Source organism: Diadema setosum, chromosome 7 (genome assembly GCF_964275005.1).
Source record: "Diadema setosum chromosome 7, eeDiaSeto1, whole genome shotgun sequence".
Classification (NCBI taxonomy): Eukaryota; Metazoa; Echinodermata; class Echinoidea; order Diadematoida; family Diadematidae; genus Diadema; species Diadema setosum.
In genome coordinates, this window is record NC_092691.1 from 1,379,076 (window position 1) to 1,435,102 (window position 56,027).

Below are 56,027 nucleotides of genomic sequence, written 5' to 3' on the forward strand. Positions count from 1 at the left end.
TCATTGTCTCAACAACCTCTTACATTTATTGAAGTATCATCTTTCCCGTCCTGCTAGTGACCTATGACCACTCTCCATACATTTTTCGAAACACACCATAAAGTGCTATGGAAGACAAACAGACGAACTGACTTTGATAATACGTGATTTATTCCAGTCTATTCTCACCGAATGGAAAACAAGAAACAGAGACACCTGATGATAATAGATATCTAATACAACAGTGTTTTTTGAGGGGGGAGAAGAGAATCAGCTATACCACTAATTGAAAATCATTTTAAACTTGTTCAACTTGAAAGGGCGGGAGTATTATTCGAAGGATACACCCAGTCGTTCTTTATTTACCTCAAATTATAAACACTCATTCTAATAATGGTAACCCATCAATTAGTAAGACAGAAAAGTATAACTGCCTGCCAAGTTTCAAGGCTGAATCACGACAAGCCACTGTCAGCTGACGTTAAATGAAATCAAAGCGGCAGAGGGTGCTGTTTACTTATTATATTTCCAGAGTCAAGAACACTAGCTTTAAGATGTGCCAACCATCGTGTGTCAAGTCTGACAATTACACTGAGTTTGTTGAACATATCGATTAACATCACTCAATATGGTCTCTTCAGTCGTATGCTTAAATTAATATTTCTAATTTTGTGATAATATATTCATGACACAATAACAAAAAGAAATGCAAATGGAGTTCTATAGAGTCGAATATAAGAGCGACCACATTCATATAGCAGCGGCAGTCAAAGTTTGTGTTTAATAGAGGTGGGGTGATACTTCAGTTGATATTACCGCGAGGTGGTACATGCAAAACAGTTTGGACAGGACTGGTAGATGGTGGATTTTCGGTGAGATGACTGGAATCAAGGGCGTGGTCAAATGTATGACGTCAGCAGCAATCGAAGAGCATGTGTATATTCTGTAGGACAACATGGAGAAAAACATGAAGACGAGTTTCACGAGTCATCCAGAATTGTCGATTGATTTAACAATCCGTACTGTTAAGACAGCCATTACATACTCATCACGCAATTTCCCGGATGGGTAAAGACATATGAACAGATTTCTCGCAAACGGGTTGAGCGCTATAGAGTAAAATAAAACTTTGATATTTCACTTGCTACATAACAAGGGATATTCTTGAGGTTTTGATTTGAAATATCTCATATTTTCTTTTGCTGTTTTTAGCAGCTTTAATCACAAATATCTGAAATCAACACGAATGGAGTTAACTAATTTTGCGATGAAACTCTTCATATCCTGCGTTCATTGAAGTTTGAAAATACGAAACTGATATTTCTAAGCGAAATTTAAGGGTTCCCCTACCTGTCTATTACACTCATGGTGTGTCATGGATTAGACCTATGGCATTAGATCTGTCTCTTTTTTGTTGCGCTTCTTATCTAACGCTATTGGTGCATGTAACATGCTCAACACCAAGATAAATGAGAAACCCAACGAGAAGAGACAAGTACAATCGGTCTACTCATTGATGTGCTTTTGTCTTTTGATTTTATTAATGACTGCGAAGGACCTTTTGAAATGACCTCTTTCACCACATCTCATAATGTCTTCAATCTATTTTATTCTAACCTCATTCATGATATCCAGAACTGAATTTGCATTCGCAACGTTATTGTCCTAAAGACGGCTGTGATTTTTTTTTCATGGGTTAATTATAAGTATAAGGTGGTAGATAATCTCTCGTCAGCACTAAGCTTCTATGATGATTCCAAACGAAATGAAGGGATGTGATGGTGTTGAGTACTCACTAACGGATGAAGCAACCGTCGTAGTAGTCTTTCACTGCGCATGTCTGTTTGGCATTGTTGACGTAGCAGAAGACTCGAGATAGGGCGCTCCCGTCAACATTACGGCACTTGTTCTCCTGGTCGCCGAAGGTTTGGGCATAGCTGTTGCTGAGATCGGCCCAGTACTGACACGTTTCTCCTGTTTCAGTGATTGACAAGTCTCCTGCATAGTCAGTACCCGACCCAAGTAGGTAGCACTCTGGATACACGCCATATCGCAACTCTGCAAGAGAGAGAAAACAATAATCACTTGCAATAATATCTCTTTTCATTCTTTATCATCATTATGAATTGAGAAAACAACTGGTAACAGTGTAAATAAATAATGTAAGCTTCTCTTTCCAGAGAACAAAGTCCTAGTTTTCAGAAGAAAGTTCATACAGATGGTCTTATCGCAGAGAATTTGGACATTTTTAAGTCGACTGCATTGAATTCCAGAACGATGAATGGCGATTCAGCCCATCGTACCGAAAGGCGAGACAATCATTTACCAAAAATCGTTAAAAAATTCAGCTAGTGGTTCTGAGTTGGATGAAGAACAAGTGGCGTGATTAAACGCGGACTTTAAATAAAGTTGTGTCGAATGACGTTAGTATCACATGTTTTGTCAGCAAATATGCTGTAAGGTATATACATGTCCTATCTACGGATGTATCTGGATATAATATCATCTAAAAACTCACGTGACACAGCAGTCCCCTTCCCATCACAGGAATCATTCTTGTACCGGCCAGTGTCACAGTAATCCCAACTTTTCCTGTAATATGAGAGAGAGGAAAGTATGACGTACAGTGCACTCCCGTTATAACGAACACGGTTATAACGAACACGGTTATAACGAAATTCCGGTTACCACGAAGTTAAAATTCAGGCCGCAACATTATCCACTCTATGTAATTTTATTGTTTATTCTGTTCTCAACATTAATGATGTAGGCCCCATACAACTTTTGCAATTCTATCAACACAACGATTCAGAAAAGAAGGTCGAACTAAATGAAATGCTTAACTGTCTTTTGCAAGGGCAAAGTATACCCTTATCCTACTTCCTTCTTACTTTCGCATTAATTTACCACGTCATCTTTGCTTGCAACATGGTGTTTGCATTATTAGCATCCGAAAGACATGAACACTCGTGTTAGGTTGGACACGTCATTTATTTAGACCTCGGACAAGATGCAGTCTTCGGCGATGTCCCTTCAACAGAGTTTTACTGGATACTAGTGATATCCACGGCGTATAATATCAAGATGCAGCCGAGAAGTTCAAACATCATTCAAGTTTTGGTAGGCAACGGGTTAAGTCACGTGTAAGTGGGTTAACCAAGTATTTACACCGGTGGTTCTCACCCTGCTGTGGTATCAGCAATCCAACACCAAGGACCCGTCGCTGTTCCGTCGGGAGCGCTGCCCATGTTCCTGCAGTAGTTGTGGCTGCCGAAGCGGAGATGGTCAAAACGGGGTTTGGCCTTTTTAGCTTTTCCACTTCTCTTCTGGGGGTAGTTAACGTCCCATCGCTGGCATTTGTACCCCTCGATAGTCACATCGACGTATCCTGTGTAGTCCAGACCAGTGTCGTCGGTGTAGCACTCTGCGCGATCGTAGTCAGTAATAGCTGCGAACTCGGCGACCAGGGTGTCAAAATCTGGGAAGGCCAACAGCAAGAGTGTCATTTCACTCAACAACGGATCATCTGTGTCTTATCATAGTCAATAATAGTTGGCAATATTTTAGCATCGTCAGTGACAAAGTGGGGTTTTGGTGTTGTTGTTTTTTGTAACACTTTGCATTGACATTCTCCTCTTTGGGAATGATAGGTAACTTGTTAGCACAGGGATTCATTTAAAAAAAAAAAAAAAAAGCTGTTCGACAGTATTTTGGAAATACATGCACAAAATGTATTGAAAACTTGAAATTGATCTCAGAAATAAATCAGTAAAAGAATAGTTTTGATTAGCTGTATTATGACTTTGCGTTGTTGTCGTTACTGCTGTCACAGTGTTATTTATCTACACCTGTTACATCCCTTATCAATCTGTCAGCATTTCAGTGGTTAAAATGTATGTAAGGTTGACGATATTACCAGGTATGGCAGGCTTGTTTGTGCAAACGTCACTTTTCTGTGGTATTAATAGGCAATACTCCCATTCAACTTCCTCAACGGTGGTGTAGCACCAAGGGGCCGTCCTGCCGCTCCCGGGGTAGTTACGGCAGTAATTCTCGTGGTCGTGGAAGAGGAAATGATCGAAGTCGCTGCATCGATAGGGAGAAAATGTAAATATTTGCAGTTGACTTGACAGAACACTTACTCCAGCAAATTAACGTGAAAGATTAAAGGTAGGCTTTTATGTAGATGTATACCACAGATTTTCCTCTGATATTGTGAAGTGTTACAATCTTTGTTGTTTCATTGGAAAAATGCGGAAATGCATCTCAAGAACAAATACTCAAAATGTATGCTAGTCTTCATTTGAAATAAGTTTCTTCTTCTTCTTCTTCTTCTTCTTCTTCTTCTTCTTCGGGGGGGGGGGGGGGGGAGTGAATAATATTAACGTCTTCCGAGCAATCCCTGCTAAGCTCACCTGACGCGCTGAGGGTGGGTGTTGGCCCAGTTCTGGCAGAAATATCCACTTTTGGTCAAGGCAATTGTACCCCGATAATCCGATCCATCGTCCTCCACGTAGCACTCGGATCCGCTTCCCTCAACTGTTTGGGTCACGAGATGAAGCCGTAACGTAGATTGATCAGTGAAAGATATAAACCACGCGGTATAAATAAACACTATACCAACTGCCGGACACGTTATACACGTTTTGCAATTCATTTCTCTTCAATAATATCATCATGGAGATCATCATAAAATTTTTGCCTTTTTACAATGCTGAGCTTAAAAGAAACAAAAACAGACGAAAAGTTGTCTCTTAATAATCATTTCCAAGGATTTTTGAACATGATAGGCCTATGTGGTGTTACAGAAACTCTGTTTCAAAGATTCAAAGATTCAAATTTATTTTCACTTCCATCAAATAAACAAAGAAATTATATACAATAATTATACACAAGTTAATTTTGATGTACACAAGTTAATTTTGAAATCACAATTGAGTTTGAACGTGCTCAATAACAAGTATTTCCACCCATCATACTTATTAGTGTAATATTTTGTCCCTTTCTCGTAATGTTCTCGTAACTCTCAGAAATGAAAATGCTTCTTATTACTCAAAAACAAACAACGAAAAATTAGAGATATATATCCGGAAGACATCAGAGTATTCAGCAATAATTTGCCTATTTATCGAAATTTTCGTATAATTCAAGGAGCTGAACTTACCCATGTCACATCTTTCTCCGCTGTAACCCACGTCGCACTCACATTGGAAGTAGTCTACAAAGTCCACACATTGTCCATTCACACATGGATTTGAAGCACAATCGTCAATGTCTGGAAACAGAGAGCAAAATTAATAGCCTCGTGTCAATATAGAGACCTCGCATGTTCATCGTTAAGTTCTGTATTACCACTTTTATTCCGTACATTTCGCTTCCACGAACGGTCTTTTTCAATACAGTGACTGATTTTTGTACGAGTGAAAAGTGCTCTAGACCCATTAACAAAAGTCCCTGGTTTCCAATCAAGTCCGATGCGTATATCCGGATTATCATTTTCCCTATTAGTTGGAAACCTGACGCCCCAGTCTCAACCAAAACTATACCATCCCTTTTACGGGCTAGTATAAGTGACGAGTATTTGTCGATGGAATCTGTCAGTCTGTGCCTGTAGTATGTTTGCTTTTGAGAACAAACTGCTATTATATTCCATGAGGTTAAAATTGCAAGTTCATATTTTAGGCTAAAAGTATAAAGGAATGCAAAAAGTAAAGCGTAATCAACTACAAAGCCGCTAGCAAGTAAAGAACATTTAGGAAATGCACATCTTGGCTGCCATAATAATGTAAACTGATTTAGACTCGGAAATGGTCGGTGCACCGGTGAATAAACTTACCAATTTCACACCTATCACCGTCGAATCCTGCATCGCACTGACATTGGAAACCGTTGATCAAGTCTGTGCAATATCCATTCACACAGGGACTGGATTCACACTCATTTATATCTATAGATAGACAGAGAAAAAATACATAATTTGATGTTGTTGGTGTGATTTTTTCTGGTTTTTTCCCTTTTTTCCCTTGTTTGCGATTTTTAATGTTGGATTTTTTTTGCTCGTTTCGTTTGTTTTGTTTTGTTTTGTTTTGTTTTGTTTTGTTTTTTTTTGCTGCTTTAATTTTCATCGATGGTGTGTTCACATTTCTTGAAACAGAAAAAAAAAAGAATCATGATTTTTTAAAGACATATTACAGATTATGCTCATCATGATGTCTCCATGATGTTGTTATTTCAATGTCATTCAATCTTGCCCGATGTTCGATAAGAATTTGAATCTGATATTATGCCCCATAATACAGTTAAAGCCCGTTCAAGCCGTTTACACCGAGCACGGTAATGGCAACGGTCCTGTTTTTTGCTATGATGCGCCAAAGGGAACTGTGTCTGGTTATGTTACAATATCACTTCCCTGCTAATAATTTTGGTACAAAATTAATCTTAACTGGTAATTTTGTTGCTTTTGATTTGACATAAGAATAACATTTTGGGTGATTTTATACCGAATTACTGGGGGGTTAACAGAACCAGACATGCAATTTCTTTTGGCGCACCATAGTAAATAACCGGATCGTGCCGTTATCATGTTTGATGTAAACACGCCCTTATACGTTTACAATTACCATACTATTAAGCTGTATGAGATAAAGATATGCAAAACCTCATTACCGTAATCACAGTGACGTCCGTGGAAACCGGAATCACAAAGGCAGGTGTAATTATTGATGTGATTCTGGCAGACGCCATTCACACATGGGTTCGACAGGCACTCGTCAATATCTTGGCAAAAGATCATAGCGATGGTAAAGACAAGGAAATTTAAAAAAAAAAATAAGTTGCCAGGAAAAAAAAAAGCAGAAGCGTGTGTAGGTCAAAGTTTTTGTACCTTAAAATTTCACGTATGATGATAACTCCGGAGTAATTATCAAATATTGAAGATTGCATCCATCTCTTGCATGTAGATCCTGATCCTCGATATTTGTTACTTCTAAAGTTGGAGAACATTTCAATTTTGTGGAGGTTTGAACACTTGCTTGAAAAAGACATCTTAGGATGTGATATACATCCTTTATGAACGTTAAACTTCTATGTCATATCCAAGTCATCCCAGGATTTTCACCTTGAAAACTGTTTCACAAGCAACGCCACCTATTGTTCTTAGATGGAGTTTATTGTATTACCTTATGATTGATCTCACTAATTATCGCTTTCAGAACTTAACTTATAACGGAGGATTGAGGATTAGGAAAATCTCAAGCATATTCCTACCGTTATCACAGTTGACTCCGTCATACCCAGGAGTACACTGGCATGCATAACCGTTGACTTGATCCAGACAGACGCCGTTCACACACGGGTTGGACAGACACTCATCAATATCTTGGATAATGAAAACAGAAAGGAAAGATTCGTTATTAATAGAAGAAGTTGCAAATCTCTCAGCAAGAACAATCATAAGAAGTATATCAAAAAAATGACAACCTAAGAGCAAGAAAGAAACCAGCAGCATATATCGAAGCTTGTACACCACAACAGGTTATGTATACAAGGCCATTAGCTCTTCAATGGATTATGCAATGATGTACCACAGTAATTAGAATTGAATCGTACCGTCCTTTTCTATCTATTTTGAAAGAGGTTATTGGTTTGGGGGATTCCAAGCTTAAGCAGTCGTCATTTTCGTGTCGTAACGTATATTCTGGAACGATGTCACATGAAAGTCCATCTATTCTTATCACTCACTTACTAACTATACTGATTGTTCTCATGAGTTAGCTAGAGGACTATATACCTAAACCTAGAGTCGAAGGCTGAGGTAAATCTGAATTGTATCCTCACCATTATCACAGTTGAGTCCATCAAACCCAGGAACACACTGGCAAGTGTAACCGTTGATTTGATCCTGGCAGACGCCGTTATTCGCACACGGGTTAGACAGACACTCATCAATATCTTGAGGCAAGAAAACAAAAAGAGTAGCAATGAAAGGAGTATAAATATAGAGGCAGCAGAAATAAGAATGAGACTTCTTAATGCTTACATCTAGTCTCTGAAAGCATCAGAAATGATAAGAGTTTTAAGGCATTTTTACGCAAATCGTCAGTTACCTGTGTCACATCTCTCTCCTCCAAAACCGGCGTCGCATGTACACTGAAAGCCGCCAACCACGTCTACGCAGAGTCCGTTTACACAGGGGTTAGAGGCACACTCGTCGATATCTGGGGGAAAAGAGAAAATATATTTTGTGAAGTGCAATCCCGAATCGGGGTCTGGGCTAGTCGTTAGGTGTTGTTTTTATCATAATAAAGAGTAACTAGATTTAATGTGGTAGAAAATTACTTTGTCGTGATTGTGAAATTCGTTTCAGAAAAATTTTGTTTAATGACATAGAATGTATATTAACGCTGATGATAATGATGAATAAATAAGCCAGGGGAAAATGCTATTTCTAAATAAACAAATTAAAGTTTTTTATTATTATTATTACTTTACGTTGAAAACAAATTCTGTCATTTTAGGGGCTGGGAAGATCTCAATTTTTGATAGAGATACAACTCACTTCAACTCTAACAATAAGTGCTAATTTCACCAATAACGGTTTAAAACAAAAGAAAAAGAAAGGCAAAATCCTAACCAACGTCACAGTTGAATCCACCGTAACCAGAATCACAAGAGCACTGGTATTCCTGGGAGGTGATTCGAATACACGTCCCTTGTACGCACGGGTTGGAGGAACAGGGATCTGTTGCAATGTAAGAATGTAAATCATGAAAGAAAAAGGATAAATCAGTACAAAAAGGAATAACTGTTTATCAGAGAGTAAAAGAAAGCTCTGAGGTGAAGGGTAAAATAAAGTTCCAGTGAATTTATAATGGTGAAGGTAACATGAGAATATTCCTCATCAAGCCCGTCGATCTCTTCGGAACAAATTGCATCCTTCATGTTCACGGTGTCAGAGAGTTGATAGAAACTGAATGATTACAGGAGAATATTCCAGAAGGCATCTACACAAGGCATACGGGGCGTTCAACAACAACAACAACAGCAAAACGACACCTTTATTTTTCATCAACTTATCATTCCTCAGAAGTTTACTTGGAAGTGGCGCATTTCAGAATTTCGTATACAGCACGCACATTGCCACTTTTAATATCAAGATCTAAAGTAGCAAATTTACAAGTGCATGCATAATACTTACCAATGCACTGGTTGTCGTTTATGATGTTGTCGAGAAGAGCTGCACAATAAAACAAGTAAACACACAGTAGCTACTGAGTATTACACTGTGAAAAGGTTACAAGTCAATGCAGTTTTAAAGTATATACCAATCTTTCTCGCACAGGATACCAACATAATGTAAAGAAAATTTTAAGCTTTAAATTTCAACTCATCAAGCACTGTCAAAAGCAGTTTCGATCACTATAATTCACATGTTTTTGCTACGGTGACAGAAAATTTCAATTTTTCAATATTAATCTATTTTCATATTTCTCACAAATAGAACAAAAAGTATAATTATGCAATACGAAAATTACACAAAATATGATTAGATGAAACTTCACCGGAATGTACAATAGTTTGTCTTGGTATAAACACAAGGTCTGTTTACATCAGAGTTGAGCTATGGTCATAATGCGAGAAATATGATGGAGCCTGCTAAAAGCAATCTTGTGCAGTCGCAGGTCCCGTGATAAATCAGATTAGGGGAATTATGAAACTATGAAGACGCGATATAATAATTTTAATAGTAGTCAGTAGTAACGAAGAACAACCTGCACAGTCTGCAATCGTGTCTCATGCACCCTCGTGCCAAAAGCAGAGAACGGTTGATGATTTTTTTTTTTATTTACTTTGGCTTCATGCATCGCGATGAACATTCTGCTTATACATCAAAGCAACAAGCACAATCTACGTTATTAATACGTTAAAAACTTCTTAAGACTCTTTACGGATGTCGAAATTCCTTTTCATGCAAGAATATGTCACTTTGAATGACTAGCATAGATTTTTACTGAATCATTGATAATACAATTATGATACAATGACAGTGTGTATTTTGAAAGCTTTCTTTCTTATCCCGCTCAACAACTATATTTCTCAGAGGTAATAACTCGCCAACATAGAGATCTGAGCAAGTATCTCACCGAGGGCATCCTGGATTAGGGTATCTGGAAAGAATCATTAAAACACAGTGCCAGAATCATGATGATATTTCTGTTTAACTATAACATTGACTCTAGATAGTGTAGTGATGACATCAGAGTACTATTTTATTTTTATAATCATCAGTTGATTGTCTTCTATGATGTATTCGAATCTGTTCTCATAGTAATTAATCTTATGTTCTTGTGGTTATAGAACACATCCATTTATCAAACTTTGCCAGCCATCCGTGATATATTTTCGTCTGAGCTTTATAACGAATCTTGCACACAAAATCATCACAAGAAATATAACATGGTAAGAAAGAGCGTATACCACTTTCATGCGTCATTTTTAAGTATTTTTTCTTCAAATTTTAATGCTATTCAAGCAAGAATAAACTTATATTGTTTTGTAGTTGGTCTCATACTACACCTGCATGATAATGTTAACGTTTCTCGGTGGAATCAATTACATATAAAACATTTGCAGGTTTAAAATTATTAGAGAAATGTAAATTCTGAAGAGTTTATATTGATTCAGGAGGTTGTTTTCAAAGTCATGCAGGGAAATAAAGAATCCTCTGAAAGAGAGAGAGAGAGAGAGAGAGAGAGTACATACCGGAGTTACTGCAATCCAGGACTGTGAATTAGGATAAAATGAGGGAGAAAACATGAATTTCAGTCAATATTTCGTGTTTGGGTTTTGTTTCGTTTTCTGTCTCATACCCGTCATAATTTTTAGGGTTTGGAGTATCCCACTGAGCTTTAATTTCGTCCAATTTCGTCCATAATTCATTGTATGACAGTAGAGTACCTCGGAGTGTAGTTAGTATTTGATAAATTATGTACCATAAGCAGCTAGCAGGTATCACTGTGAAATAATTAATTGATATTAGCACTAATCTTATACTAATGAGTTGTGGTAAACGTGCACTGAAAGAGTGAAGAATGGCAAGAATACATATAAATGGAATGTCATGGCCTGGTTGTTTTCGTTTTTCACGATTTGGAAGATTTAACCTGACGCGAAAAAGAATAATGATCATGCACTATTTCGTTGCGTGATTTTACTTGGCAAATAAACTCGCCATCAGCACTCAATGAGATTATGTTTCATAAATCTACCCACAAAGATGACAATTAGAATATAAAAATAGCTAGATCTAATTTTACCTGGGCTGCAGAGGTCTTTGTTGAGATTGGCAATGCATTGGTCTGGAATGAATGATAAGGTGAGTGATAAACCTCTGGCAAAATCTTTTGAACATACAATTTTACAACTTACTACACAAAATCATAACGCTGTCCTAAATAAAGGTCACGCGTCATTTTCTTTATGCAATATTTGTTACCTTTACAGGAGTCGAAATTTTGAAAAAAAAAAGACAAGTGTGTTTCTTTCTAAAATTAGCCTTTGAGTATGGCATTTACTTAAACATGGGAAGGAAAATGAGTTTTCCTTTTTCATGTTTATTTGCTTCAACGTCGGGATTGGCCTATGTCACTATCTCATAAAGTACTGATTTACACAATGCTTAGGTTTACATCAGAAAAGTCCACATGATATATATATACACATAAATATATGTATATTTATATATATATTTCTTTTTTTAATCTAGCAAATGTGTTCTTATAGAAAAAAAAGGTATCACACACGTAAGATATCATGACAAAAACTTATATGAATACGATGAATACCATTTTGTTCAATTTGTATCTTGCGCCATCTTGCAGAGTAGATTTTAGTTTGACCCCATTTATATCACGATTACTGCCAAAATCACTGATTGAAGCAGGGGTAAATTATGGTGAATGCTAATATGCAGAAAAACTATTGTTCTCTTTTTAAAAACTGAATCCATCTCCTACAAGAAAGAGGTTTGTTATATAATCAGTTTGAGATAACCATGTTAAAAGTTTTTGAGTTTCCGGATCTTACATCCAGTCACTGAGTCACGCACCTTCTTGATATCTCAGTGATTCAATGAAATGTAAAAGAAAAAAAAACAACGTGGCAAACTAGGTATGTTAAATAAACTTGCTGAGTTGACTGGAAGAAACAAGTCCAGGGACAATGCTTGTGATGATCTGGGCGAAGTTACAGAAGTCGATCTGAATGTTGTTGGTTTGGTAGATGTCACACACTCCCTCTGATAAATCAAATGAAAAATTATGGAATAAAAACAGCTCGTCGGATAATACGCGACTTTTTTCATCATCAGTTCTACCAGTGAATTACAATATGACACACAAGAGCGGTAAAACCGTATGAGACATATACCAAGCAGTTTGTATGCTTGCTGTTTTGGAAAATAGTGCTTAATTGCAAATGCATCAGACCAAAACAAACATACAAACAAATTGTAAAACTATGACAACAACAACAAAAATACTTGTATACGCATTGTGTTGTTTTTGGTTTTGGTTAGTTTGGTTTTTTTACATAATTATTATAGATAATGTTCCCAATGTAACTTTTCTCATTCTATAAGGTCAATCTGATTTTACTTGCTACTTCGGTGTTTTATTGTTCTTTTCATTTTAGGTATGGCTACCCACAGTTCAATAACAAAACAGATTGCTAAATTTTGCATTCCATTTAACTCTCTTAAAACCGTTACTTCGAAATTCTCTTCACAATGTATGTGAAATGCAAAGAGGTTAGTGATGGCAATGCTAGAGTGAAACTTAAATAAGATGAAGGTTCTCTCATTGTTTTCCCGTTGCTTACCAACCATCACGCTGGTTGCAATGAGGAGAACACCGAAGGATAGTAACCACTTCATGGTTGGTGTTGTTTGACAGTGGTTCTTCTACTGCGGAGAAAGATATCAGGAGTGCTGCGCCTGGTACACTGTAAACGTATACACAAAATTAAATCTTCGTTTGTACTACAAGAAGTATAAGCCAAAGAAATACAACCACTTTTGTGAGCTTTAGCAACTAATACCATTGTTCTGCTTTGCTAACAGCAGATGATAGGAACATGACATTTGATAATGAATCCCAATGCCGTATATGGCGTCGAACAAGTACGTGATCACATAATTCATGTGATTATTCACGTGAATTTGATAAAGCAGCACTAGACGTGTAAAACTCTGTAAATTCCAATGCCAAATTTCTACACTACTCTATAAATTTTGTCTATGGTAATAGCATCAATGCTTCGATCACTTACAGGAATAATCAGAAAATTTAAAGGGGTCGTATAGTCTTGGTTGAGACCTAACTTTAGGTTTCTAACATTTTTTGGTGAGATAATGACAAACCTCTTATGAAATATGAAAGAGCATGTAATTCTATGAGGAGTTCAACATATTTGATGAAAATTGGTATTGAAATGTCTGAGATATCCAAAAAAGAGCGATTCTAATAAAGTGTGTGACCCACAATTTATTACGATCGCTTTGTTTTACTTTGTTTTTGGATGTTTCAGTCATTCCAAACCCTATTTTCATCAAATAAACTTTGAATTCCTCTTAAAATGGTATGCTCTGTGCTGTATCATAAATGTTTTCTTGGTATCTTGCAAAAAATTAAAAGCCCAATTCTCATCTCTACCAATACTGTACTATCCCTTTAACGATGAATATGATGGAAAGTATTCCTCTCTTTGTCGCTTGTAGACCAATGCAAATTCTTTCTTTCACGGTGTCCATTCCTCCAAGTCCTTCCCAAAACAGTAGAGAACCAACAATTCAAAGTAGCAAGAACCAAAGAAAGACCCAAATACTTACCGACCTCTGGAGTACAAGGCAGGATGATTTCTGCGCTGAAATCTTCGACTATATATACAAATTGAATGAAAGGAGTGTGAGAATGCGCGCAGATGACGGTTTGTTGGCTCTCGATACAGAATCTGATTGCTTCCTTCATTCTTTTTAATTAAAACGTTAAGGACGATTCCTCAAGATGAAAGGTTTCCGATGAAATCAATCCTAAGAGGTACCATCTGTCAAAGAAAAGAAAGATTACCTATTTAGCTTATAAATCATTCAAATCTGTCACTTTTGTTAGCATTATTGGTTTTCAAGTCTTTTGCAATGATTTCGAAACTAAACTCAACATTGCGCATCGCGCACAACTAGACATAGTACGTCATAAAGACACACACAGACACGTGCACGTCTTCGTGTCCTTTCTTTGCTTGTCACAATCAACTGTTAGGGTTCTCATGCTCTTGTTGATTTTCACAGCCACCTGTTGGGTGAGAATGACAAGCGTCGATTGAAGAATGACCGATTTACTTTTGTTTTTGTTTGCTAAATGTCCAAACGTCTTGTCAATTTTCCCTCAATTCTAATAAAGTAATAACATTTTGTATTCGAGGAGGATTTGATGTTGCAATTCTTGATCGTACCCCGTGAGCGATGAAAACGTGTTGTATAGGCCGTTATGTTGAAGTAAAATAAAGGAGTTTAATAAATGAATTGTAACAGGTTTGAAGGTTTGTTGTGTTAAACGACGTCATCGCAATTGCTCACTTCTATTCAATGGTTGACCATCGCCTATAATCCTGAAACACTCAAAGCGCGCTGGGCTGTTAGGAAGTCTTGAGCTTTACACTGATATATGATGAACAATTAACAATCCAGACTAAGAAATAACGAATCTTGCCGTTTTAACTCCGTTAGATTGCGCAAAACACAGTACTGGATTCACTAGATAGCTCTACACATGAATATGGACATCCAATTAATTTCTTTACATGAAGAGAGTGAGCCAAAATACGCTGATCATGAGCTCACGACGTACAATTAGGACCTACACTAAATTCACAGTAAGCAGACTTGATTTTTTTTTTTAAATAGCGGTGATATTACTGGTATAATTACTCTGTCCCTTCCTGTCTCAAGTTCGTTTATACAATATAATAGTAATTCTAGTTTCACATGATGTTATTTTGTGGTGCTTATGCAGTCAAAGAAATGTTCTCCCGTGAAGGTGTTTTTATATAGCTTTTATCTGATATTGCAATACACAATCCCGTTATTCACAGCAGAAAATGAATCCTAAAAAGCAAAGTGTAATCGTGTGTAAAGAAAAATACGGTATCCTTTTGGGGAAAATAGAATGATGATTTTATGATAACATAATGCGTAATATAAAGATTATAAAAATTGTTTCGTATACGTCATTGTAATGGGCCAAAGAAGAATACTCATTATTCAGCAGCCGTTTATAAGATATCGACAGTAGAGCGCAACAGACAAACCAACAAAAGGAAACAGTTATCCGGGATTATTGTGATTTATATCAAACAAAACCAACAACAAATAAACAAAGTGATACCTAAAAAAAAAAAAATCACGACAAAACATGGACAATTAATTAGATTCTATTGAAATAATTTTAGTTTTGATATAACCGTAACAGATATAGTAGCGTGAGTTTACACATTGATTAAAGCTTTATTTGTATAATGATGCAAATTGCGTGCCTAATGATGGGATCCGATGTGAAATCATACTCAAGTTTGTTGGTCATATTGCATGAACAAAAGGATGTAAGGGAGTCGCTGCCCTTTCACTCCGCCGATCGTTTCCTTGGACCAAGGAGGTTCAAGAGATAATAGAGTCACAGCAGCAGTCCATTCATCTTGACCCCCGAGTGCCAATACCCCGATGATATTTGAATGTACAGCTTACCTTTGGGAGCAGTAATCTTAAAACTGTCCAAGATATCACATTAATTGATACATATATGTGTACATCAGTTGTATTCCAAAACATCCTACCATGTAAAAAATGTTGCAATTAAGCCTAAAATGTGAGGAGATGTCACTATTTTTCTCAATAGACCATAACTGTAGACGGTTAAATCTACAAGCAATGTTATTATAATCATTGTTCACATTTTATAGATGTAACACTACTTAACATTAATTATACTGATTCAAAATTTTACACTGGCTGTTTCTATCCCTAACTCACATTTTAGAACTATTTCACAGCATTAAAACTGGGTGTTTGTTTCATTTGCATGCAAATGGTAAATTGTGCCTTCAGTTTACCATCCCCTGGCATTACTTTATATTGCAATTTCATGTGTCGGAATTAATCGGAAGAGTGGTAAATCGGCTTTCTAGGTGGGTACAATATCAAACACTTATAGCTCAGATATACACTTTTGCACATAATTTCTGGATTGGACTGACTTTTGTTTATGCTTTATCATTTTTGCTGAATGTTCATTTCCTTTACTAGCACACAAGGAATAGTAATTAGTATATACCCGACATTATGCCAGCTTTCAAAACCAATCTTCGCATTACATTACTCAGAGGATTGTAGTATCCAGTGGCAGATCCAGGGGGTTGCACCGGGTGCCCCCTGGTTTTGTTTTGTTTTGTTTTGTTTTGTTTTGTTTTGTTTTGTTTTTGTTTTTTATAAAAGAAATAAAAAAAAAATAAAGGGGCGCTTGTGCCCCCTCAATTTTATGTTCTTTTTCTTTTTTCTGAAGCAAAACCATCAAACTGTCAGCCGATTGTAGTGGTACCAGAATTGTGCTGAGCCCTTTTTCTTTGTTTTTGTTTTCTTGTCAGCCGGTGGAAAAGACAAACTGACAGCTGTTTGAATACTTATAGGCATTAAGGAATACATCCTCTTAAAAACTCCTTGAATTAACTGGACTGACATCAACGGAGTCGTACATCGAGGAACGACATCTCTCGACTACCAGTGGGAACTGGGGATGCCTATGTTGTAAACTGTGTGTACACCTTGCGTGCAATTATGCACGGTAGCTTGTTGGTCACCATAGTGACTGACGTCACACAACAGCCGCACGGTGCCTGCGCCAGTGAGTGGATGTGCCTGCTGTCTGTGGCCGCCGTGTACACAAGCCATTGCTAGTTCGCATGCATGCGTTCTCACGTACAGGAATTACGGCGCGACAACAGTGTATTTATGTAGTGCGGCTATTTCCCGTAACTACACCACCCAGCTAGCTGGACAATAAACATGCATAAAGTCACGTCATCTTTTGCAGCAAACTGACCGACCATTTGCACCAAAAGTTTGGACACAACCTTCTCATACCATCTGATAAGTTTGTGGATTCAAGTATTTGGCACCAGAGTTTTTGGGGTTGAAACTACAACAGACAGTCACCATGTTGGCAGCCCAAAAACCCCGGCGAACCCGGGAGTTCACCGGGCCGACTCCTCATGCTGTTGCCATCGTAAGTATTGTTCTCGTAGCCTAAATTTCTTCATATTCTGATATTCTAGCTAGGTTAGATTGTTTTGAACAGTACGAATGTACTACCCAAATTATTTAGATTCGAAGAAACTGGAAGGTTAATCTTAACTAAGGGGAAGATGAAGGTTTGACACATATAGACATTGCTTTATACCGAAAGGTCGGTCCTGCACTGTACACACATCTAGACATTTATGACTGATTTCAAGATATTTGTGAATGGCCATGGCATGGGCCAGATTATGGCATGGGTTATTTGATATGCGAACACAAAACTGTAACAGAAGATATTTCTAATTCTAGATGACACATTGACACCAGTTTATCAGGCCAGGAGAGTCTATATTTTATATTATAAGTTATAACCTTGTAACGTTAGTTGAGGGTTTCAGAGACCATCTGCTCTTGTACGAATTCAATGTCAAAACAAGTGAAGTACCAATAATCGTGCATATTTTAGGGCCTTATTTTGAACACAAAAGCAAAAGCCCATTGCCTTCTCATTAAACTCTTCACTTGATAACTTTGGTTGTTTGTTTGCTCGTTTGTTTGTTTTGTCACGTCATGCTGTATTTGTCATATTATTGTCACATTTTTGTGTATGCATGTATTATATAAGGTGGAAAAAAAAATAAAGATACACTAAACCTATATCTATCTAGTCCTCACTCCAATGACAAGAGTGATAACTACACCACAGTCTAACTTAAAAGTAAAAATGACACAGCACAATCATACGCGTACATTCATGATAAAGACCTGAATTTATGTACAGGTGTGTAATTAACGTTCGTGCTCTAAAATTAACTGAGTCTACCTACCCACTGTGCATGACACTGAAATATTTATTTAGTCCTTACTTAAAGTGAAGATTGCATGTTTGTATCTGCCATCACTGATAATCACAGAGAGCCAAGATGCCCAGCAAGCTCCCCCCAGACCATCTCATCTTGGAGAGGAGAAAGCGTGATGACCAGCGGGAGGAGGCCGAGGCAGTGACCAAGTACAACGCCCTGTGTGACCTGAAGAACGACTGGGAGAAGGTCACAGACAGACGTATTCAATCGAACACGGTCAAGAGACGTGTCAAGAGCTTGATGCAGCAGAATGAATTCACACTAGAAGACAGGAGACAGAGGTGTGTGATGATCTGAGAAACTTCTTCTTCTTCTTCTTCTGTAGAAGTGCATCCTTCATAGTTGAAGATCAGCGCACTGCAGAGTGGTGTGCATGCCGTCGTGGCACTTTGAGAGACTGGGCCCTCAAGGGCCAGTCATTATTTACATAGAGTGAACAATATGTTGTGCAGTAATGTACATGTGAAGTGCTGCTAAAAATCATTGGCATAACTGGATGCTAGATGAGGGCTTCCCTTAAAGGGGATGGCTAGTAACTGATCAGTGGGAATCAGTGAGAATGCTGGAGGATGATTGTTCCAATCCTTGTGGGATTCATTTAAGAGTACATAATTGTTGTGTGAAAATCATTTGCTTCAGAATGGTCTCATATTCAAGTACTGTAATGTGCAGTTTAATGTTTCCAGGTTAGCGTGCCTGGTCAGTGACGGGGCATTAATCTGCACATTACTTGAATATGAGACCGTTCTGAAGCAAATAATTTTCACACAACAGTAGATATATAATGTACTCTTAAATGAATCCCACAAGGATTGGAACAATCATCCCTCAGCATTCCCACAGATTCCCACTGATCGGTTACTAGCCATCCCCTTTAATGCCTTGTTAAAGACATTGAGTGATGGGAAGATTGCAGGATCCTTCTTAAGGTTGCTCCATTCTCTGCAGGTGCAGGGAAAGAAGGATGAAGAGAAAACTTGTGAGCTGGAGTGTGGGATCCAGAATCGGCTAGCATGGCCTCTCGTATTTGATGTCAATCAGGTTCCAAAGTCAAAACAGTAGTCATACAATACTTTTTACACCAGTAAAGAAAAAATATAACATTGATTTTAAAGTATTTCATTTATGTGAAAACAAGCTGAATTATTTTGCAGCTTGGTTGATTTTCAGGGTGAATTAGTTACCCAAGAGAAGTTTGGCATGATGGCTACTTTTGTGTATTATGCAGACTTGCTGCTGCAGCTGTGTGCTGGAAATTTAAGGGAGAATTGATATCTGATAACGGAACAATATCAATAGTAAAAAAATAAATAAATTAAAAAAAATCAAAGATAATGGAGTAATTTCATGCAACATGAGAAAGTAAGGAAGTTGGTCACCCTGTGAACTCTTCATTGGTATTCAAGAATGTATTTTACTACTAGTGTACCAGTACTGGGTGAGTTTTCTAGATAACCCCAGTAGATATCGTGGAATTTTTCCCCCATTCTCTTTTGTGAAAGAAGAATAAATAAAACAATGCAACAGAGCATAATGGTATTCATGAATGATATTGTAGAGTTTACCAAGAAGCACAATTATTAACTTCAAACTAAGAGTGCATGCAGTAGAAGTATTAAATACCATATTACATCTTTGGGGCCATATAACAGTGTGTTATCTACTCAATACAGTGAATTTAACTACCTTGTTCATCTAATTTATTTAATTTAATTTATACAGAAAATATAACATTCACAAGAATTTTATATCTCACTCCTCATCTTGAGGATGTTGTGAGATTTGATGTTCATTTTAAAGCATACTAACCTGGCTGAACCTTCACAATAACTTTCAAGCTTGTTTAATGCACCTACTGTCATATTTCCCACCACACCTACTACCACCCAGGTTACGAGAGCTCCTAGCAGCTGAAGAGGTAGCCTACCTAGCTGAGATGGAGGCCAGCCAAGAGACTCTGCTTGAGAGACAAGCCAAGATGAGGGAGAGGGCAAAATTCCTGAAGGAGAAGAGGGAGAAGGAGAGGCTACAGATTGTGGCTGAGAAGTTGGACCAGAAATGGAGGTAGGTGACATCAAGGAAAATAATCTGATTTCATATGTTTCTACAAACTCGGGAATATTAATTTGTGTGTTTTCACAATAGATACACCAATTTCCAAACTTGATCATGAAGTGATAACTAAGGGAACATCTACAGTATGTGATCTTACATGATCAAAAGTACATAACTACAGTGCGTTCCCATTGTAATGAACATGGTCATTCCCTAAATCATCATCTATATCTTTATTATAAACTTAACTGTTCAGCTATAACAAAATTTCAGTATAATGAAAGAAAACTGCCAGTCCAAAGGACTTCGTTGCAACAAAGTTGTTAAGTGTTTGTTGCTACAAAGTTGTAACAGAAGTCACCTGTACTATCAACAATTTATGCACTTTGTGTCAATGCAGGGAGGAGTGTGAAGAGCTACGTGCTACCCTGACTCGTCGCCACATGGACGAAGTGTGCATGGAGCGCAGTGACCAGCTGGCAACCAAGGCTCGCATCGAAGCGCACGAACGAGAAGTAGAGATGATGTATGCTGACCTGTGGGAAAAGGACAGGCTGGCTAAGGAGGCTAAAGAAGAGAAGATTGCCCAGGCGCAGCATGTACGTAATCATGAGATGCTGGATGTACTACAGAAGCAGATGGCTGCCATTGACGCCAAGAGGCAAGAAGAAAAGCGGCTGAAGATAGAGGGCGGCAGACTCAGGGTAAGGAATATCTTATCTTTTGACCAGAAGTATTGCAATAGATTATATGAGCACTGAGTATTTCACTTGTCGAGCTTGAATGCAGCGAGTTCAGTTAATGGGAGCTTTCACACCATATCCACTGTATACAGTAGTTCACTTACCAGATTTTTGCCTAAAGAGCTAACCTTACTCAAAGCTGACCATGCCTCCAAAAGTTAATAAATCAGAAATAGACATTTTTACAGACTTAACTTTTGACAAATTTGTGTTTATATCTTAGGTAAATATTTACCACCCTCTAAACTTTTATCACAAAAAGTGCACATTTTATCTACATATTGAAGTTGCATTGAAATAGATTGAACTGCCAAGTAATCATAGAGCAGTATTTTCCAATGCTGATTAGAAATCTTCTGTCTTCAAATATTTTAAGCCACAAATTTGTGGCTTGTTTGTCGGGTATGATGGCAACTCACTATAGAGTCCATGTCCCTTTCGGCTCACAGAAAGAGGAGACAAAGCTACGTAAGCTGGAGGAGCAGCGTGCGTTGGCCGAGAAGCGAGCCCTGCAACGGGAGATGCGAGAGGGTCTGGACCAGAATGTGAAGCTGAAGGCCAAACGCATGGCCAACGAAGTCCAGGAGGAACTGGCCTTGGACATGAAGATCTTGGAGAAACTCCTGGAAGACTCTAGGAATGAAGCTATGGAGATCGCCCAGAGAAAGGTGGGAAGATGTACCATGATTTCATCTTTAAAGTCCTCTTTTCTATTGCTTCTGAGTTTTCGAGTTTTTGGATTAACATCAAACAAATGATCATAACACAGAGCTTTCTTACGGCCTGCTGCGATGTTATTATCGAACGTAATTGATTCAAGCAGAAGGAAAGCAAAACAGGAAAATCTTTAAAAATATGTTCTTTAACTCTTTATGTGCCACGTTCACACGCCCGGCTCAGTCGACAGCATGTCAACTTCGCATATTCTGGGCAAACGCACAAAACCACCCTAACCTATTGGTAAATCACCAAATGCCACAGTGCAATGTGAATGTTTCTCACAATTCCATTCCTGTCACATGTAGCTTACCTTCTATGTGGTGATTGACTATCAAGTGGTGCTCCCTTCTTGTTTTGCAAGTAAATTCTAAGATTCTGACACTGTTTTGTGTGCAAAAGTCATGCCTCTAAACAAAATTGTAGATACTGGTCATATGACAGAAAAAAACAATCATAGATTGTCATACAGTTTACATCACAGCAAAGCTTGGTATTTTCTCTAAAATGTTGCTCATTACGTGTCCAGGATAACAAAAATCTATAAAAGTTACATTGATTTGAAAAACAGAATGTTTTTCCAAAGCAGTGCTACGTTGCTGTATCAGAATAATGTGGCATGTGTGGGCTATTCACCATGGCACATAAAGAGTTAAAAAAATTTGAATAGCTATTGGATAATTAATGTGTCCAAGACTGTGTCCTCAGTAATTGCAATAGAACATAATCACATACAACCATCATGAGGCTAATCATCACTTCATTCACAAATGTTTTGTGTTTGAGCAACTGTAGAAGCATGTCATGCAAATATGTGGGTTTTCACCAGTCAGAAATATTGCGTGTGGAGATTTTTGTTTCGATTTGTATGCTGATTCCTGTTTCATTGATTATCAGTATGCTAGCTTTAATTAGCATCATAAAACTCATATCAGGTTCTTTTTTGTCTTATTTGCTTGTGTCATATCCTAAACCACACATCAAAATGTGTCTTTCATTCAAAATATGTGTTATTAATTTGGTGTTTTTTTTTCTCTCTATTTCTCTATCTCTTTCTGTCTTCATCTATCCTGCTATCTCTCTCTATGTCCACCGACAAACAAACAAACAGAAAGAGTTGAGGGAGGAGGACCAGCGCTACCGTCAGTACCTCAAGGACCAGATGCTGATGGAGCAGGAGCGGGAGGCAGAGATTGACCGCATGATCTCATCAGAGGTGGAGCGTCAGTGGCAGAAGAGGCTGGCTCAATGGGCCAAGGAGCGCAAGGCTCGCAAGAGGCTGATGGAGGAAGTGTTGGCCATCCGCCAGCAGCAAGTGACAGAAAGACGTAAGTCTGCAAGACAATTTGCTTTCAATTGTATTGCATGCAGTATCATTACTTGCTGTGGAATGTCATGCAGAGTTCACAGTGAAAGCTGGAAACCATGTGACCCTCATTGCAAAATGCAAATGATATGAAAATATTAGTATCATAACATCACTTGGGCGACAAGACCTCGTATCTGAAATTTTGGTGAAAATGACTTTTTTGGATTGAATGGTCAGGTAACCAGTTAAGTGATGTCCTGTCCAAATCCTAGCTGTCTTACCCAAAAAAATGAAGCCACCATGGCATGTCAAAGGAAAGGCTATCCCATATAGTGCTTTGGCTGTCATGCTTTTGGCTCTCCTAAACATTTGATATTTTGTAGATACTAGGTCTTGTCGCCCCAGCAACGAAATTTAATTCAACTTAAAAAAAAAGGGGGAAAAAAAAGGACTTTGAGCAAGACAGGTAGATGAAAAGTCAAGCCAGTTCAAATGGAATGTCTAATTGTCATTCGCAAGAAACTGTTTAAAGTGATGCCGTATATTTGCTTGAAAATAAGTTCAGTAAGTCTAAATTTTTGGAAAATAATATGTTGTGAAAAAAAATATATATTATGAAGGTCCTAATTTTATGCACTGTTCTCCCTATTTCTGTGCTTTTCTGTCTAACTCCTGCCTGTATGTCCTTTTTTTTTTTCTCTCCCTTTCACCTTTCCAGTTGCTGCTAATGCCAAGGCCCAGGAAGAGCTGGCCAAAGAACGGGCCGAGATGCAGGCGGCCATGGAGGAACACCAGCGGCTGGAGGATGAAAAACAGGCCCAGGTCCTACGGGCCAACAGGGAGTACGAGCAGGACCTCTTGGCCCAGATGGACTACACTCACCGCCAGGAGGAGCACGCGCGGGATGAAGAGTACCGAGAGTACCTCCAGGGTCTAGAGACGGAAGCTCAATACCAGGCTAAGCTGAAGGAGGCCCTCGCTAGGCCAATCATCGATAAGGCACACCCCTTGAGGAGAAAACATATGATGGCTGGGAAGCCCCTTTAAAGTTATCATGTCTACAGACTAATAGTTTAATGTCTGTGTGCCTCATTTAGACATGGGGGTTACTGCTCTATAGTTGTTATACTTTAAGGTACCTTCTTTGCCTTTTACAAGAAGTTGTGGCAGAGCTATGTATGGTTTATTCAAAGCAGAGCATTTAGGTGACCAACAGATAAATGATCCCCTTGTTGAGTTTTTTCTTCAGATTGAAACATTGAGTTTGTAGGAGACTTGTATTCTCATCCCCTACTATAAAGAAAGAAACAAAAAGTGGAGAAAAAATGATTTGTAGTTACATGCAACATCAAAATGTTTGTCTTGTCACTTTGCTAGAAAATTTGTAAGGAACTTAGTGAATTGATAAGACCTGAGAATTTTAAAAGTGTGGAAAAAAACAGAATGTTCTTGCAAATTAATCTAATTTTGCTAACAAGTTTAAAGCGGGTATGGTTTTCTTGTGTCTGTATGATCACATTTGAATAAAGAGTGATTTCTGATGTGTCAAGGACAAGAATCGTGGAGTATATTTAAAAGCCTTGTCAAAATGAAACTCATGGCAGAGTTTACATTACTTTGCCACATGGTAACTGATTGTACTGCATTTGATTTTGTAATTGATTTCTATTTACACTGTGAGATGTGCATGACTCTATTGTATATTTGCATATATCATCTGACTTTGTGTAAATTTGTGTTAAATATCAAGAGATATCTAGAGAGATTTTAAGAGACATTCAAGACATTTTTATCTCTCTTTTTTTCAACAAATACAAATATTCCTTATGTTCATACATTTTGACATTCATTCTTACCAATGGTGTTTGATTCAAGGTTGATTTTTTAAACCTTACATCACCATCTGCCCACTGAAACAACATGTTTATCACAGTGTTCTTACTTTTAGGCATTTTGCAAGTGAACTGATGCTGATGAAAATAACACCTCAAAATAAGGCAAACTTAGATTTGCATATATGTATGTTGGCGTGATATAATCACTGATGTCTGGTGACATGAGTGATGTGTCACGTACAGACACACATCTAAAATTTGCATGGACTAGTGTTGAGCTATCTTTGTGCATCCGAGCCAATGGTACATAAAATTGTGCAAATGTGGCTTGAACTAACCAAAAGAGATCACCCAGCCTAGATGTGATCTAGAAGTTAAATAACACTTCATATATGACTGGAACATTTCCTCTATTTATACTCTGTCCAATTTTTTGTTCATGTGGCTTTCTTTCTTTCTTGTTTCTTTAGTTTGATGTTCTTATTTATAGCCAGAAGTATGTTTGAAATGTAACATTGTATGTACCTGTCAGTTTAAGTTACAGAAATATGGTTTGAAAGTGTCCATATGAATTTATTGGGTCATATGCCAAAGTTTGCTGTTGAATTAGCATAGACAACATGCTTATTAGCAGTTTAACACATGCATTGAGAAAAAGTCATTCATACCACTATAAATCAGACTAAATAATGATATTCAGCAGGTTCAATGTATATTTCAACAGGTACTACGTGTGTTATATTTTCATTGCGCAATTTTACATCCATGTACATATAATTTCCACAAAAAAAAAAATCCACATTTCTCTTGCATATGAATTCTTCAGTTTGCTTGAAGTATGTTTCATTGGACCTTGTATGAGAGACACCAGACTTCATGTAAAATCATTTCCGTAGGTTTTGTATTCATCTTTCCTGGCCAAAGATAAAGTAGAATAAGGCTGGTTGTGTCCGTCCATATTTGTTGATATTCGTATATTATAATGAATTAAAAGTATGCAGTATTTGTTTCTGGCCTGAACTGTTGAAATGGCATCAGTTCTAAGCCAGAAGAGATCCAACACAGCACACAGATATAGTTATTGTCAGTCTTATTCTAAACCAACTGCAGGTTGATGAAGATTTCTATGTACAGGTGTAGGGAACATGATACAAATTCCACTTTATGGATTTGCAACACACTCACAAATAGAATGTGTAAACTTGTATTCAAAAGACAGCATGTAAATAGTGTATTGTATATACATGTACATATGATATGTCATTTTCTGTGGATATTTGGTCAGGAAATTCTTAAAGGATGAAAATTAAAACATATATGGAAATGTTATCCAAGAAAATGCATCAATTTATGTGTTGTTTGTTTGTTTGTTTGTTTGTTTGTCTGTTGTGTCTCATGTATATATATATATATATATATAATAATATATATATATATATTTTTTTTTTTTTTTTTTTTTAAGGATGATGCCAGTTTTTGAGATGTGAATATTTTGTCATGATGGAAATATTGAACATTCTTCTTGAATCATATCTATTACATAATGAGCCTTACATAAAATCACCGCATAGTCATAGCTGTCCATGGACATTCACAGCATATCAACTTTTGAAACCAATCTTAGAAATATTGGACAAAATTGTTAAAGATACTTACCTGTACAATATTGAAATCAAACTGAAAGTTCGTGTGTATGTGAGCGTATGTGTATGAGTGTAAATAGTCAAAAGTAGATAATCAAATTGGATAGTAGTTCCCCCCCCCCCCTGTCTGTTATGTTTGTGTTAATAATATAGCCAATAACCTTTGAACAATGAATTTCACTGGCAAAATCCACATAAACTGGTACAAAAGAAATGAGTTACAATTAAAACAAAATGAGGATGACTCTTCACTTAATCACTTGAAAAGATGAATAAAACTATATGATAGACGTGACATTTGTTTGCATGCCTATTCTGACATTATTTCATATGCGAGGATAATTGAGACATTCACTCAAGTACAGTTAACTACGAGTATCAAAGTAAACAAAAATTCTCACTGAATCAATGGATGCGTTTATCAACTCACTTCTGGCGCAGAATTAAGGTTTCCAATTACTTTAATTTCAGGGATTTTTTGGCAGTTGATTAACACAAAGTTGCTTTGATTAATGGGATTAGAAACGTATCTCTGAAACGCCGAAAAAGAAGTGTGATCGCAAACGAGTTTGAGCCAGAAACGCGTTTCTGTAGAGTTCTCATCAGGTCAAACCAAATGGAGCTGCGCAGTGCTCCTAGTCGACTCACGAGAATCTCGTTGAGTTTGTAATAAACGCAACAACTCCAGAAACGCAATCCGACAGGCGTTTGCAAACGCACTCTGACAGTGGGTACTGAAACGTGTTTCAAACATGGGAAAGTTGAAAAACGCAGCCAAAGATCAATGAAGTTTCAAAGTAGTACTTTCAGCAAATCCTCCTTCTTTTTGTTTTCTGCACAGCTTGACATCAGTATTGTTAGTTAGTTGTAACCCCGCCCCTCATGCACCACCACCACTACCATCACCACCACAACACATACATTCACACACACGCACACACGCACACACACACACACACACACACACACACATCAATACATGCACAAAAAGAAAATGAGATCTAGTGATACAACACAGGTTTTTTTCATCAAATAAGAAATGGATAAATAACGATTTTAAGCAAAGTAACAAATAGCGATTTGTGGGTTTCATGATGATTACCAACGTGTTATAGGGCGAGAAAGTACACTGCATTATCAATGTTTAAGACTGATCGCAAAACCCCGCCATTTTAAACTTTTTATAACAAATCAATCACCAGATAGATCAAAATAAAACCTCTCCAGTTATACCTCTCTTGTTTCCTATAACAGAGGATGTTCTTGAAGTTATGATTAAGAATAACCGAAATTTTCCTATTCTTTACTAAGCCTAATCGCAAATATCTCAAATTAACACAAACTATAGTTAAGTCCTTTCGCAATAAACTTATAATTGGAATGGGACTTTCATATGATATTGTATTATTATGTGGAGTGTGTATAGACTTTGTTCCAAAACGGATGCTATAAATTAGCCGCGTTTTGTTTTGAAATAAGCAAAATTCATGGAAAATATAAATTCATTGCACAACAATCATCAAAACGTTTCAATGTTAAGAAAAACGGAGTTCAGAAGAAAACGATGGCATGCAACCATTTTAACAGTAGGCCTCAAACAAAGCAAAGTCATTGTCTGAATACAATTTTAAAACCTCTGTAAGTTTTGCTGTTTTCGTGCACAAAAAAAAAAAGCAGTGTTGTCTGAATGAGGTCAAAGTAAATAGATTAACAAATTTTTCTAGCGAGTACTAAAAATATGAGATAATCATCAGGGCCGGCGGAGCGTTTTCAAAAGTGTGGGGGCCCACTTCCGGGTTTCATGAGCTAACAAGCAAGAAAAAAAAAGGTCCTCAGCTCATCTCTGCCCTTCCATTTTCGGGTTTCTTCAGCTGACAAGCTAAAAAAAAAAAAAAAAAAAAAAAAAAAAAAAAAAAAATCAAAAAAGGGTCCTCAGCTCATCTCTCCCCGTCCATTTCCGGGGTTTTTTAGCTGACAAGGAAAAAAGAAAGAGGTCTTCAGTCGAAATATTGATAGTGCCACTTGCGTACTTCCGGGTTAAAAAAAAGTGTGGGAGCCCAAAGTGATGACACCTTATGTATTCCTTTGTATGGTGCACAAAAAGTGTGGGGGCCCGTGGAGCCCCCACGGCCCCCACGGTTCCGCCGGCCATGATCATTCATTTGTAGTCACAGAAAACACGTCATCTTATGTATGCTGATTTAATTATGTATGATAACAAACCAGTGCCGTATATACGGCACTGTACAAAGACCAGTTCGTAATTCCACTTTGCGCATGAGCAGAAAAAGGTCATTTGTACCAACAGGCATTTTGGTTTGTAAATTCACTGAGATAAGCATCAGTGATGCGATGATTATTCATGTGATTCTTATCGAAATGGTGCTTGCCAGCACATCCACCTGACAGCAAGAATGGTATGTCGCAATATGAAAGGAATTACTGTAGGCTGTTACTGAATTCAATACAAAACAATGAAATGGATGCCTGTAAATTGTCAATTGATGGAGTATTCTGATCACCTGATCACAACGCAAGTTATTTCTTTGTTTGAACATGAATTCCATAAATTGTTACGTCGGGCAAACTTATGCATCATGCCGCTTTGAAAACGAGTTTAGTGCCTAACCAAGTGAGAAAAAAGAAAGGTCATTTGTACCAATGTGTACATGAGCTAATTACGAACTGGCTTTATAAGCCAGTTCGTAATTTCAAAGGCAGGACTTTGTTGTTTACCACTCAACCATAATAATCATCAGATGAAGGTCGTTGTAAAAACAAATTTCCTTTAACTTTTGGTTTCGAAGTGGAATTAATTTGGTTAAAGAATTATTCTTATTGTCCCTGTAACTGATTGGACCACTCTGGAACAGCGCAGAGAAAATGACAGGTTAATTATGATGTACAAAATACACAATAATCTTACTCCTCTTTCAGCACAGGACTATATTATCAAACAGGCTACTCAGTTAACGAGAGCCTCGCAACCACACTCCTATCAGGTACCATATTCGAGAACTGAATCGCATCGCCATTCTTTCTTCCCAAGAACTGTAAGGAACTGGAATTCCCTGTCGTCAGACATTGTTTCTGCGCCATCTGTGGGATCATTTCGAAACCGTCTAACGGTTGATCACAGTGGCTAGTTGTTTTCGTCAAATGTTCTATGTGCTTGTAAATATCTGTAAATAAATTGTATTATAATGTAAATAGCACCAGTCTGCAAGAATCTTCAGGCTATTGAAGGAGGCAGACTTAACCAGAAGAAGAAGAAGAAGAAGAACAAACCAGTGCCGTATATACGGCACTGTAACAAACTACTGTAACAAACAATGTTGTAGCGCCCTCTATAGTCTATTTCAGACTAAGTTTTTAGTCAGGACTAAATTTATTTCAAAGGCAGGACTTCGTTGTTTACCACTCAACCATAATAATTATCAGATGAAGGTCGTTGTAAAAACAAATTTCCTTTAACTTTTGGTTTCGAAGTGGAATTAATTTGGTTAAAGAATTATTCTTATTGTCCCCTCTGTTTTGGTGTGTCGTTAAAATGTCATTCCTCTATTTGATTTATGATTTGTTTTTCTTTTTATTCTCGTGGTGTAATTCGAGTTGTAAAACCTTCGAAAGATTGATGTGGTGGCTGCCGTCGGGCGGACATTGACTACTGGTAGTAGTCTCGGTTATTCTTCAGCATGCTAAATTATCGCCTAAAACCGCCTTGGCTAAACTCAGAAAAACATGGTTTGTCACGCACAGACATACAAGTCTTCGATCGTTTAGGAAATTTGCTAATATCTGACAATAGTCATCATTAACCTTTGATATAGCTGTCACATTGATTACCTGTTCATAGGTTTTGATATGTGAAATTTGAGCACATTTGGCTCGTTTGCATAGAAAGGGTTAAAGGGAAGATAAACCCCAAGAGCAATGTGGATTGAGTGAAAGCAGCAACATTAGTAGAACACATCAGTGAAAGTTTGAGGAAAATCGGACAATCGATACAAAAGTTATGAATTTTTAAAAATTTTGGTGTTGGAACCGCTGGATGAGGACAACAATACCAAGAAAATATAAAGAAAATTCTGCAAAAATCAATTTTTCATGAAAATTACAAATTCCATCAACTTGATAATTATTGACATAAGAGTAGCAATTATTCCCCCTGCTTTCTGAAAGCGGTTGGTCCATTGCTCTTTCATAATTCTAGAAAAGTGAATTTTTGTTGAATTTCCTTTACATTTTCTTTGTATTGTTGTCCACTCATACGTCATATCCTCTAGTAGTCTCCTCATCCAGCGGTTCCAACACCAAAACTTTAAAAATTCATAACTTTTGTATCGATTGTCCGATTTTCCTCAAACTTTCACTGATGTGTTCTACTAATGTTGCTGCTTTCACTCAATCCACATTACTCTTTGGGTTTACCTTCCCTTTAAAGGGGATCTTCATGATAAGGATGATGTCAAATTTGCTACCGATTTCCTCCCTGATATCCTGTCTATTGTAATAACTTCTGCTCGTATAGCACTTTTATTTGGTCATTTTCTTTTTGATCTAACCATTGCCCCCTTGTCTTTGTCATGGAGTCAAAATGTGATGTTTTGTGTAAGGAGTCACTCTGTTCTTCCAATTTACGAGCAAAGTAGGCCCTATTGCGATCTCCATTAAAGATGAGTTTCTTAAATTTGGTTGTGTTTATTTTCTTTGAGCATAATAAACTATCCGAAAAAGTGGTTTCTATCAAAATATGCATCTTCTGTATTATTATTATTATTTTGCAATTTTGATATTTTCTACTAGAATGTGGATAGAAGAATGTAATCTGAATGGTCAGATATGGTTCAATCTTGAATAATGAATAGAGATAGGAAAGGGTGACTTTGGATGTGATTCTTAAACAAAATATATTCAAAATATAGTATTCAATATCATGTATATATATATCATATATATATATATATATATATATATATATATATAAGTAACAAAGCTGCAACAAAGTTCATGCTGTATTCACCAACGGTTTATTTCTTCACACAAATTTTCGAGCGTCTCGCCGCCCTTTCTCAAGTGTTGATACTGAGAGAACAATAACAAAATTAAGCCAAATTAAGCCATATTGTTATGGCTTAATTTTGTTATTGAGGAGTCTCTCAGTATCAACACTTGAGAAAGGGCGGCGAGACGCTCGAAAATTTGTGTGAAGAAATAAACCGTTGGTGAATACAGCATGAACTTTGTTGCAGCTTTGTTACTTATCTTTTTATCTTGACAACACGTGGACTTTGTATAGCGAAGAATCAAGAAATAAACTAGTAATGCATTATTTCGCCAATAAGAATGAGTTTATTGAACAACTCAAATTTTCGGTGGCCTCCACCTTCTTCAGGAGTCTCGACGCGGAATGTCAATACCAAAACATAAATTGAACATGAAGAGCGCGCACCCATATACACAGAATTGGTTGCTATGAGAGTGCGTACCCTTTACAATGATGTTGCCATGTAGACGCAATGTAGTCAAGGTACCCCACGCATAAGGAGGAGGACATTGACATGTTTATTACGTAACAATGGTGTTCAATTACTTTGTATTATCACATGTTAAGATATCGACATATGTACTCATCAACGTACCATAAGTTACAAAATTAGGTTAAAGAGCGCTCCAATAATCAAATTGTTTCATGACTTAAAATACAAAAATCATCGGTAGGAAGAAGTTGGTATAATAATTCCTACCGATGATTTTTGTATTTTAAGTCATGAAACAATTTGATTGTTGGAGCGCTCTTTAACCTAATTTTGTAACTTATGGTACGTTGATGAGTACATATGTCGATATCTTAACATGTGATAATACAAAGTAATTGAACACCATTGTTACGTAATAAACATGTCAATGTCCTCCTCCTTATGCGTGGGGTACCTTGACTACATTGCGTCTACATGGCAACATCATTGTAAAGGGTACGCACTCTCATAGCAACCAATTCTGTGTATATGGGTGCGCGCTCTTCATGTTCAATTTATGTTTTGGTATTGACATTCCGCGTCGAGACTCCTGAAGAAGGTGGAGGCCACCGAAAATTTGAGTTGTTCAATAAACTCATTCTTATTGGCGAAATAATGCATTACTAGTTTATTTCTTGATTCTTCGCTATATTGGAGCCAATACGTGAATTCGCAACATATATATATATAATTTCTGTGTGTGTGTGTATATATATATATATATATATATATATATATATATGTAATGGTATTATTATCCGCGTGTTGGAATAAGAGCATGAAGACGATGAAGACAAACAAGTTGACATAATGCATTAGAATCCAACAAATAAATGAAGTTGGATTCTAATGCATTATGTCAACTTGTTTGTCTTCATCGTCTATATATATATATATATATATATATATATATATATATTATATATATATATATATATATATATATATATATATATATATATTATATATATTATATAAATCAAAATATGAAAGTTCTGCGTCGGTGTGAAGTAAATAGATATCAAGAGTAAAAACAGTTGTTTAAACACCGCAGGAGCCCAAAAATTGGACTGACGTTTTTTTGTTTTGTTTTGTTTGATTTTTTTTTTTTTTTCTCTCTAAGAACCTTCGTCATTGATTTTCTTGTCGAGCATTTATTGCTGCAAAAGGCAATTATCGATTACTCAAAGCGTTGTATGATAGAATTGGATTGAGCTAGTATGAGTTAAAGTCGCTTGGGCAACAATAAACATGTTAAGATCGAGAATGCCTGTGTTCGATTGGGCAAGTAGTAGTGATGATAATTAACATACTCATGATTATGCATACTCCCAGTATTTACGATCTGCACTACTCGACTGCATAGCATGAGTGAATAACGTGTAGAATGCGTGCCAGTGGTGTTGGTTCCTGTGTATTTTCATTCATCTTCCTTCCACCGTTCATCACCCTTACCGTGCGGGCGGAATCTTTCGATAGGATACGGCTGGTTGTGTTTCGAGCTGAAAATAACCACGAAAGAGCAGGAGGATTTACATTTTATGCGTGTTTATCGGCATTCTACATGCACACCAGTGACAGAGCCTGAGTTACATCTTTTACTGTAGTGAACAAACGAAGGGTAGAGAGCTAGAGACAGTATAAAAACCAAAGAGTATAGAAGCTAGAAACTGCGTGAAGGAAAATAAGGATTCGTCATAACGTCTTCGGAAAAATCAACAGAAGACTTCGCTGAGATCCTCCCTTCGCAGTTTTCGCGTAAATATAGCTCTATTTAGTGTCATTTGCGAACAAAAGGGATGTTTATGTGGAATATTTGCTTGTCTATATTTTCGTGCTAGTGTCTGGATTATTTCCTCTGCATTTGATGGCGTGTTTCAAGTGAAATGTAAGTATTAGTTAGTGTTACTCTAAACTTACGGTACGAATGAGACGATGACGGTCCCAATCGCAGATTTTGGTGTATGGTTTCATATGTTGCAACTTCGCCGTGTTATTATGCCATCAAGTCCTTCCCTCCCACTTTATATTTCATGCAAAAGAGTGGGACATTCGCATGCCATACAACTTGTCCACGTAGTGTAGTAGCCCGCTGTGGCCGGCCGGCCGGCCATCCATCCACGCCGTTGATAACTCGTCCAAAACATGGAACTGCGCTGAAGTCACGGCATCCGCCCCGCGTTACAGCACTCAGCGAAAATGGAACTAGATCTAGATACTACTAGACAGTTACAGTTCTACTACACTTTGTAAATACAGACTAGCTCTAAATCTAGGCATCGCAGGATAAATGAACATGATGAATAATTACTTGTACTGGTAGTAGTCTGTTCTACGGGTTTCATCTACATCGTGACAGTCAAGGTCTAGATTTCCTGTTGGCAGAGTGTTGCTGTAAATTATCTAAATTAACCTGGGCCTGGTAAACTAGATTTCTACTGTCTACATGTAGGTATGTTTATGATGTTAGGTTAGATTTTATATTCTCCACATCTGAATTATCTTGCTGCTAGGAAGTAAAGAAATGGTCTTTATTTCACTTCTTGGTTCTACATGTATCTATACTCAAGATTTCTTTTTATATGTTGTTTTTTTTTCTGTTATCATTTTCCATTATCTGAACAGGAATAGGGCCTAAGCTTTCTACAATGGCATTGCGGGTTTAAAAATATTGATTTAAATCCTAGATTTTAATTTACCCAGAAAAAATTTAGTGCACGATGATGCTGAACAATTGTTATTTGTGTTCGTAGGCCTACAATCTAGCATGTATAATACCCGGTACACACCAATGTGTATCTCTTGTACTCGGTGTCTGTTGAGTGTTATGCTGGGGGAATTGAAGGCACATTATATTCCACATTCATAAATATGAATGTCCACGAATTTTATGGACAATGATCAATTCAATTTATTCAATTCAAGTTACAAATTGTAATTATGTTACAGTACTAACAGTCACATTCCTGTTTACAATCGTTTTTTTTTTTTTTTTTTTTGTTCATTTGTTATGTACACAACATGTACAGTTTTTTTTTTCCTCCATATCAATTTTAAAATCAAATGACTCATAACGGAAGGAATACCTTATGTCCCCTGCCCCCACTTATTTTGCCATGTACGTACCACTATAGACTACTGTACCTTGTTAGCTTTTGCACAGATGCATGCTGTCCTAACCACTCAACAAAATGTTATGCTTACATCTCTGCGTAAGCTAGTGCTCAGTGTTAGGGTAGTGTCGAGTGGAATGGCAAAATTCATGAGGGGACTAGGAACTCTATCCAGTTTATAAACTTCCCAGCCTTTTTTTCATCAGCATTTAGTAATCCAACCAAACTTCACCTACAGTGTAGTTGTAAAATTAGCCAGCCCACTCAGGCAGATTTGAAGGAAGTGTCTCAGTCTAACTGGAATCCAAGGTGGCACAATTAATGATAGTAATAATAATAATAATGATAATAATGATAATAATAATAACAATAATAATAATTTTTAAAACAGCGCTTTATCATGCATAACACAACTGTACATGTATAGCATATTATGTTTCTACTGTATGCACTCAAAAATGGAAAGATAATACAAAAAACCCTATGATATACAATTATTCAATTACAATGATGGTAGTACTGAGCTTCATGTTTGCATACTCTGGTAAACAAAAAAAAAATGCATTTCAATGCAGATTTGAATATATATATTAATATCAATGATTTGTCTCAAATTCTGGGGTAGACTATTCCATAGGGTAGGGGCGTTTAGTAAGTAAATGTTCGTTCGCCGTAAAATTTGGTTCTTTTCAGAATAACAATTACAAGTATAAGTCTTTGGTTCCTCTCGTGGTGCGTACACGTAGATTTGAAGGAGCTCTCTCAAATAATGTGGAGCAAAAATACCGGTATAGAAACGTTCAAATGCTAGTTGCAATATCTTAAACTGAGTCTGACTTTTGACTGGAAGCCAGTGTAAGCTTCTTAGAACTGATAAAATGTCTTTATGTTTCTTGATTTTGGACACTACTTATGCAGCAGAGTTTTTGAATGATTGTAATCTCTACATCTGTTTGACCAGCAGTCCCAGTCATAATCCATTACAAAAATCCAAGTAGCACATGACGAAAGCATGAACTAATATTTGGTGTAATTCTGCTGTGTGTTTGTTTTTGAACTCTCCATTTTCCCCAATTTTGTATGGTGTGAATGAAGCAGAATGATGTTAAAGTGCAATTCACAAAATTTTCCATGAGCAACTCATCATCCAAGATAAACACATACATTTCTGCAGATGTGTGCTGCAATTAGGATTAAGAGGATTAGATCATCTCTATTCAATGACATTTAGTTTCCAGACATCCATGCCAGTCGTTGAATTTACATGTAGCACTCCTGTGTGTTTGCGCCAATCTGTGCCCAAAGCACAGTAAGGGTTAAAGGAAACCAAAACCAAAAGAAAAATGTGGATTGAGTGAAAGCAGCAACATTAGTAGAACGCACACAGTGAAAGTTTGAGGAAAATCAAACAATCGATGCAAAAGTTATGAATTTGTAAAGTTTTGGTGTTGGATCAACTGGATAAGGAGACTAATTGAGTTTTATATGACATCATGTGTGGACTACAGTATAAAAAAAAAAACAACAAAGAAAATTCAACATGCTTTAACTTTTCTAGCATAATGAAAGAGCACTTGACTAACCGCTTTCAGAAAGCAGGGGGAATAATTACTAACCTTAAAGGTCCACTTTACCTTTGGGAGCAGTGATTAAAAAGATTATCAAGATATCACATTTGATGCATGTATGTGTAGGCCTGTTGTATAGACCAGTTCATACATGTAATTCCACTTTGCGCATGAGCAGAAAAAGGTCATTTGTACCAACAGGTATTTTGGTTGGTAAATTCACTAAGATAAGCATCTGTGATGTGATGATTATTCATGTGATCCTTATCTAAATGGTGCTTGCCAGCACATCCACCTGACAGCAAGAATGGTACATGTATTTCGCAATATAAAGGAAAAAAGCTGTTGTTGCATTCAATACAAAACAATGAAATGGATACCTGCTAAATTGTCAACTGATGGAGTATTCTGATCACTTGATCTCAACGCAAATTCATTCTTTCTTTGAACATGAATTCCATAAATTGTAACGTCGGGCAAGCTTATGCATTTTGCCGCTTTGAAAACAAGTGAAGTGCCTAACCAACTGAGAAAAAAAGAAAGTTTATTTTTACCAATGTGTACATGAACTAATTACCAACTGGCTTATTATCACAAGACATCCTACCATATAAAATTTTCGACATAAAGCCCAAAATATAAGAAGATATCAGTATTTTTCTTAATAAACCATAACTGTAGACGGTTTACACTGTAGTCTGGAAACATTATGTTCACATTTTGTGTATTTAACACTACTCAACATTGATAATACAGCTTTAAATTTTTACAGGGTTGGTTGTTTCTACCCCTAACTCACATTTTAGAACTATTTTAAAACACTCATGCTGGGGTTTTGTTTCATCTGCACATGGTAAATTGTGCCTTTAAAATATTTCAGTATCAAGTTGATGGAATGTGTAATTTTCATGAAAATGAATTTTTGTGGAATTCTCTTTAAAATATTTTCTTTAAATTGTTGTCCACACATGACTTGATGACATCATGAACTCTAGTAGTCTCCTTATCAAGTCATTACAACACCAAAACTTTAAAGATTAATAACTTGCGTCGATTGTCCGATTTTCCTCAAACTTTCACTGATGTGTTCTACTAATGTTGCTGCTTTCACTCAATCCACATTTTTCTTTTGATTTTGGTTTTCTTTAAAGATTCCTGGGCACTGTCCCTCAATTTGTGCTTTCATGCCAAATCCAGTGGCGGATCCAGACGGGGACCACTGGGCGCGCGCCTCCTCTTTATTTTTGATGAAGACGAAAGAAGTGATTTTTTGTAGAAAAAAAATTGGGGGTGCATGCGCCCCCCCCCCCCCCCCTTTAATTTTACAAAGGCGCCTCCCCTTTACGGAATTCTGGATCCATCGCTGAAATCTCATCAGGCTCTGAGAGTATCAAAACCTAAGACCTAATGGTGGTATAATGTTTGCAGCATTTGCATTAGATGCAATTAGTGTACGGTTCTTGACAATCCCGATACCTCAATCTACAATGTAGGACAGATCTGGGATGGCATAGGCTGTCCTCTTTCTTCGCGCTGTTAAGACAGTAGGACAATCTAACCTCATGAGGCAGTTCTTCTACCAAGCATGGTAGCTTTCATTCACCACCTGATGGAAGGAATAGAGTGAAAGCATTGTGTTGGCAGGGATGTGGGAAGAGACTCTCCCCACCTCCCTGATATTAGTTATGAGTTTTCCTTGCATGCAGTATTTCCAAAATTGGCACATGTTTTTTAAGCAAAATCAGTAAAACAAGTCTCCATTTGATAGCATGGAGGTCCCTTTTCAAGGAAACCAAAACCCAAAGAGAAAAGTGGATTGAGTGAAAGCAGCAACTAATAGTAGAACACATCAGTGAGTGTTTTAGGAAAATCGGACAATCGATGCAAAAGTTATGAATCTTTAAAGTTTTAGTGATAGAACCACTGGATTAGGAGACTACTTGAGTTTATGACATCATACCTGGACAACAAGTATGTAGAAAATATAAAGAAAATTCAACATGCTTTCACTTTTCTAGCATAATGAAAGAGCACTTGACTAACCGCTTTCAGAAAGCCAACCCTGGGGATTAATTACTACCCTTAACATGCGATGGAATGTGTAATTTTCATGAAAAATAATTTGTTGTGGAATTCCCTTTATATTTTCTTTATACATTGTTGTCTACACATCTCATGATGTCATAATCTCTAGTAGTCTCCTCATCCAGCAGTTCCAACACCAAAACTTTAGAAATTCATAACTTTTGCATCGATTGTCCAATATTCCTCAAACTTTCACTGATGTGTTCTATTAATGTTGCTGCTTTCACTCAATCCACATTTCTCTTTGGGTTTTGGCTTTCTTTAAGAGTTTGGTATTTATTGTTATGGGCACTACTGAGTTGGGGTATACACTATACAGTAGGTCCAGGTTTGCAGTCATACTATTACTAGAAAACGTAGGGATATGTGAAACCAAATGTGTTCTGCACATTAATGAAAAATAGCAATTTAAGAACGACATGCAATGTACAGTACTTACAATTGTACAGTGTAAATCGGAGTATGGACACCTAATCTATTTGTAAATCCAAGCCCAACAATTTTGTGAGTACAGTAGTACAACGTAGTGCCTTCATGTATCAATGAGTACAGAAGAATTCTCAAAACACATGCAAGTCTTGCCATTTTTTTCTCTTCCTTTGTTAAAATGAGCACAGCAATTGTATGTGCTGCACATTGTACACGATATCAGTTTAATGTGTATCCCAGATCTCAAGGTTAGTTACACACAGGTGTGGTGGAAATGCATAGGCCTACACGCAACAGTGAGTTTAAAGGGATGGTACAGTATTGGTGGAGATGAGAATTGGGTTTTTAACTTTTTGCGAGATACCAAGAAAACATTCATGATATAGTACAGAACATACCATTTTAAGAGGAATTCAAAGTTTATTTGATGAAAATCGAGTTTGGAATGACTGATACATCCAAAAAACAAAGTAAAACAAAGCGATCATAATAAAGTGTGGGCCCCACACTTCATTAGAATCGATCTTATTGGATATCTTAGCCATTTCAAAACAAATTTTCATCAAATAAACATTGAATTCCTCAAAGAATTACATGCTCTTTCATACACATATTTCATAAGAGGTTTTTCATTATCTCACCAAAAATGTTAGAAACCTGAAATTAGGTCTCAACCAAAACTATATGATCCCTTTAAAGGACAAGTTCACCTTCATAAACATAAGGGTTGAGAGAATGTAACAATACTAGTAGAACACATCAGTGAAAGTTTGAGGAAAATTGGACAATCGATGTAAAAGTTATGAATTTTTAAAAATTTTTGTGTTGGAACCGCTGGATGAGGAGACTACTTCAGCTTGTGAGTCATATGCGTACAACAGTATAAAGAAAATGTAAAGAAAATTCAACATATTTTCACTTTTTTCACATAATAAAAGAGCACTTGACTTGCCTCTTTCTAAAGGCAGGGGGAATAATATTACCCATAATATATGTCGGTAACGAGTCAGGGGAATGTGTACTTTTTTTTCAAAAGATGAAATTTTGTGAAATTCTCTTTATATTTTCCTTACAGAGTTGTATATTGTTGTACGCATGTGACATCTAAGTTATTCATGCACTGCAGTAGTCTTCTCATCCAGCGGTTACTGCGCAAAAACTTCAAAAATTCATAACTTTTGAACGGATTGTCTGATTTTCCTCAAACTTTCAATGATGTGTTCTACTAAGCACTACATTCTCTCAATCCTTATGTTTATGAAGGTGAACTTGTCCTTTAAGGGACACCTACCTACCACAAGCCAGCAGTAAAACCACCTGAGTAGAAGTGCTCTACTCTTTCTCTGTATACCCATACAGTAACAAAGATTATAGGCTTAGCTAGCAAAGGAAGCCATACTGTTTTGTACCAGTAGAGAACTGCCCACAATAGTTTAATCCTACAGTATCAGCAGTCACCGAGCCGTGAGTATTTTTGTCTAGTTTATTTCCATAGGATGGGATATGTACAAGTTGTACATTTTCTATGAAGTGTTCAGGCTACAAGTGTTACAGTAGTTAAAGGGAACTTTCAATCCAGCCCTAGCTAAATCAAAACATCCAATGTCTGTTAATTTTGTACACTTCCATTTCAGCAGTTTTCTCTCCCTTTTTGTCCTTTCTGTGAATTCAGGACCTCTCACAGTGAAAACAAAATGAGATTTATGCAGGGCCTGTGGGTGCTTTACACACTATCCATCAAGCATACCTTGTACGGTAGTTTGCATGGGTACTGGGGTATGCCATTATTGATCACTCAGCTCTTGTTTGTTGGTGCTTTTCAAGCTCTGCATAGCAGTCACAGATTGTACAGGCTACTCCCAGTTATAAAAAAGTCTTGGCAAAAGGTTTTCATTCATTTGATTACAGTCAAACCTGCCTTAGCGGCCACCTGTCTATAGCGACCACCTGTCTATAGCGGCCACTCAAAAATCCCCCCGAGAGAAAAGCCCTGTTAAAGACCCTGTGTATAGCGGCCACCTGTCTAACGCGGCCAGTGCGGACACAAATTTTGTTTCCCGCGGTAGATTTTAACCTGCCTATAGCGGTCAAAAACCCAATGGAGCCGTAGCAGAGCCGATAATTCAGCGTGTTTTTCTGCTTTGTAGCCGTGCGGGCAACGTTCAGTGATCGCCACCGCTGCATTCATCCCTCATTCAGTCATAATAATGCACTAGTGTTCAGCTTTCTTCATGACAAAACACATGTTACTACTGTGCAACAATTTCATAAACACTGGCATGGTTAAATGCATGAAACACACGGTGTGTGCATACGTACACACACATTCCTGTACATGTAAGGATACAACGATGGTGTACATGTAAGCAATGCACACAAAGTTGGATTACCTGTCTATAGCGGCCACCTGTCTATAACGGCCACTTTTTCCGTCTCCCTTAGGTGGCCGCTATAGACAGGTTTGACTGTATATTGAAATTTTGTTTAACTGAAAGTATTTATAGGATGTAAAGAATACTGTAGGTACATTTTGTACGATATACAATGTACAATGTAGATCTTATGGCAATTTTGAGTCCTGAATTTTTATTGTGTTGTAATGAGAATTTTGTTATACATTGTAACTGTGTGTTCACAGTCCAACAGTGTTTTGCGAAATTCACAAAAATTTAACCCTCACAAAAATAACAGCTTAGGCTATACAGTAATTTCAGGTTAGCGCATGTCAAGGAGGTGTACCACTAACAGTGGAAATGTCCCTTCACAGTGTCTCTGATATCTGGAATTTGTACCTACTGAAAGTTAATTTAAATCATTCCTGAAAAAAAAAGAAGAATATATTATACATATATTATATGTTTTGTATGATTTGTAGGTCCCTCAACTTAGAGTATATAATACATTTCAATGTATTTTGAAATGTACATACACTGTAATTTCATTTGTGTTCCAAAGAATTTACTGTTATTTTTAATGCCATCTCTAGTATCACAGCCTTGAACTCCACATATGTACAATCATATCCTCCACTATTTCGGTATTGCCAAATTTATAGGCTACTCAGTTATGCAATGATGTAGTATAAACTGGTTTGTGATTATTGCCAGGCAATACTAGGAAATACATTGTGTACATTAAGAAATATTACAATATACAACTGTACCAGGTACTTAAAAAGCTATTCTTTTCACTGAACTGAAAGTGCTTTTGATGTGTGAAAGATATTTGGTCTACAGCAAATACGTTGTATGACACATCTGCTTGTATTACAGCATATAAATACTCCCATAATGGATATCATCAAGCATTTTGTCATATACACTTGTGTACACGATGTGTACCTGTGCACAGTGGTGCACATTTTTTTTTTCTTTTGCAACACATTGTACATATATACATTATAAAGACATCAAGCCATTTTTGCCAAAGCCCTGCGGTAATATTCATTAATTGCAGTGCACATGTGTGTGGCGTCCTTGACTTTGGCAAATAAAAGAGGAAATTATGCATATGTGGGGGAGATGGTTCCGCAAACTATAAATGTGACCGTGCACCTCAAAACGAACATAAAGTCGCACACACTAATTTTGCGTGAGGACTGAAAATATTCGAAATGGCTCAACCTAGCCGAACTTGACTTCTTCATATTTTCTGAAAGAACTGGTCTTCTTTTACATTATGCTAAAATTTGGTATCATAAAACGGGCAGGAAAGTGTGTTTTTAACAGTTTATCTCGAACATTTTTGGTAAAAATAGTGTGATTAGGTGTGTCTTTAGAATCTCTGAAAAAACTTGTCCACACTCTTTACTTTCAACTCTAATAACTTTTAAAAGAATAATGCTACTGCTTTCAAAGTTGGCATTAATTACGGACAGAATGTGTTAATGAGGCATGTTTAATTTCAGTTTAATCTGATAATCCCTTCATTGTTGTTACTCTGGTGGTTTACTTCCTGGTTTTGTCCCATTCATCGCACAGCCAGCACGGTTTGGTAAAGATTAAGCGCTTGAATAGACAGTCCAGGGAATAATTTTCCTGGTATCGCATCGCAATTTGCTATGCACTTTTACACCACTGCTACACAAACTATCTTTTGTGTAGCAGTTTTCTTCCATAGAAATGTACAGGATACCATGTGAAATATTGTTCATCAGCTGAAATTGCTAATCAAATTTGAGTTGGAAAATTATTCCCTGGACACTGTACTTCAGAGCCTCTTTTCTCAGTTCACACTTTTCCTGAGTTTGTGCTTTCTTTCCAATATTTAAATAGGTTAGGAGAGTCCATTTGATTTGAGTTATACATCGTTTTAAAGCTTAAAGTCTGCTCTTTCAGAATATGCTCTTAACTAAAAATTCATGTCTGGCGACTTTTTGTTTGTTTTGAGGTGCAGGGTCACAAATACACCACTTTTGTATGTAATTTAGTACTCTAGTTAGGGCTGCCTAAATGATGCTTGTATGTACTTTGCAAAGAATTTCTGTAAAATTGCAACAGAAGTGGTTTCATTGAATTATGGCATAGCATTAATAACCAGTATAAAAGACATGGAATGGACCTACTAGATCTAATGCACCACATTATCTTGATTAATTAGGCCTACACTGTACACTATAAAGTCAAATTAAAAAAACAAAAAAAAAGTTTACAGGCCTACAGAGAACACAAACATTTCTTCACAAGATAAATGTGTATATACATTGTAAGTGACCAACAAAAACTACAAATTGTAGACATAGAGGCAGTATTAAAGAGACATTCATGCATGTAATGAAGTTTAGATTATTTCAGTACATGTACTTGACTTCATTGTTAGCTTACAGGAAAGAGGAACTGTTTAACTGGAAAAAAGAAAGGACTCCATAACCATGATGTAGGCCCTACACTTTTCGCAAACTGCTGATTTGTTACATTTCAAATTTTTTCCCTGTACAGCAGTGCAGTTGGATTAGTATGTTTGTGTGGGCCCTATTGAGCATCGCCTACCATGTACACCCACACATTCACAACTTGACACAAGGTACAGTGTATACTCAGGCTTGGAATTCATGTCCCATGCAACTGTACCCAGATTATTCAAAGCCCACAGGGCTCTTTATCAGCTTACTGGAGAGAAGGCAAAGAGGGGAAAAGTCAAGTTTATTGTACTTAGAGTGGGCTGTCCACACCCATGGCATGATCAGGCCTTATCTATGGTGATTCTCCTCTACCCCATACCTCACCCCACCCCCCCCCCCCAAAAAAAAAAAAAAATAAATAAAAAATAAAAAAAAATAAAAAAAAAATCAGTATATTGTACAATGTACTTGTATGTACAGCTGTAGGTCATGTACAAAGTAAAGTTGTAGTACAAAGTGCAAAATTGACAGTAATTAATTCTGTATTTCTTTTCTTTTTTTTATTTGTGAGATAGGTCCTATGTGTATGTTGCAATATTTCTTTTTCATGTTGCACAGATTCATAGACTTTACTGAGAAAGATAGATCATACATATTATCTATTTGATGCTACAAAATTATACTTTAATGTTACAATTAACCCATTCAACTCAAGAATAGGGAACTGTAGAGAAAGACAGTTCTAAAGTTGTTTAGAAAGTGGGTGAATTATGCACTCTTCAGAACGTGCACAATTTGGATGATTTAAGGGGGTATTTCATGAAGCGTTTTGTCAGATATTTTGTCTGACTGACTGTTCAAAAGCTACTGAAATCCTTGCATCTGATTGGCTGAGAGCAAATTTGTCAGAAAAAAATTCCAAAAACGCTTCATGAAATGCCCCCAGTTACAGTATATTACATATTCTTACTGACAAGCTTGAATTGAGTTGTACACATCAGGAACTATAGATGTATAATAAATAGCATACCAGTACTATAAAACACAATATTTTTGCGGCATGAAATTTTCGCGAATTGGAGCTGACGGCCTTTTTCGCAGCATGAAATTTTCGCGAGTTGCCTCTAACATTAAAATTTGAATGAATTTGATAGTTTAGAAAAGAACTTTCACCTGCATTTTAATTTTACAAATCCTATACTCTCCCAAAATTTGGGAACTTAAAATACATCCTAACATTCCTTGTTTTACAGTAAATTGTAATATTATACCATTTTATTTTGATTCTGAAATGTCAGTTTCTATCGTGTTTACGAGGTGTAGATGTTTTCTTGTGAAAGAGAAAATTCTCCCAAATTGTCCATGTGCTGGCAACATCCCTTTTATCCCGTAAGATTTGTCTTCCCTCTAACAGCCATATGGATCACTAATTGGGCAGATAGGGCACAGTAGGTGTATGTAATAAATCACGCCAAATGATGCTTTCCTGAGGTATAGAAGAATCTCCACTGTGTAATAGATAGGATTGTGAGGCCCTAACAAGCTAATTTGACATACAGTTCGTGTGGGCGTGCATTTTGAAACAAGGTGAGGTTCTACGCTTTGCTCAACTTTAAATAACAACTCCATCATGAATGCCAATGATTAGTGTGCCCATGTTCCACATGGTTTGGAAGGTGGAAAGAGACCATCTCCCTGATTTAACTCAACTTTTTTTTTCTCCCTCTCTCTCAAAGTTCTTCACAAGACTTACTGTACTTTAGGTCTAGAACATTGCTTCTCAACCAGTGGGCTGCAAAGCTCTCACATGTGGGCTGTTCTACTTTCAAGAGAAAAATAAAGATTTGTTTTCGATGTACACTGTACATTGTAGGCCCTACATTGTATATGTAAACTGCGCCTCAACAGACTTTGTAGTTCGAGTGGGCCTGGGGTTAAAAGAGGTTGAGAAGTCACGAGTCTGGAAAAGACAGCTGACTGTTTTCTTTATAGGATAATACTGGATGCGAGATTCATTATCAAGAGGAATTAACCATCACATACCAAAATTAGAGAATGTACATGTAATTATGCATTTTAACAATAGGATGAGAAAAAAATATAACAAATATGATTGCATCTGTCATTCTATTTAAAACTTCATTTCATTTATATTTCTTGAGTGCAGCGTGTCATGGCCTTCATTCTCAATAGTTATCATCATCATAGAATCTGATTGAATTTTACATACTGTACGTGTACATTGTACAGAGTATAGTTGTTTCATTCCACTGAATCTAAATAGTCTATACCACTGGAAGTAAATTTCTTAACCAAGACTCTACTGACAAACTCAACTATCTGAAAGGTACTGTATGAAAAGATAGGCCTACACACTTGTAGTGAGGCACATAGGCCTACAGTGTATTTCTTCATAATTTTGTCCAATTCCCTGAAGATCTATTAAATGTATGAAGTTGTTTCGGTTGATGTTAGAGAGGCACATTGATTTGTGGATGCGAAATAATGAGGAAGATGGAGTCATAAATCATAGAAATAGAAGAAAAATATTGGAATATGTTTCCTGTGATTCAGTTTGCTGTGCAGCATATATTACATGGTGTATTGACAAAGCAAATACATGTACATGAAAGTGCAGAGTGTCCACAAACTTTCTTAGGTAGCATTCCTTTTTTGGCAATCTAACACATCTATGGGTATTTCATACAAAAACAAAAAAAGACTCCTACAAACTGTACATTGTATTGTATCAACCATGTGTGATTTTATCACTTTACAGACAGTGGGTGATATTATTGCTTTACTAATCTGTACATCAAAGGATCAAATGGCTCCCCACCTTCAACCTGTCTGTTTCTCAAGTCATCGACTTACAGACGGTGGAAAATTCTCTTGTGTAATATGATTATAATCTGTATTAGAAGAATCACATTTGCACTCAAAATATTTCTTGCATCTGAGAGAAAAAAAAAATAATTTTAATCAGGATTCTAGAATTTTGATTAACAAATTTAGGTGCTGAGGTGTTTTCAAATCCTGATTTTCTCAATTTATGGCATGCGCTTCCCATCTAAAAGGACTGACCTCCAAAAAACATGGTTGGTTGACGAGGCGGCGCTTTCAAGCTCTACCCTACATTTACATCCGCCCGCTGCACTCAACTACTGTAGCTAGCATACAGTTTGCAAGTTTGATCGACAGATCAGGAAGCTTGTACAGTGGTCACCACTTCAACAGGAGAGGTCGGTTGGGAGACACGTTTTTCTCCCTTTTAAGCAGTGCTCCCGCTTATAGGAGGTGGATGGTATTGGCCTGTGCAAAGCACATAACATGAAGCCTGGTATGTGGGTATAACACTAAAGCAGTGCACAGTTATTGTAAATTATGATTATAATTTTAGACATTAATGATGGGCAGTGGAGCCAGAATTTGTCCTGATAGAGCGGATTGTGGTTCCGATTGAGCAGTGGAAATGACGCCTAAAGAAAGTGGTTCCCAATTAACGGGTGAGCATTGTACCTCCAAATCTCAAATGAAGATTACAAATTTATATGATTCATAAACATGGTTGCAAGAGAGGTTTTTCTATCATCTGAAAGGGCTGTGTTTGTGACAATTGAGCATCTGAAAGGTCCATCACTCAAAATATGATTCCAGTCATGATTCATGATGATGATTATAAGAGATTTTTTTGATAATAAAAATTGTCTGAAAGGGCTGGCTGACAGGTATCACCTCACCATTCCTCTATCATTTCAATGCATGGCCAGGAAGTCAGTCTTCAATTGCACTACACTCCCACAGGATGTTTACTACATTATAGGTTGTGACCCTGTCTGTGAAGTTGACATCAACTTTATCATCATTCCAGACTACGAGATCTCAGTGAGAGTTTGCCCGTAATAAACATTTTTAAAAAAATCTCAGAACTCCCAAGCCACAAATTTATATTATATGAGAGATGACATGTGCACTGACAGAAGATCAATTCACTGCTGCTATGCGGTCTGTTATGAATTTGTGATTCTGATCCCAAGGTAGATTGAGAATTCATGTCATAACTTTTGAAAGCATCTGGCAATTCTAAGAGCATGACAATCATACATGTATGTTTTTCAATGTGAACATGAATTTATCATTTACAAATTTAAATTGCAAGTAGCGTACCTCTCCTGAGACTACAGGAGAGCATGAATGTCATTAGCCCCTACAAGTGTAACTTCTTGAACTTGCTTGTGTCATTCCGAATGATTTACTTTCCTTGCCAGCGTCATTTACAAGTTAAGTTTGCTGGCACCGGCAGAAATGAATACGGATGTCCTATACAAGTATCCCTTTCACCTTCAACACAGTAAAAGGGAAATTAATAGGAAACGCTTTTAAATGTAATGCTTTGGTGTGAACAGAATGTAGTAAAGTTTTGCTTGAATAGCATAATCCAACGATAAAGCATACTAGAGATTGTAATTTGTCATCACTGACAAATTAAGGTGATCCGATTTTTTTTTAATCAATGATTCGAGTCCTGATACTGCAAAGTCTCAGCTACAACATATCAAAATCTGAGAGAAATTCACCAAAGCATAAGTAAGATAGTGCTCGATAAAGAGAGTCATGTCAATTTTCTCATCTAAAAAATTCCCTCCCATAGAGATAACACGTCATAGCGAAGATAGAAAAAGGAAGTACATATGACCTTTGACCCCACTTTGCACAGACAAGATGGCATCTGAGCAAAAAGTGGTTATTTTATGAAATGATCCCTGTAACATGGTCTTTACGTGTGCCAAATATGGGAAAGATAGGACATGTATTCACCAAGATACAGGATGAAACATGTATGACCTTTGACCCTAATTTACATGTCCAAGATGACGTCTGATCAAGTAGTTGTTATCTTATGAAATAATGTTCGTGACATGAACTAAACATGTGCAAAATGTGGTGGTGATAGGGTATGTTTTTCTTGAGTTATTGCACATAAAGTTGCAAAAAGAAAGAAATATTTCAATACATCGAAGATAAACTTTAATTTCAAGTAAGTTTTTTGACGTGATCGCGACATCGTATGACAAAACGAAGGGCATATTACGATAGCCCTACGTCTCAGCTACAACATATTAAAATCTTAGAGAAATTCACCGAAGCATAAGTGAGCTAGTGATCGATAAAGATAGTCATGTCAATTTTCATTTCCATAAAAATTGCACTCCCATAGAAATTACACGTAAACTGGTCAAATTTGACAAGGTTACTTTCAATCCATTTTTTCGAGGTGATGTAGTCATCTAATCAAAATTGCGTAATTATATTTATGAAAGAGCATTTCACAAGCTACAACATATTGAAATTTGGGTGAAAATTGGCTAAGGAAAAGTGAGATACGCTCGAGTAAACTTGAAATTTGATAACGTCATTTTGAAAATTTACTTTTTTTTACTTTATTAAGAAATTTGATATCTTTCAATCATTTTGTCAGCATAGCCAGCCCATGAAATGACATGTACAACTCATCAGCTTTCAGAATATGTAAAGAAATTGGGGGGCCACCGTCCATCCTGACGAGTAAAATCCGATTTAAAATTGGCGTTTTTTTGGCATAGTTGCACTGTGTATCGCCATTGACGCGCGCGCGGAATTTCAACTTTGACGGGCCCTTATGACGTCATATTGAATCGGATCGACTTGAAACTCGGTATAAATATTCTTTGACATTTCGGACATCCGATCCGTGTGAAAAAATTGAAAATTTCTATTTCATATTAGCTGTGCGTGCGAATATGTGCGCGCGCGTACGCGTCCGTCCAATTTTTTCAATTTTTCAAAAAATGCTCCAAATGGTCTGAAACGTGTGCAAAAAAAATTTGAGCTCGATTTGAGCATACAAATATTTCAACGCGCGCGTTTTGAAATAAAAATGAATTTTGAGAATATGAGTAGAATCCGCTTGTCTTGAAATATATGTGACGTAAATTTCATTGAAATATTCCATTCCATTAATGAGATATGCATGAAAATGTGTTTTCATATAATGACGTCATAGTGACGTCACGGTCGACTGATCACTATGATTTTACTTGCGCTGTCGTCTTTGCGACATGATACATATATGGTATAAGTTTGACATTGAGAGGCAATGCACTTTCTGAGCTAACCTCTGCACAAATTTTGTCCAGAAATAAAGAAGAATACAAAAAACAAAAACAAAGAATCAGTACAGATACAGAAGGTGATCCGAGAGGATACTCGGATCACCTAATAATTCACAGTGTACATGTAACTCTTTGCTTTGCTTTGCTTTGCTTCAAGTTGACCCACAGTATAAAGGCAAAATCAAATAACTGGTCAAAGGTCAGGAATAATCCTTTCCTCTGTGAGCTTGAAAAGCATCGTTTTTACTTAAAATCAGAATCATTTGATTGCAGAGCACAGTTTCATTAAGGTTTACTTTAAATATCTACTTGAATCTACTTGAAATTCATCATCTACTGTAGTCAGCAAATGTACAATGTATTGTACTTGTGATGGCACCATGCCAAGTGTGCTTTAAAAATAATTGTTACTTCATGAAATCACTTATGTTCAAGTATGAGTACATGTAATTTGTGGGAACTATATTTAGAAATGTTCAAAGCAGAATGCTCTCAATAATCTCATGTTATTAGGCATTGAAAATTAGGAGAGTTTTAATTAAGATAGAGAGAAAATACAGTGTATCACCAAATCATTCTGCTATTGAAGGGCTGAGAGAAAACAAATGATTCAAATGGAAGCTTTACATATTAAGTGTACTGTCGTATATATCCCAGATTTTTTCAAGGAACATTTCCTTTGAATTGAGCTTTTCATGTTGAGGTTTTGATATCCTTTGCTATTTCTGACAAAAAAAAAAAAGTCAACTGGCATTGTAAAATCTGAGGGGTTACAAATCACAGAAAGTTCTTGTTTCATTTCTGAAAGGTTTTTTGTAATCATATTTAGAGTAAAGTTTGACTGAGTCATTGAAATAATTCTCCTTCCACTGATTGCACATGACCTTCCATACTTGCTACAGATTTGTCACAAACTCTGTGATGTATTGATCGAATACAAAACTCTTGGTAAGATTAATGCAATATAACAATGAACATGTACATGTACATTGTACTGTGAAAGTGGAAATTTTCGCAGTGTTGAAATTTCCGTGCATTTTGTGCAACCAGAAACTAGTGCGAAAATAAAAGCACACAAATATTTTTGTTTGCTATGATGTTCCAGTACGGTACATGTGTGATGTCTTGCTGCTGCATGTGAAACTCATCTTACCCAGCCAAGCGCGAAAGATAACTTGAAAAGTGAAAATATCCACTTTTACCGTATTTGGTTAGTGAAACATGTCGTGTGTACATAAAGAGCTCCTGGTCTGAGTATGCAATATGGCTGGCCTCAGAGAGGTGGATCACCTCCATGCTTGCCTGTAGGAAAGGTAGGAAATGACTCCATCTGTCTGTAACCGCACTCCCACACTTGTGGTGTCATTGATATGTCAATGTACAATTATGCAGCCTAGCCAGATGGTTGGACAAACAATCAAATTTAATCATTATCATGGCAGAACATATCTACAGCACTTGATTTCTCAATGTTAAACTGACACTCACATCACTCTGAGATTCAAGTGAATATCAAGTGAACTACCTTTGGTGATAGTGAAGCCCCAAAGTAGTTTTGTTGTATGTGTAAGGTACAGTTTAGGATTGTGTAAAATGACTGATCAACTTTATCTAACTCTTATCTAATTTAGAACTTTTTTGAAGCACTAGAGCTTGGTTTTTGTTAATTTGCAAATGGTAAATAAGGCCTTTAATGACTGGATTTGACAATGACTTTTGATCAGTCATAAAAAAAGGCTCCATTATTGAGGATTACGGAGAGCAAATCAGTGAACTGAAGTGTCACTCCAGTCTTCGTTCATATTCAAGTTTGCTTTTCAATATCTAGATTTAAATCATTCAAACATAATTATGAAATTTTTATCAAAATCAGACCCCAAAAAAATAATAAATAAAAAAGTTATGAAAGTTTCAATTTTCATGCAGCAGAGATATGAATTGCAATCACATGTGAGAATTAGATCAGGTGATGATATCTGCTGGTCACATGGTTCATCCTGTTTTGTTACTATGTGCATGTATGAAGGTGTTCATTTTGTGAATACCTGGTACTTGTGCCTAATTAGGGATATACCATGCCTCATAACACTGCAAGGAGGATACATTCACAATACTTTTTGAAAAACCATGGCAAGTAAGCCCTTAGTTTGTTTGCTTATCTTATTCATATGTTTTTCAGCCAGTGTGAATGATAAAGGGGGAAAAATCCGGTTTTTCACATTTTGTGTACAAGCAACACTTGGCTGAGACACAAATTTCAGTAGGGTTTCAAACCAGCAGGATGGCAAGAGACGACACTCTGAGAGCAAGGTGTAGAATTTTACGCTGCCAAACTTGTTGCATCCCAGGTGTGTTAAAAAACAGATTGCGCACTTAGAGAGAGAGGGGGGGGGGGAGAGAAAATGTGTAGTTGTGTTCATGACGTCCGCGATATTTTTAGCCTTGCACTCTAATGAGCTGTTGCTCGAAGCCTGAAGCGATCATGTAGGTACAGCCACTCCCACCGGCTGCTGGAAACCACAAAGCGGCTCAGGATCTACTCTCTCCTTTTTCCTGCTAACCTGCTGGCTTTGCTCCTGCTTTTATCTTGTTGAGTACTGTTGCTGGCTAAACCATATGTGTACAAAGTCTTATTGACATTCTGCATAGCTGAAGCATCTTCATGTTTATCATCCCTGTTGCCATCACCAGCATTATGGCTCCTGTCATTCCTACCAACGGCTTTCATTTTCTGAACTCTGATTGAAATTTGTCTGTGATGTACTTTGTACATTATACAACTGAGTAAGGAAATATTACAGAAAGGAGAATATACTCCTTTTCATTCTCCCACATTTGTATAACTATTCATGATACCTTCTGTGCTTTCTGTTCTCCACAATGTTCCTACTTCTTCAATAGGGTCAGTTGTACACTGTAGTTTTTTATTACCTCTTGATTCTTATGACTTATCTTCCTTTGTGATTGAATTTCATATGCAAAGCCATGTTTCATTGACTTTTATTTTAGCTATTTTTTGTGTATGATATTTTCAGCCACAATAATTTCTCTGAAAAAGTGCAAAGCAATATTGCTGCAATATTCTGTATTGTGTCCACATATGAATCCAATTACCATCAAGACTGAATGCAAGTTTACACAAAAATGACAAAAACAATCCATCTTATTGTGTACGAAGACTTGTTCTCAACATCCCCTTTCTGGCTTCAGATCACATTCCTTCATCATTCATTTTCTCTGTTTTTCTTGCAGGAAATAGATATTGCTGACTGGACACCAGCAGGACAGTACAGGTGTCGTCATGGGGTCTGATGATGGGGGTAAGCATGTTGGAATAGCAATGAAAACTTCTCAAAATGCCATCTGATTTATTTGCAAAAGCAAACAACCCTGGACATTGTAGCTAACTTAATAACTAATGTGTATGATGTCTTTGATATATTCACATATCTTAATAATGAGGAGAGTTACTCTGAGAGGGAAAAAAGGTGTAAACTTGGGACAAAATGTATTATGTACATGTAGTTGTAAATTTGAGACTTGATGAAGAAAAACAATATGGCCAAATATCTCAATGCCATTATGTGACTTGTTTGAAGACTGAATTATTCCAGCAACTGCTGCATAAATTGTGACCACTACAGTAGAGTATTGCAAGTAATTTTTGTCAATGTCATATGGACTATTTTTATATGCTGTGAAAGGAGATTAGGGAAATCATTCCGGAGCATATGTTTGTGGGTTGGTTGGCATTGAGGAGATACAATACCAAGGGAAACCAATCAAGAAAAGCAGATAATATAGCAAATGGTATAGCTCCTATTAAAAAAGAGGAAAAGAAATGCAGTAGCAGAGTCTGATATTTGTGTGGTGTAAAAGGGGGAAAACTAAAATGTAGTGAAGTGGCTCTGCACTGTTTCTCCTTTACATATTATTTCAGATTCATATGCCACAGTCATTAGTTTTGCTTTATCCCTGCGATTTTGCTGATGTCCTGGATATGCTAATTTCCTCATTTTATGGCCCGTGGATATCCTGCACCTACAGAAGAATCCGGTTGCAAAACACACATTTGTTTATCATGTTTCCAACCTGCAGTGGATTGTATGCTGCATATGCAATACTGTGCATTGACATACAGCACACAGCACAAAACAACGGGTGTGGTCTGATTTGACCATGTACTTGCTGTGTTACATTCAGTGTTTACAGAGCACACATATTACCGGTAGTCTTCCTGGAATATGAGAATGTCTTCAGCTGGCATTGGTACTTCATATCATGAATTCTGTAATACAAGAACAAAATGATTGTACTGGTACGTTAGTCGGTATGTGTGTTTATAGTCATACCATACTGTAATTCAATGTTGTTTTGACTCGATTATACCATAGACTGCTGAAATCATATCACTACAAAAACATTCTTAATGTAAATTTAATTACACACTGCCTATGAGTGTCCTTCCTTCTCATTAATACATTATTCTTATTTTCACAATAGGCCTACATAGGACAGGTCTACATTATATAATTGTGAGTACTTGGTAAATCTGGTTGAGAGATACATTTTTGTACCTCAATGTAAAAGTGAAAAGGAACATAACTTTTTTACAAGCCTCCCACCTACTGTATACCATCTCAAGGAAGGAGGTTTCAGCCAAAAGGGATGTTTTTCCGAAAGACTCAAATTATGTTAACGGTAAAGTGGGTGATAATCAATGGACATCAAACCTGAGAAGGAAGGACAGAGATTAGAAGGAAATGGAGAAGGAGAAAACGCAATCAGGCATCTACATTGTAATTAAGACCTGCAGTCGGCGAAGAACGCATGTAATTTAGCCCAGTCTGCCTCCTCAATCAGAAGAATGAAAGTGATCAACACCACAGCTGTGAAATCTCAGCTGCACCTTGGGTTGAGTACTTCCCCAGATGGAGTCTAATGATAGATTGTGCGTTCACAGTGACGGAAATACTACAGTATTTTGTGATATTAATGCATACAAACACTCAAAATTACACAGCAGAATACATTGGAAAATACTGCAGTATTTGTAGGGTGGTACAGCTGTAATTCAAACTTGGCATGAAATATGCATGCAATATTTGAGTGTGAATCGTACCATGGTTATATTTCTCACGTGACTCAACACATACACCATGTACTTTGTGTCTTTTCCCCTTGGAGACCAAATCCGCATGTGCAATGATTTAAAGAAATACCATGGTATTTTATGAATAAGAACAGTACCAAATGAATTACTATGGTATTTAATACTGGTCACTGTACAATGTGAATGCACCTATTTGCAGATATTTCATCCTACATTCACCTCCAGCCTTTTCCCAATCAATGACTAAAGGTACAGCTGTACAAGTTTTGTATGTGCCTGTACAGTAAAGGCTTCAATAGCTGATGCCAAGATTGAGTTCGAAGGTTTTTGAAAATTTGCACTGAAGTTTAAATGTTATTAATTCATTTCCATCAAAACTGAAAGTGTCAGTATATTGTTGCACAGTCATTCTGTTCTTCATAACTCCATGTTCTCTTTTGTTGTTTCTATTTCAGTTCTTAAACTACTGTATAAGCTGTCATTTCCGCATACAGATACTTTTGCGAATGAAGAGGTCACAGACATTTTTGTGAGATGTTGTGTTTGCAATTTTGACACCGAGGCTATCATGAGTGCACTAATGCCTGTCAGTTCAAGATATTTTGTGTCTTGTTAAATTCCCGGTCCAGCAGTGATTCATGAAATTTGTGGAAAATTAATTGGACTATTAAAAGGACCCTTGCAAAAAGAACAGCTTACGGATACAGTATCCAGCATGAC

The 56,027-nt window shown here is 36.9% G+C and overlaps 2 protein-coding genes across 2 annotated transcripts; one reads left to right on the forward strand and one right to left on the reverse strand.

The window, feature by feature from the left end:
- Window positions 1–828: 828 nt before the first annotated feature.
- On the reverse strand, window positions 829–10,854 carry LOC140230551 (uncharacterized). Its single transcript, XM_072310696.1, has 16 exons — window positions 10,848–10,854; window positions 10,122–10,145; window positions 9,176–9,214; window positions 8,612–8,719; window positions 8,085–8,195; window positions 7,816–7,929; window positions 7,246–7,356; window positions 6,646–6,756; window positions 5,816–5,926; window positions 5,144–5,254; window positions 4,395–4,518; window positions 3,896–4,065; window positions 3,163–3,457; window positions 2,498–2,571; window positions 1,776–2,037; window positions 829–922 (listed from the first exon to the last, which is right to left on the reverse strand). Coding segments are annotated over exons 1-16 (1,773 nt in total). The 3' UTR covers window positions 829–921.
- A 6,174-nt stretch (window positions 10,855–17,028) lies between these two features.
- On the forward strand, window positions 17,029–26,188 carry LOC140230444 (cilia- and flagella-associated protein 53-like). The gene is made up of 7 exons (XM_072310599.1): window positions 17,029–17,309; window positions 18,238–18,467; window positions 20,077–20,250; window positions 20,642–20,945; window positions 21,434–21,652; window positions 22,813–23,029; window positions 23,729–26,188. Exons 1-7 carry the CDS (start codon window positions 17,241–17,243, stop codon window positions 24,055–24,057), a joined length of 1,542 nt encoding a protein of 513 aa, XP_072166700.1. The 5' UTR covers window positions 17,029–17,240; the 3' UTR covers window positions 24,058–26,188.
- The last annotated feature ends 29,839 nt before the right edge of the window (window positions 26,189–56,027 follow it).

Excerpts from the sequence above, each read along its gene's own strand:
- LOC140230551 (XM_072310696.1), bottom strand. Across the intron at positions 8,196-8,611 it reads TGGATTCAACTGTGACGTTG|ATATCGACGAGTGTGCCTCT; the intron begins GTTAGGATTTTG and ends CTTTTCCCCCAG. Across the intron at positions 4,066-4,394 it reads ACCCACCCTCAGCGCGTCAG|CGACTTCGATCATTTCCTCT; the intron begins GTGAGCTTAGCA and ends CTATCGATGCAG.
- LOC140230444 (XM_072310599.1), top strand. The coding sequence starts at position 17,241 with ATGTTGGCAGCCCAAAAACCCCGGCGAACCCGGGAGTTCACCGGGCCG. Across the intron at positions 18,468-20,076 it reads CTAGAAGACAGGAGACAGAG|GTTACGAGAGCTCCTAGCAG; the intron begins GTGTGTGATGAT and ends ACTACCACCCAG. Across the intron at positions 20,251-20,641 it reads AAGTTGGACCAGAAATGGAG|GGAGGAGTGTGAAGAGCTAC; the intron begins GTAGGTGACATC and ends GTGTCAATGCAG.